At 40.8% G+C, this 69,821-nt stretch overlaps 1 protein-coding gene across 6 annotated transcripts; it reads left to right on the top strand.

The window, feature by feature from the left end:
* The first annotated feature begins 41,113 nt into the window (after positions 1–41,113).
* On the top strand, positions 41,114–69,194 carry MYB (MYB proto-oncogene, transcription factor). 6 transcript variants are annotated; one of them, XM_066545740.1, is made up of 16 exons: positions 41,129–41,151; positions 44,761–44,878; positions 46,494–46,565; positions 47,230–47,322; positions 47,718–47,938; positions 49,467–49,704; positions 50,498–50,578; positions 50,979–51,074; positions 52,440–52,697; positions 53,744–54,109; positions 55,615–55,757; positions 56,344–56,458; positions 56,549–56,674; positions 57,351–57,461; positions 58,097–58,204; positions 67,750–69,194. In XM_066545740.1, the coding sequence occupies exons 1-16, from the start codon at positions 41,129–41,131 to the stop codon at positions 67,864–67,866; spliced, it is 2,286 nt and encodes a 761-aa protein (XP_066401837.1). In that variant the 3' UTR covers positions 67,867–69,194. The 6 variants fall into 6 exon arrangements, with proteins under 6 accessions (XP_066401840.1, XP_066401837.1, XP_066401838.1 ...); XM_066545741.1 differs by having other exon boundaries at positions 50,979–51,083; positions 52,440–52,649; XM_066545742.1 differs by having other exon boundaries at positions 50,979–51,083; positions 53,954–54,109.
* The last annotated feature ends 627 nt before the right edge of the window (positions 69,195–69,821 follow it).

The following is a 69,821-nucleotide window of genomic DNA, read 5'->3' as shown; positions in this document are numbered from 1 at the left end:
TAATTCGATGAATAAGAAACGTGGCTTCATTCAGACTGATACTATATGTCAGTCTTTGACTAAAGTCTTTTGTTTCCTCTCCCCCCAAAAATTTCACTTTCAAAGGGTGATTCTTCAAGAAATTATCAAGTCCCTCTTTATCTCTCAAATGATTCTCATGTACTGCACACTGAAGAATCCCATAGAAGGTATTGCTAATTTGTCTTGCAATCACAGGATATAATGCACTTCAGATGCTTTTTTTATTGCTCTTTTTTGGCTTAATCATCATATTTGGTGTCTCCTAGAGTCAAATGCAGTCCTGCAGAACAAAGCAGTGACTCTAGCAGAAATCTTGCACAATAATATCCCTTTAGTTCCATTTTTTCTTATCTGATAACCAGAAACTACTTAATAAGATGCTCATTTACTATCTAGTTTGTTTCACATGTTTAAAGTATGAAATTCTATCATTTGCTACTAGAACAATGTCCTATCTTCCAGGAGCTAATCTTTAATGGCAGATGCCCTGTCTTAAATGTATAAATCTATGAGAAAACCGATCTGATAAAAATTTATGCCTGCAAAATGATGATTCACTTATATCAATGTACTTGTCACTCAGACCTTAAAAAAAAAAACATAATACCACAGAATTGGGTGGGTGCTTAAAATATGCAAGACCTCGATAATAGGAAAACATTAGCCACAAAGTGTAAAGGAGAAATACCAATTAAAAAATAAAATTACCAATCCAAAGTTTCCAAGTTTGTACTCTGTCTCTTATGATCAGCAGCATGTAAGCTTTTGGTCTTAGGGAGCTGCAGCAGCTACCTCATGGGTGACAGCATGATTTCAGTTTAACTGGAGATACCTTACTCATCTCCCCAGTTTTCCTATCTGTGCTTTATAAAAGCAAACATGGCTTAGACCTTATGAATCAATATTTTAATACTGGTGTCCAAAGATGAACTGATGTGGCTGTTCTAATTAAACATCATGCTACCTCCAAAAAACTCATCAGAAAAGAATATTGTCTTAGTTTCTAAGCTCTGAGGACAGGCTAACTATATAAATATTTGCTTAGTGTGCTTAAAATTATAATTGTTTGATATTATTTTGTTGCTGATTGCAGATGTGGTGGACTTCATCTTTGTATTGAACTCCATGTGTTTTATGTTTGTATCCACTGAATGAATTCCCTGAAAGACACAATAGCATTGCAGTGTAAGCCAAATTCAGTTATCATTAATTTTTTTTCCCCAAACCATGAAAGGACACAATGGTTCTTTCTGTCTCTCTGCTATGGATAAAATATTTTCCCACAATACTTCATCCTGGTACCTTGTAGCAATCATTCCTGCAGACAATACCTGTCTAACACCAGAGGCTAACACCTCTTACAATATCAACTACAACATCTTGGAATGGAGGAGATCCCTGCAGCAACAGAGTCTCTCTTTGCCGTGCACTCATGGAAAAAAAGTTGAAACTTAATTTCCCTTCTACGTTAGTAATTTTTGTGGAGGCTTTTGTGGGGGGAGAGGTTTGCAAACTTTATGAAAGCAAAGTTTATGAAAAAATAATATTCATATATTTAATAATCACAAATGCAGTGGCAAGATGCAAGAGAGGGACTCAAATTAGTGCTCCGTCAGATGAAAAATCATGTAAAAAAATTAATGTTACATGCTCTGTGTGTCTGCAGAGTTTCATATTAGTCATAGTGTGGGCCCAGTGATGGGTCATAGATACAGAGACAATTCTGGTTACAGCTGTGAAGATTAGTTAGGGGACAACAGATACAGTGCAAAAGAATCCACGTTTCATCTCTTCAAAGCTTGTGGAATAGCTCTTTTATTTGACATAAACTATTCCTGCAGTCTGAAGTATTTAATAGAAATCGTCAAACCCTATCTACAGTGATTCAACTGATGGTAGGATATTCAGGACTTACTGAACCTCTTCTATTCAGTGCTTAATAATTGACACTCTACAGAATTTAGAATTAAGTCACTGTCATGTACTTTGCAAGGTATAGAAGTGTATTAAGTGAAATGTAATCAAGAGTACATTTTAATCCTTTAGCAATAAATTTAGTAACAAAATGTCTACTTGCCACTAAGAACCCTTATTCTGGTGAAGCATTAGATGGATGCATCAGAAATTTGCTGGATTTCAAAAATTTGAAGTTATAATTTATAGCTATGAAGCAATGCCAGCCCCCTGTATTGATCACATAATTCTGTTAAAGGAAAGTTTAGAATGATTGGAAATGTTATTATCACAATGAGTAAGGGCAGCCTTTGCAATAGTAACAGAAAAATATTCCTACTTCAGTTCATCTGTGGTCCTGAGGAAATCCACATTTCATTCCCAATAAAAGTTACAGCAGAATGCTACTAATACTGTCTAACTACAAGAAACTGGTCATCTTTTTATAAAAATTCATTTGTTGGCCTGGTCCAAACCTTCAGGAAGTCAATAGAGATAATTGGATTTGCTTTCATGAATCAAAGTGACTCTAACCAGGCCAACAAAATATACAAATAAGGGAATTTTGATAGAACAAAAGCACAAAATTTTACATTGGGTTCCAGTGGAGTAAATTGTATTGGATACCCTATTACTGCTAGAGAAACCATGAGCTGAGCAACAAAAGATAATAATAATAGGTATAGCAAATTTCTTATCTATGTTCTCAGGCAGTGAGAAAATGTCAATGGATGTTATCTGTGGAGATACAAGATCATATTTTTTTAAAAAGTGAAATATAGCAAAGAGGAGGCAAATAACCAAGGGCCCCTTTGAGCCTGAGGAGGTGGGAGAGGAGCACTGGAACCAGCCAGTCCTGAGCCTTTATTTGACCAAAGGAGAAGGCATCAAATGAGTTCTGCTAAGGACCAAGAAACTCAGCTGGGTCCATGGACTCCTGATTGTAGGGGCCTTAGTCAGGGGAAATATCTTGTGTTTTGCTGCTTAGTAGGGTTTGCATTTCAGGTAATGAACTCTTCCTGAGAGAAGGGCATTAAAGAGACCTGGGCATGGTACTGGGTTTTTTTCCTAGGCAGGTGAGGAAACCTGCCAGTTTACAAAATTACAGGCACTTAGCAACTACTATGTGCTTGTATGAGCACTTCACCTTGCAGTAAAGACATGACCATTTCCAGTATTTTAAAGCAGACTTGACATATTATATTTGAGTGCACATCAAGAAAACATCACTTCTCAAAACAAAGAGGAAAAAAGCAGTGTTTTGCAATCAATTGATTTGAAAATTTTAAGAAAACTTCTTGTTTGTTGAAAAGTCACTATTCTTCAATGAAAAAAAAAGTTTGTCTCAGGCTGTAGGCTGTTTGGAAAAACAATTATCTCTATTTTTTCCTGTATTTTTACCCTACTGAGAACAACATGATTCTTCTCCAGAAATGACACACAAGAGCAATAGCAGTAAAACACTGGTATCTCAAAGATGAAAATAAACGCACACACATGTATTTATGACCAGTCAAAATACTGTCAAGGTATTGGAAGTCCGTTTGTAAGTCTTATAGCAGATATGCATTTGTACACATTACATGACTTCTGTAGGCTCCTGAAATAAATTAATGTTGTACAAATGAGCATCATTGCTTTACTCCACAGACACTTTTATTGTGATTACACATTAAGTTTACAGGATTTAAAACATTCACTTTATAACCTGTATGCAACTACCATATATTTCTAAAAAAATTCTGTTCAGGTATAGACCCAGAGGAACTGATTTTTCTCTCTTTTATGTCATGCTCTCATTCTGAAAAGAATCCTAAGCTATGTGTGAAATAGTAGAAAACTCTATTACTTACCAATGTAAATTAAAGAACCCATGGTTAGTCACACTGGTTCGAAGCTTCCAAGGCACAAAATGAGCAATTGAAATCTTGTTGAGATGTTTTTCTGTTGTTAATAGCAATGGAGAAATCAATCAATTGAGAATGGAGGGCAAAAATATAGCCATAATAAAGATATATACATGTCTGGTCGGCTGTCTGTCTCTGCCCGGACACAGGTAGGATGGTTCTGGGGCGGCCCACACTTCAAAGGATGAGTCTGGACTCTTCAGTTTCTTGGTCTTCAGATTGTTTATTGTTTCTTATCTACAAAATTTTCATTCTGCCCAACAGAGGTCTGACCTGCAAGGCAGCCAAGGGCACTCTGACCACCCACGGGGTGGTCGTGTCTTTTTATACTAAAAACTACATATATCATATTTACCTTTATTTCCCAATACCTTTCACCCATATTAGCAAGTGCACCTTTACCATAAACCAATCCCCAAGTGCCAACATCACCACAGAAGATGAATGACAAGAAGAAGAAAGAAGAAGGACGAGACACGCCCTGATCCCTCCATCTTGTCTCCATAACCCCCCTGTACCAAAAACCCTAAAATCTATATTTCACCCTGTAATTATATCTTTCTTGCACCCTTCACTCCCAAGTGACTCTCACATCCTCAAACAGGTGTCACCTCCTTAGAAGGATCAAAATCAAGCCACCAGACGCGCCTGGCAACATTCCAGGATTTCCGAGCCCCCCTAGGGTTCTCTCGGTAACTCTGGACATCCGGAGTGATGTGCTGAGTTCCCACATATACACAAAGAAAGGAAAATAATAATTGAGGAAAGTCAAAATGATTGCATATAATTCTTTCAGCATGGGCAAAATCTGTAAAACTAGGTCCACATTCAGTTTTACCCAAACAGATTGCTAATCTTTATGCTATCCTGTCTCTGGAAGCTAAATTTGTCTCTTATAGTACTTTGCACCAGCAACAAAAAGCAAAACACAGACAGACCTTCAATATAGTTTAAATGTGACCTCTGCATCAGCAGTATTGATGAGAAAGTTTTAGCTGGTGAAAAGGTGAATGTGTTGCTTTTATGTAAGAAGTTTTATTTCATAAGTATGCTCAAACAAACAATCTGTTCCCGTTATAAGCAATGTGACTATTTATAGTCTGAGCCTAATACAGACATAACACACTTGACTGTGAACAGTAAATACTTTGTGAGGGTTAGAAAGTGAAAAAAGAGCTGCTTGCAGGCACTACCACATGGTGTACAGCTGAGAACGACAGTGCAACATCTGCAGATTCCCACAGGATGTGTAATTCTTGTTATTTCAGGGTCTCATCCAATTTATTTGACAGTATTGTAAGATTCACATAAAGATGAATTGATTTTGGTCCTTAGCTTGTCATGTAAAATACTGGCTAAATACAAAGTTTATATTTGGATAAGTGAAATAAAATCTTCCTATTCCTGCACCCTGAATAAGCACTTTCACCTTGTTTAAGATCATTCCAAAAATAACAGGAAGCAGGCAGGTAATAGGTACTATCTGGCCTAGCATTATAATTGCAGCCCCAGGCAAGAAGGGAATAATGGATTCTTCTATACACATTTTCTCCACAACCAGATCTTCAAGGAAAAGGGACAATTGTAATAATAAAGAATCCAAATCTTTAAAAACCTTTTAAAAGCAAATTGATTAAATCATCACTTTAAAAATCAATCATTTCTACCAGTTCTATGCAGCACAGACATAGTTCCTTACTCTGTTTCTCTTCTTTACTTGAGGGATAAATGTCTAATGAAAAACAAAGTATGGAGAGACTTGTATAACCACAGGTCAGCAGATGAGTGAAGAAAAGTAAGCTTGTGCTTAAAAATGTAGATCTCAGTTGCCAGAGTGTTCAAATTGTAGATTATAATTACTTTTTATTAGGCTTTCTGATGGTAGGAGTTAGGGAAGGCATGAGCTGGGAAGGTATGAGCATCAAGGGAAGCTGTACTGCCATGCTTATTCTGGGGATTGTGTTGTCCATCCATCCATCCATCCATCCATCCATCCATCCATCCATCCATCCATCCATCCAACCATCCTCTGTGAGTATAACCAGCTACTGGTATATTCCCATATGTTGCAAAGCTCTTCTATTAATGGTGTTTGTCGATTTCCTGCTGTTTGTCAGTGACCTTGGCTTCACCCTTAACAACTGCAGTGAGCTCCTGTTCCATGGTACCTGTTTGTACTTCAGCAGCCTCTCATGAACTAAACTTAGCCCAGAAGTGCAAGAAGTGAAGCCCAAACTTAACCTTTCAAGTGGCAAAGTGGTTGGAGGTAGAACAACAATGTTGACATGACTCTGTGACTGGAGAGGCAGATGGGATCATGGGAAGAAGCAAGTGTGGCCTTCAGGGATCTGTTTGTCAGGGACACACACACAAAGGTGGGTGATCTGCGGGCAGCTGTGTAACACCATCACCTGAACGGTGCAATCATGGCTTAGGACAGTCCCTTCTGATAAAGGATTATAGCTAAGCCACCATCAGTAAATAAACTTTTTGTATTTTTTAAAGCTATATGCAATAATTGATTCATGGACATGAGAATTCACATGATGATATTTCTCAAAGAGTGCCCCCATTCATCAGTGTAAATTTTTTCTACTGAGCACAAAGTGATTGGTTATGCAATATTAGTGTGACAATTCCTGGGGGGATTTGTACACCATCAACAATAAGGGCTCTATGCTCATCAAATACATGGCCTGCAGATGATCAGTGTCTATGTCTGAGCTCTCAGCTCACACTATCTTGCTAAACTTGTCTGGGCTGAGGAAACTTGTTTTTGCTCTTTCCTGTGGGCCTCCCACTAAGAAACAAAAGTTAGTTCATTTCAGTATATCCATCTCTGCTCTCAAAATCCCACCTGGTTCTGAAAAATCAAAATGTCTCCCCTTTAAAAATCCCAAAATGAAACACTGATCTCTGCAAAGACAAGAAACTAATTTACAAGAAGGTGAATGAAACCTCTGGCCTGTCTGCAAAAGACAGCAAGTAATTACCAAAAAAAACATGTGATTTGTTTAATTAGAAATACTGCACTTCATTATGCTTCTTTAAACAGCCAGAGAAGACTGTAAGGCTTTTCCTGGTATCAGCAGTGAGAGCTGGAAGACAATACTTTATGTTCATTTATTACCCACACACAAGTTTCTGTTGATTTACAACTTAGTTCCAGCATTCAGTAATAATGGAACTAACTACCTTTAACCTTGAGACAGGTTTCATCTTCACACAAATTATTTACCTGGTTTCTGTGTGAGTTTGTTGTTCCTTTCTGACAAACATTCTTTTCTGTCTTGTCCAGGAGTACAGATCATTTTAAAGATTATAAATCAAGTGTCTAATGTTATCACATAACCTGGCTTGCTACATAAACTATCTGAAGTTCTTATTTGAATTGATTCATGGCTTTTAGATGTACTGTCTTATCCTGATCTCTTGAGTAAATGCTTGAAAGACAGAAAAAGAGGTCGAGGCCTGCAGCCAACAGCCCCTGACCACTCTGTTCTGACTCCCTTTCTACAGCAGGTCTTTTGGACTACATTTATAGCTAAACCAGACTGGAAACTGTGCATTGACCTGGAAAACACATTACATGGCTTAGATTGAGATCCAAAAATCCCCACCACCCCATCCCAACCAGATTTATTTTATCCAGAATTAATGGGAAAGGTTTTTTTAACATGCTGTCCACTTTGTGGTACTCATACATTTTCTGGGATAGTAGGACTAGTTGTCAAGGATCAAAGTGTGCTAAAACTGTAGAAGTACCAGAAACTGCAGAAGAATTCATCAGTGTGAGTTCTGACCTTGTTTGACTTGCATGTGTAAGAAAAACTCTGTGACCTTTATCTAAGCTTGCAGCCACTGTCTTAGGTTCTTCATCTACAGTTTACTTCTCTGCCATTTGTGCAACACCCCCTCTCCACATACTCCACTCCTCCCATCTATTTGTCTTGACTGCTGAGTATCTAATAAACATAGCACATATACCATAGCCTCAGGATCTCCAAGATGTGTATTCTCATGTTTTCAACCTGCATCCCGGTTCTCGCATATTTTGTTTCCTGTTTATTCTCCCAAGTAAATATGGGGTGTGGTAGCTGTCCTTAAAAGGAGGCTAGCAGCTAGCTGGGCTGTCCTTGCTGAGGAAAAGGACGGGTGTTGTCCATCCCAGGGAAAGTAACATCTGAGGAAACACTCACAACTGGTGCAATTGAGTGTGGGATCACTGTAATTGTAATGACAAAGCAGCATTTTGAGAATTGAAAATCCTGAGCATGGCTTATTTTGATAGGAGGAGAATTATTCAGGAGAATGAATTATTTTGATCTGAATTATTCTGGTCACAACTCTATACAGTTGTTTTCTGAAGCTGTCTTAGAATCAAACTTGTTTCTGAACTATGAGGTGGAGGGTGGCATATCAAAGCCTACTATGTAGGTTCCTGTTCAGTATGGATTCAAGTATAGTGGTAATTTTTATGGTATTGAATTTCTTCACAGGTTAAGGTAGGCAGAGGAGGCCATTTATTGTTCCCATTAATGTGAGGGGATAATAGAAAGTATTTTTAAATAGTCATCATGCATCTTTTGCTTGGGTTTGTTTTTTTAGTATTTCTCGTGGCTTGGGGGCCTTTCTGGCAGTACCTTTCTTTCAAAAGGTATCATATCCTCTAGGAGAAAGCAGTGATGTGAAAGACCCAGCCCTTCTAGCTGAAGTATTTGAACATTGAAGGACACCTACTAATACCATCCTAGTTTTGTCTGGCTGTTTGGGGAGGAAAGGGAGTTTTTGACTGTTGCTGCCCAATCATAAGTCTTCCCTACGGGTGGTGAGTTTCCTTCTCAGGCAGGTAGCAGGTGTCACTTCCTGCTTCACTCAATATGTCTGAAGGCAGGGAATGAAGTCTTAGGAAAGAAGATGTTCACTCCACTTGAATAAGGGGCAACTCCAAGTAAAAAGACCTTCTGTGGGTACAGCTGCTACTGGGATCACCAGGTAGGATGGGAATGTGAGTTTGGGGATGTTTTATTTAGGAAAGAGCTAAGGAGTAGGAGTCATGGTATGTGATGATATGGTTAGAGCCTCAAATTATCCAAGTGGAGGTAATTGACTTCAGTGCTTCAACTTCTTTATAAAAGCAGCTAATTTTCTTTTCAAATTTCTACACTGGACCTCTGACACTTACACAAAGTCAGACATGATTCATTTAACTTTTGAGACTACTTCAAATATAGATGCAGGTGGCATCATGATAAGTGTTGGATGTCACCCTCTGCAAAATGAGGCTTTTTCAAAACCACAGTCTGCCTTTGTGGTTGTTGTTTTAGAAGCAGCCCTTCAGCTGGTGTTATCACATGATGACACAAACTGTGGGAAATGAGACAGTCAACAGGTGCTAAGAGACCATGAATACTAGAAACAAGAAAAAAGTGAAAAAAAGACTAAAGTTAGGCCAAGGAAATACAAAAGTACCAGAAATTTTGAAAAAAAATTTAAGGTAAAACAACACAAGCTAAGAGAATTATAGGTCATTCTGGCTAGATCAGAGGAACTACTGTGTGAGAGTAATATATTTATAGCCCATATCATCATGTGACTGTAAGATTTCCCTGCTCTGTTACATCAGGCTTTCTCTAGGACCAAGAAGGGAAAAAATCTTTGATTTACTGCTCTTTATTTGGAAGGTTTTGTTTGCAACAGTAAAGCCATACAACACTTTGTTGTTTTAGTTGTTGCTTTTTCAGTTGAACCTAGTTTCAGGCCATGGATTCCAGGGTAACCATAGATCTGGGGCAAACGCTGTCCTGGAGCTTTTGAAAAGTTAAAGTAGATATTGTAAGTGAAATGTCATAAATTTTACTTTTCTTTTTTTAACTTGAATTCCTAAGGTGATAAGGAATTGTGTTCAGAGGTCTATCTCTTCCTTTGCATGTCTCCTGCCCCATACCTTCTGACTTCACTGGCCAGTTTCTAGACATTTTAAAATGTGGCAAGTATCTTAAGGATAAATATGATCCTAAGTGCTTCTTGGATGGTACTCTTAGTGGAATACCATCATACATTAATACTGCAGAAGAGCAAAAGGAAGAAGAACTCAGCAGTTCCAATAAATATTTGCCTTGTTGTCCAATGAGCCTACACATACTGGCTGACCATAGAGCACATTAATCCCGTCAGGTCAGCCATGAAAAAATTATTGTTGAGACAGGTCAAAATGGCTAAGGTACAAAAGATTCAAATCTGTAGGAAGCCATCAATTCCTTTGCTTATGGAACAACCTATTAATTACACATAAAAAACCTCCCTGCAATCAGAAATATTCAGCATGCAGTAAGCTATTCAATAAGCATATGCATGAATAAATACCCCAAATGCATCTTTAAATGTAATTAAGTATGTGTACAAAATAGCTAAGGAATATGTTGATATGTATATGCATCATTTCTAAACATTCAAATGTTTGCTTGCATAAACAAATACAATGCTCAATTACAGCACTTGTAATATAGGCACACAGAAAATTTGATTCTCATTTCAATTTGATTAGCATTATTAATTTTTTCTAGACTACTGACAAAAATCTCAAGTCCAATTAAAAAATAATAACTGTAACAGAAGTATTGTAATATATTAGTAAAATACCAAAATTGAGCATAATGAATTGTACGAATATATGTTTCAAAGCAAAGAGTGATAACAAAAGGTATCTTCTGAAACAAAGGCTGAGACAAACTTTTAGTCCAAGACATTGTTTTTGCATTGCTATCACCAGTGGGGCACATGGCCCATCGTGGCTTCTCTGCCAACTCTTTTTTTTTTGAGTCATCACAGCATCAAAAGCCTGTCAAGCACCAGAGCAGAGATAACACATCCATAGACCACACTGTTACAAGCCTCCACAGTTTTTTTCCTACCATACCAGAAGAGGAGTCTCAAAGATTCCACTCACTGCTTCCCCAAGTCCAGCCACTTCTCGAACAGCTACTCTGTGCAAGCTTTGGGGATCTGAACAAAGACAGAGCTGTAAACAAAACCAGCATTAGCAAGGGCCATGGGAGTCAGCCTGGTCACTGCTGTAGATTAGCCAGTGCTCCTGACTCCTTTGCCCAGCTGGAACTCTGGGGTGCCCCAGGAACCGTTTCCAAGACACGCTTACTCCACCTGTGGCAAATCCTTTCTCCAAAAATGCCAGGAGGGAGAGTTGTGAGGGTAACTGCTAGCAAAACTGCATTACAGCTTTAACTTTTTTAATTTTAGATTGAACCTTTATAAAGGATCAGGTCTCCTATGTAAAAGACTGTATTTTACTGGTAAAGAATATGCCTCCCCAAATCACCAAACCAGCAATAAATTCCTCTAAAAGAAGTCATTACCTGTGGTCAGAGTTTTCATATGTTAACAGGTATTTTTCTCAAAGAATACCTTCTTGAGTTTCTTTGTTTATATTCAGTTATTCAGAATATTTCTTTGTCTTTATTCTTCTCCATGAGTCCATACTATGAACACCATTAAAGTTAACCAGTAATGTATTTCTTTAAAAATATATACAAAAACTTTAAAAATTGTTTTTTTAAAGGTTTTAATTTCTAAGGAAGTATTCAGAGAAACTCTGGTCCTTTCATTACATATGATCACATCTTCCAAATGTGTCTGTAAGGAATAACATTAATATATCACATTTATTTGGTACAATTCTTCACTAATAGTAAAAATTATGAAAAATTCCAAAAACAGGCATGTTATCTGCAATACAGAAAAGAATACTAAAACTCAAGCCAAATGGAAAGTTATGTTTAAAATCAGCAGCAAAACTCTTCCCCAGAGACTGAGTAGAGTCAAAATAAAAAATTGTACTGAATAATTAACAGGTGTTATTGAAAATGGGGTGAAGTGGTTTTAGGTGTATATCCTGAAGGTAGCATGGTACCATGGTAAATAGTGCATTACAGGAACATGAAATCCTACCCACCTAGTTGCTGTTGAACCTCTAAGAACTGCCATTGCACAGGTGATTATTTAAGGGCAGGAGCTAAGAAGGAAGCCTGGAGCACAACTACATCCTTCTTCCTAAAAGTGTCTTAGCATCGCTCCAGACAACTCAAATCATCCTGATGATGTTATTGAGGGCACTGTCAAATGACAATATGGCTGCTACACTCTGAAGGAGTATCCAGGTGCAAAGCTCAGTGAAGTCAACCATGAGTGGGCTTCAGTGGGCACTGGATGTAGGGCCAGATTGCAGGAGGCAGAGAATCTGCTCTCAGCGCTTGGGCAGAAGCCCACACAACCCAACCCATAGCAATCAGCAAGAGAGTTTCTCTTTTGTACCTACACACTGTAGTCCAAAGGTGAGTTGAGCTGTCTTTGCCTATCCAAAGCTCACCATGGCTGAACCAGAAGAGGTACAGAACATAATGTTGCACAGTTAGCTAGTCTGGCAGACTGGCTCAGTACGGACTCATGGGGAGGAAAAAAGACAAAGACATAACCTTAATAACTGAATATAAACAAAGAAACATGAAAAGGTATTCTTTGAGAAAAATACCTGTTTGACATATGAAAGTTTTGACCACAGTATGAGTCACTGCAAGTGACTTCTGATGATTCACTGCCATTTTTAAAACTCTGATAACAATCATAACAACCTCTAGTTGTTTCAAAAACTTTTTTTCTCTTGTGAATAAATAGTTTGAGTAGCTTTTCATATCAAAACCCTGTGATTTAGTTTTCTTCTTCTTTTTAAGCCTCTAAACAGCCATACCAGTGGGCTCTAGTGGGTAAGATTGCTTACATTACTTGCTCCTCGTGTCTTGGAAGGCCATTTCTAGTGCAGAGAATTCATCTTGACTGCTCTGTCTCAAACTCTCTCCTTGATCCAAGTAAATTACTTGGAATTCAGGTGGTAATGGTCATCTCCCAGGAACTGGACCAAGGGAACAGAACCCATGCTAGTAGGCCACCAGAATGCCACCAGATTATGACTCTTGGTTACTTCCATGGCCTTTGAGTTGTGATTCCTGCCTTACTTGCACAGGAAGGTTGAGTCGGTCACTTACACCAGTATCACTGCTCAGATAAAAATAGCTTGAACTTTCTGTCAGGTATGAGAAGGTTCTTCCCAGTCAAGCATGAATCCCTTTCCAAATGAGGTAATACAAACTGAAAACAAAAAAAAAAGTTTTTCCATATCAGAAAGAGACAGTTGTGGGTCATTTGAGTTTAGCTAAATCAAAGTAATTTGATGCATTTAGCAGTGTCCATGTGGACACAGTTTAGCAGTGAAAGACTCTGGCCTACAATTACTAGTCCTCTTGACAGCTCCCACAGTCTTCTATCCTAAATGGTTTTTTCCCCAGCTGATCTGAATTTAGGTAAAAATGTATCCTAGCAGTATCAAGGTATTCAGACAAATTTTGCAGTCAACACTTTTGAAAATTGACAAAATACAGTTTTGTAATTGTTTTGAATAGTTTTAGAAAGCTATTCAAGTTTAATCTGCTTTGCAGAGAAATTATTTGAATAAAATAAATTATACCCTTCCTATAAGGGTACCGCAGGAAGAATTTTGTACTGCAGGAAGAATTTTTTTACTCTGTTCATTCTGTATCTTATTACACACAGGTAACATTAAAATTTTGGGTAGGCATCACCAACAGTCAGATAATTCTTCCAGTAATTCTGCTCTGAATTTTTTTTCTACTTCAAGGCATACATCCGTGATTGCAGCCACCTGAAAAAAAACCATCAACTTTGGGATTATTTGTTGCTTGTGTTATTGCTGACCCTGTGAACACTCCTTGTCCCTTTCAGTGTAATACTGAAGAGGCTAACTACTAAGTGAACAAATCTGAGCCTGTCTTGACCTAGTCTGTTTGACTCCATAACAAAATGCTTATTTATTTAGTTAACAACCCTCACCTGGAAATAGCAGCTAAGAGTAAATTTTTCCCAAGTTTCTTAGAAAAACATGGCAGATACAAAATCAGGTTTTAGGAGTCCAAGAGTAGACTGCAAAAATATTTGTTCTAGGTGAGACCTAAGACTGATCTAGCTCAGTATTCAATGCCTGCATTGGCCACTAGCAAATGAGGGGTCTCTCAATTTGAAACCTCCTGATTAATCCATCCTGTGTTGATTTGACTAATGTCTTTTAATTAATCTATATTTTGACGTTCTTGCTGTCCTGCAGCACTGGTTTTGCCACAGTACACTTGAACATCACATGGAAAAAATATTCTCCTTCTATTAGGCTGACCATTTTATGGAGTGGCTCAGGTCCTTATGTTGCAAGAAATAGAAGAAACAAGAAAGCTTTTACTAAAGGTAAAACCATTTTGTTGTATTGTATTAAATATATGGGCAGTGTTGTTTACTTATAGATCAGTCTAAATGTCCAAGTCCCTACTGAATTTTCCATTTAAGAAGATGCAGGTAGACCTGGCAGTTTATGCCATTTTGGTTACCGTAGGGAGATCAACGCTTTTCTGATTCCTATGGGGACATCTGTTCATTAGCACACAGGGTGGCCAATATTGCTTTAGGTAAAGATCAGCTAGTTCCTCTGTTCTACACACTTTGGAAGAATAGCTTTGCTTATAAAATGTAACAAATGTTTCCTGGACTCTAGCCAATATATTTTTGATCCTTTCTTGATCTTCTTTTCACTAATCCTTTTCTTTTTGTATTCTTACTTTTTGTTGACATGCCAAAATTCTGTCAGTCTTGTTTCCTCTTTCAAAAAACGTATTTTCGTTAAGTTGAATTAAGCATTCTACCCTGTTGCCAAGAGCAAATTAAGTTCCCCCACACTGAAATCAAATTTTGTAAAGTGTCCGGGCAATTAGCTCTAATATGTGGTTGCTGTAACTCTTAATTTTCCCCTTTTAAGGGTTTTCTTTTTTCTCTCTCTTTGTTTCTGAACAGAAGACATGAGATTCCTTCTTTTCCCTCTGGTTGTCGTCTTTTAGCTCCCCAGCATCCAGCAACCACACACTGATACTTAGCCAAACCTCACTTTTAATCTGTAACCCAAAGGTATTTAAGTAACAAATTGTTCATTCTTCAACCAGAAAGCCGAGCTGGTGAACCAGCCTGCTGGAACTGGAACAGGAACAAAACTTGAAGAACAGACTTCTGAAGAGCTCTCCCAAGCACCACATTTAGGCATATCATATGCACATCCAGAGGTTTCCCATGACAATTTAAAACTGGCACAGCTCACTCACATAACAACAGAAGTCTTTTACAACAGAACTTATGCTCTGTGCATTTGTTGTCGGGATTTTGATTCCAAGATGTTCAAGGACAAAATAAGAGTACATAATTATTCCAGGTAGATGGGAAAGGAAAGATCCAGTTTCAGTAGGATCATTGCAAAATTGTGACTGTTTTTATATGATGGAATGGCCCAGCTCTAGCCTAAGCTTCTTGCAAAGCTTGAGCATTCTCACATCTGCCTCGGCCTACCATAGGCTTTCTTCCCTACGCTGCCTTCTGCAAAGACTTTTTTCTTGTCCTATTCCTATTATCCTATTCCTCCGTTGTCTTGATGCATAGGCATCAGGAATGAGACCAAGCACTCTGTGGTGAGGAAGGATGTAATCAGAGCCAAGGAAGCAGTGGTTTCAGTTCCAATAAAAAGTCATATCAAAAACCCTAAATAATAAAAAAAATCCTGGATGGTTTCCCAATGTCAACTAGATTAGGATCAGCTAATTTGTTCATGAGAAATTTGACAGTTTGAACATTACTCAGTCAGCTACCATCCCTCTCTTTCCTTTACATTCTCATTTATTTTGGCAGACTTAAATAGTGCACATGATAAAGCTGTATTATAGTAACAGCCATCATGCTATTTTAAACATAACACTAGAAGTCAGAGAAAAGCTACTTGGATTCCCAAGGAGATATATATATATATAGATAGATAGATAGATAGATAGATATAGATATAGATATAGATATAGATATAGATATAGATATAGATATAGATGTGTATATACCTATATATATGTATACAGCTATATACCTATAGATCTGCAAATTGACCAGCCACACTCCAAACACTCTAATGAAGCAACAACTGATTTCAACACATGAAACCTGCAATTACATGAAATACTATTTTGTTTAAAAAATTACTTCTATTCTCAGAACCACAAGTGTTTTCCTGCATCCATATTTGCATTGCTGATTCCCAATCCCTGTCAATATAATAGTCCTTTAACCCAAAGACCTGGGTATATTCTGCTGTTGCTGTTCTCCCTTTCTTATTCCTACTCACCTCACCAACACTCCTTAGTCTACCTCTTCCCTGACTTAGCCTTCTGCCAGCCCTGTAAGTGATGCAGAAGGGAGGTGCAGCTGAGAGTTGAGTGTCTAGTCCTCACTGATGTTCACTGGGAACTAGTCACTAACTGTCCTGCAGTGTTTTGAAAATTCTGTTATGAATAATAACACCCTAAAAACTCAGTCTCTATTTCAAGTTAATGTGGCCAGAACAGCACCCAGAAATTCATAGCTAATCTTTGCCCTCAGTTGTATGATACCCATCTACTTCAGCCAGCTCTTTTATTTCTTCCAGGCCACTTAAAAAAATTTCCATGTGGCCAAGGCAAGAAGGTCAGCTTGTTTCTCCCGAGAACAAGCAGAGGATGTGGTGACAGTTGGGAGGTGGAACATCTCTTCCTTCATCTGGAGCACCACTGCCCCATGGAATGGGTGGGAAGGGGCTTGGAGCTAGGTCATGCACCTCCTCTCCCTTCACTGTAGGCATCCTTGAACACTTGGCATTCCAGCCCAGCACAGGCTCATGGCATGTGATCTCTCCACAGCCACCACTTGTGACCTGCTCCCAGTTTCACACAGTACAGGAACATGGACAGCCACCTTTCTCTGTGTCATCAATACCAGAACTGCAGTGCCTGTACTCACTGTGCCTCTCAGAAAAGGCTGGGATGTCTGAAGGCAAGTCTGATAGTTTGTGAACTCCCAACTCACCAATTTCATTTTTCTCTATTCCATGAGCTACCCCCTACTCTTCTCTCTTCATCATTTCATTTTCCATCTGGCAGACCTGATTCATGTTCTATTCTGTCCCTCATGCTTCAGCTTCTTAATCCTTCTTGATTCTTACCCCTGATAAGACTGACTTCTTTGTTATTAATGTTATCAAAAGGATTCATTAAAATTAATGCAAGACTTGTAATTCAGCCGAATTGTTGAAGTGAAAAGTCAAGCCAGTCAAAACAGCAAATGAAACATGCTCAAAGGCATATCACAGCAGCTTTTAAAAGAAAACACAGACTCTTTATAAAAGCCTAGGCTTCTAAACAGAAGAGAGAAAGATGCATGACTATACAAGGGACAATGTGTATTCACAGAAGATATTTGAGAAGTACATATGACACTTTTCAAAGATTATAGGTCAGTTACATGATCAGCACAATACATCTCATGATACAGCTACAGCACCTGTACGTCAAACATAAAATATAATCTTCTATAGGAAAAAAAAAATATTTTTGTATTGATTATTATGTTAAAAAGAGACTATTTATATAATCGTGACACTATTTTCCCAATAACATCAGTCATGTTCTTCCATATTTTCTTGATATTACAAATATATTTGAGTTAGTTCATAGTGTCATATAATATGCAACTGCTTGTTTTAAACTTTGAGTGAAAGGAAGAAATAATTTTCTTTTTGTACAACTGCTGCCTGTTCCCCAGTTGCTTTAATTCTCATTCTTTGGGAATTTTATTATGCAAGCTAAAAACTTAAACTTGTATTTCCTGGCCTTTACATTAGGATTTCTACTTCTACAACAAGCACTCTTGAAAGGCATATTATTTTATAAGCATTATTTCCAAGTTTGATCAAGTGGGGAAAAATCAGAAAAATCTCAGATGGAAAATATATTTAAATTATCATGAGGCATAAAATGCAAGGAAAAAAGTAGCTATTAATATATTAGAAGAAGGAGGAAAACAATGTATGAATCCGTTACATAATGTAGCAAACCAGCAAGCATGGCTTCACATACACACAAACATGAAAGATACATTGCAGTCAGACACATGGAAAAAATATATTTTAAGAAGGACAGAATAGCACCAGACAGAATACAGAAAAAGCAGGTTAAAGAACAAATTTAAATTAATGTTTTAGCCTGCAGAGGTAGATGAAATTTACCCTAGACAAAATGAGAAAAAGTTTGATGTTGCAAAACTAGCTGATTTTGGAACTGACCAAGATGCTTTTCCAAATATTAGTGATTGCATGTGGGAACAAAGACAAGGAAAGCTCTATTAAATGAGAAAAGGCAGAAGTCTTTGCAAAGGAAGAAGGAAAGATGTGAAGATGCCGAGCATCATAAACTAATCAGTCTATAAAAATACTGTAATGAATTACTGAACAATCCACGTCAACAGCCTTAAAGATAATAAAGTGATAAAAAAAAGCAACAAGGGTCTGTCAAGAACAGCTCACTTCACACCAAACTAATTCATTTCTTTGACAGGTAATAGACATAAGAAGCACAGAAGGAAGAAGCAGAAGGCTGTATTTCTACCACAGTAAATGTTTGTCATTGTCCACGTGGTGTTCTTGGAGAGAAGCAGAATCTTGATGTGGTCACCATCAGGTAGATAAGTTGGCTGAATTAGTTTCGAATCTGCTTATCAGTGACTTCCCACCAAACAAAAACAGTATCTCAAGTGGATGTGATTCTGCCTTGGGTTTAATGAATCCAGCTGTATTTCATGTTTCCATAGTGACTAGGACAGTACAGTAGAAATTGCCCAGTACAGCAGAGAGATGACACATTACATGGCCAGGGAAAAAAAGGAAATACTGATTTATTCTGAGCTGGGGACATTTCTGATGGTGCCTTCACCACTATGGGCCCCCTTCACCACTATGGGCCCCTAAAAGCATTCTAGTCACATCTATATTGCATTTTAGATTTATTCTGCTTCTAAACCCTCTTGCTAAGCCTGGGATCCATTCTGGTTCTCCTGTGAAATCAGAGGTGGAAGGATATTGCTTGTGCTGGGTAGTTTTGAAGAGGCATATGGTATTGTGAAGTTGATAAATGGACCTATGGATGTGACTCAAAGACCACTTCAGATAATACAAGTGGTAGTGGTTATCTAGATGGGTGATAAAAGCCTTTTGGAGAGATTCTGGAAGACTTTACTCACTTCCCTAGAAGAATGATTGAAGTATTTAAAGATCAGGTTGAGTGATAATCTCACAACTGCAATTGTTTTTACTTTAGTGGCAGTAGTCTTCTGGAAGTAGCTCCACACTTTCATCATTAATTTACAGTTGCACTGATACTCAGTGAGGGAAAACTGGCTGCAGCACTACGTGTGAAAAGTAAGTTTGTCTGATTTATAAGAGATCATGGATCTGGCTCTACCTATTCAAATATTAATATATCCATCCGTGTTGTGTGACTATTTTACCTGGGAGTATTATGGGAGAATTATAAGAATTAAATAAATAAATAAATATATATATATATATATATATATATAATTTCTGGTTTATAAGGCATCTTTTATTGTAAAAAAAATCAATCATTCAATAGAATTGGGTTTACTTTTGTTTTTACTGAACATTGGTATATATCATATACGCAGGATTTTATATCAAAGGCCAATAACCACTAAGGTCAAGTTTAGGGGCAGGACTTCTTTTAGTTACTGAGTATACTTATACTTTTTGTTAACTTCAAAGTGAAATCACCCTTACTTCTTCTCTTTATTTTTCAATCACAGACTGCCCATAAAAAAGACCAAGCTTATTCACAGGCACTAAGACACAAGAAGGCTTGATCAAACATAAAAATTATGCAAACATTGCAAACTAAAATTGCAAGCACGAGGTTTCAGAATCAAAGATTCAAAAGCCTGCTCAGACAAAACAGCACCTCTCCATCTTAGCTGAGTACAGGAGTTTCCCAAAAAAAGCAAAAATTCTGGCTTAAAGTCCAATGGCAGATGAGCTGAACCTTAAAAACTGGTCTCATTCGCTTTGACCAAAAGCTTGGGCAACTGAAGAAAATGAGTGAACCTAGGTTAACTTCCAAGTTGGCTGGCTGAGTGTTGTGAAGACTTTGCCTCTGTGAATATTGCTTCAGAAAATGTAACTTCTTTTCATAGCAACCTTTTTCATAGGTACAAGAACAGGATGAAAGGTAGGAAAAAGAAAGCAGGATTTACAGTTGATCTTCTTTTCACTTAACTCTCACATACAGTTGTGATTCATTTTGACCAATAAGGGAAAGTAAGATCATACCTTTCGTGAGTCATATTTTTTTTTACTGTGAATTTCTCAGTTTTCAATGTTTTGTTTATTGATTATCCTTTTAATTCCTTGTGACAGAGATAAGTTTAGCAGTAAAAAGGTCACCACTAGATATGCTTTCTCCTCATACCTTCCTTTGCATTTCTGAACTAAGTTGCAAATCATGTCTTCTTGTTGGCAATAACACTGGAGTGAGAGGTTCAGTTCTGTCTTAAGTGCCTAAAGTTAAGGAATATACATTGCTTTCATCTTTGGTTGAGAGATACATTTCATCAAGCAGGCCATATTGCATAGACAGGTATACAAGTAGTCTGAGGACTTACCTTTAGTCTTTACAGTATGAAGATCTTGATCAGCTTTTGGGGGGGAAAAAAACAAAAAAAAAACCCCAAACAAATCCCCCAAAAACCCCAACAAACAAACTTAACAAATTTTATACATACAAACATAAACTTTGCAATTTAGCCCTGATATAACTCATCTGGGCCTCCCAAATCACACCAGAATCTATTCAGCCATACAGAGGTAAGGCTGAAGGGACTCAAAAGTATTCACTGACTTTGCATGCCTCTGTTTACGGTTGTCTGGCTTTAAAGACTTACCAGCAGGTGTCTAATTTAGGCTACATTAAAAAAAAAGAAGAACTCAAAATGTGGGGGACTTTTTTGAAAAGATTTCCCCAAGTGGCTTGTACAAGGATTTGGAGTGAGCCAGTGCTCAATTCAGAAAGGACAACCAAGGGCCCAATCCAAAACTGACTGAAGGACACAGTGAGCTTGTATTACTCTCGTGCTGTCATGCTCCTGAGAGTGGCAATCACAGCATACACCAGATTAAGTGATGTATATGTTACAGGATTCTGAAGCACAGAGGTGATAGTTTTCATATTGAAACTATATATTGCTTTTGTATGCACTGGGTATGTGCTCCATATACAGACCTTGTCTTCTCTAAAATGAAGAAGGGAAAAACAAACTGAGCTGGTTTTGATCTGTTTCATTCCTGATCCAATACATCATGATACAATCCTGAAACCAAGGAAAAAACCCAATGTTTAATCTTTCTCATCTAGTCAAGGAGTGCCCAAGGAACACACTGTAGTTATTTTGACTAATATGTTGAAACTGTACCTAGTTTTTTTAATTTTCTCAAACTTTCTGAAAAATCATTGTCCCTTGGATACCAGCCATTGAGGTGTTCTAGATTTCTACACCAGTTTTCATCTCCTTCAAAGACTGATTGCACAAGATTTCAAAACTCAAAATATTTTAGCCTTTTTTTGTGCGTGTTTCTAGCTCATAAAATTGTTCACCCCTCCTCACTGGCTAATGGGACTTAAAAACTTCAGTTGTCTTGTCTTCCTTAAGATTTTGTCAAAGATTAATTAACATGGCTTGAAATGAATCCTTTTACTTAATGAAAGAAAGTCTGTATTTTAATTTTTTTTCAAGTTACCACCAGGAGAGTCAGGATATGAAAATAAAATATTTTAACAATATAGACAGAAAGACAGTTTTGGAGAAGTTAAACTAATCACCTGACAGTGGTGGAGTGCAAACAGAGGGGAGAAAGGAGGTCAAATGTACATCAGTTTCTCACACCTGCGAGAAAGTAGGTGTGGGGAAAAGTTCACTTAAGAAAAAATAAGGAAATGTAAAAGTCTGTAAGACACTGAAAACAGGTTGTTGAACTCCCATCCTTCCCAACCCATTTTGTTAAAATAATAGAGGACAAAATTTGTCTGCCTTTTAGTAAAGGAAATTGGGGCAAAATAAGAGGTTCTCTGACTCTTCTACAAAGATAGAGAAGAAAATTCCCAGGATTTTGGTTCTTATATGTATTTAACTAAGCTGAGGATTTGGCCTAATATTTTTTGTTCCAAGAGGGAATTTATTTATGTATTTTATGAAATTTTTTCTCAAGCAAGATAATACCCAACTTTGTGCAAGTGTGAAATCCTCCCTTCTGGGTGGGGATCTGTGCTGCAGAGCCCTGGGAGGTAAGGTACAAAAAGGATGCCATGGAGCATCTCTGCTCTTAATCCCACTCTTGCATCTACATGAACAAGCAGGGCAGCCCAACAGTCATGGATGTGCTGCATGGCACGTTGATGTTGATGGCCCAATGTCCTCCTGCTGGGTGTTACATGAGGTTTCAGTTTGCGAGCAGCTGTTGAAAGCTCCTGCCAGGCATCCCCATCTTGCTTCCACCACAGAGAGCACCCACCCTCTGCATTCCCTGGGCACAGGGCAAGTGGGGTGGGATGAGCAGGGCATTCATTCCCTTGGAAGGAGCGACTGTGAGGTGCAGTGAAAGCCCTGCATGTCCCCTAGCCCGGGGCACGCTCGGGTGGGATGGGAGCAGGGACACGCACCAGCCAGGCCCTGTCCCAGCAGGAGGAGCAGGTGGAGAAGCACCAAAGCTCTTTGGCCAGGCAAGCTCAGGCATGAGCCCGGCCCTGAACTGTTCAGTCGTGTTCTCACTGAGGCACTTCTCACACAGGCAGAGAGATGCAGAAGCTTAGGCCATGACAATCAGTGGTTTCAGGACTGTACCTTTTAAAGCATTATTCTGCTGCCTAAGCAACATTTTAGGGACTAGTATAGTAGTTCAAGTCATTTGCCTGAAGCCACGACAGCCATTTGTGGCAGAACAGGGAAATACACCTTCATCCCCAGAGGCTCTGGCTAACACCATAACCGCACCAACGTCCTTCCTCTTTTCTCCTTCCTCCTGGCTGGTCAGAATCAGCTTGAAATCACAATGATTTTGATCACAGAGAGATGGGGCTGTGAGAGACATTGCAGTTAGACAGCTCTCCCTGAAATGGAGACACTTTGATCACAAGAAGTCCATGTGGCACATAACCAGCTGGACTGAGCCCACAGTGGTCTGTCAGAGATGAAATGGGTGCAGCCATATAAAATAAGAGATAGCTGTGGGGATGCAAGAGGAAAAAAGTGGTGGTGAGGTGAAGAGAAATGCTGGGAAAGATATTTATCCAAAAGAAAATAAAAGTCTAAGCTGTCATCCTATTTTACTCAATGGCAAAATTTCCACTAACTTCGAGACAAAGGACTGGTGAGCCATGCAAGTGACTGCAGAAAGCGGCCACCAGTGTGCAACTCAGTGTCACTCCCTGGGCAGCTCTGAGATACCAACACTTTGTTTCAGTGTTGGTACAAATCAGCAGGACAAGTTAAATATTTGATTTTTTTTTTTCAAAATGAAATATTCTGTTATATTCTGAAATATACTTTGCTTTCAGTATGTGAGAAGACTTATTTTAGGCCTTAAGGTTTTGGCTAACACTGTTATAGAAAAAGCTGCAATAGTAAGTATAGAATGCCCTGCCAGTTTACAGAGTCACTGTATGCTCAAGGTTGGAAGAGACGTTCAAGATCATCTAGTTCAACCATCAACCCAGCACCACAATAATCACCCCAACACCATATCCCCAAGTGCCACATCCAGACACCTCTTGAACACTTGCAGAGATAGTGACTCCACCATCTCCCTGGGCAATTTATTCCAGTGTCTGACCACTCTTTCAGTGAAAAATTATTTTTATAATAATTAGTCTGAACATCAGTTTAGTATATCAATATACGGAATGTGAAGGTTGAAATGATTGACCATTTTTGTAATTTCTTGTGAAAGTATTACAAAAATCAGTACTTCACATTATTTTTTCCTTGTTTAATTGAACAAGCACTTCAAGATTTCCACTCTACTTTCTATTCATTACTTTTTACAGGCTGTACTTGTATGAACAGGAATTTTAATCTCAAAACATAAAGCTTGAATTTTCAAAACTCAGGCAAGTTACCATGCTCAAAATCTTGCTCCTTCTAATGAAGGAGACTTGCCAATTAATTTTAATGAAATTGCGCTGGTACCTACTACTTTTCACAAGTCTTGGATGAGGCCTTTTTTGAAAATTGTTTAATTATATCTCTCATCACACTAAAAATCTAAAGATATGGAAATTGATCAAAAGTCATAAATAAACTACTTTTCTCAAGGCTTGTTCTAACTTGTTGCTTAATTTGCTCTAGTCAAATATTTAATTGATAACACTTTATTGAGTGCAAAAAAGAGTGAAAACCAATAATGATTACAAATAAAATTAATGGAATATTTATCTCTATTTATAAGAATCTCTTCAACAATTCACATTTTCTAAATTACAGTGGCATTCTTTATGTTTCCACTGCACATACAGAAGTAGCAATGTATATGTGAATTGTTATCAAATATTATGAGGTATACATTTTCTTGTGGTACGTTTGCAAAATTAATACAAGATGTATTCATCTCGCATTCTGTCCTTTGTACTAATAAATCACACACAAAAAAAAAGAAAAAAGACAGTATCTTACTAAAAGAGATGTGGAATAAGATGTGGCCCCTTTTTTTCCCAGCTCTCTAGATTTATCAGGGTCCCAGAGTCTGTGCTGCTACGGGAAGGGAAAAATGTCTCAGCTCTAGTCCCAGGTGGGTAGGTGAGTGCACAGGGAAGAGAACTAGTGCTGGTTTTATGGCTCTACAGTCAGGGTGGGAATGAACATGGACAAGAATATCTGATTTCATATGCACTCCATGAAAACTGACAAGAGAATGGTGCTGATGATCAGCTTAGTGCCAGGTAAGAAGAAACTGCATTTCCAAATTTAGGGCAAAGTGTCAAAATATTGCAACATGTTTCATTAAAAAAAAACCACAAAAACAACCAAACTTCCAAAAGGTTTCTGGAAAGACATCAAAGCAACTGTATCAAAAGACTATACATTGAAATGGTTCTGCTGCATGATGTCAGAAGCAAAAAGTGTTATTTTTCTCTCTAATGTTTAACAAGATACAGACATCATAGTAGCACCAATGTAGAAGTTTTAAAAAACTTAAAATTAAATAAAATAAAAATTAAATAAAAAAAATTAAATTAAACAATAAAAATTAAATAAAATTAAATATCATGAGAAAAATAACACATGGAAGCAGATAATGGTCATAAGATTGAAACTATTTAAAAATTAAATAAAATCTTGTGAAACAGTTGTATTTTAACAGTGTCTTCTGATTTTTTAACATTTTAAAAGAATATGAAGATCTTAAGGAAATTATACATTTGGGTCATGCTTGTCCTTTCCTTTTATTTTTAGTCATTTTGGTTTTTGAACAATAAAATGTGCAACAGTGATATTAGTACCTATTCTGTTTGCACAATGGTGACAAGATATGATAGGATACGGTTTCAAAGGTCTTTTTCCCCATGAGTCATCTTTATTTTGAAATAATATAAAATAAATGCTCATCACACCAACAGCCAACACTTCCCTACTGAAATGCAACATCCTGTAAGAGGAAAGCAAATTTTGTTGGAAAATATGGGAGCAAGAAGAACAAACCACAGCAAACAGCTGAAGCTGGCCCCCGCTCTGCTCAATGTTTGCTTGCACAGGGCTGCCAGCATCCCTCCAGAACCCCACTGCCAGAGATGCTGTGCAAGCTGATACGATTTCATCCATATGCCATAACCTGCAGGGTCTTAATTCCTGTTGCCTCACTGTGGTTTGAAAAGCAGAAGAAAAGGACACCAGGTAGGAAGTTGCTTACAGACATTCTGCTACATTGTATGAGATTAAAGAGGGGATTTCCCATCAAGGTGAAGAAGAAAGCACACCTGTAAAGACTGAATATCAGCAATAATTTGGCATGATTTCCTTCCTGCTCCAAAACCTGCTGGAACGTTTTTCACTTTTTTCAAACTCCCTTTTGTGTTACAGATGAAAAACAATGTACAATTTTAAAGCTGCAAAGCTGTACTTTCCCACCTGTTCACGTCTTAACACGACTGGACTATTTTTGGTAGAAAAACTGAAGAAAAAACTGCTTTTATATTTTTCCACACCTTTACCTTCCAGTCTTGCTCTATGATTTATTTTCACTCTCCCTTTCTCTCTTATGTGTCATCATGTTGAGACTCTTTAAAAACTTCCACACCCTCTGTACTTCACCACCGGGACAGCCTGGACTTTTCTGGTGCTTGGATCCCTCACTTGGATGTCACTCTGCTGATAGAAGCCCAGAGTGCAGAAGAGAGATAAACCCCATTTCTTCTATGTGAAATAACGGTTGGACAAGAGTTGACCAAAATATGTCCTGAAAGGGCCTGATCTAATATTCCCTGCAATCAATGGAAGGCCTTTAACTGACTTCAGCAGGTCTCAGATAAGGACCCACATTAATATTGCCATTATCATTTCTAACGGAGGCTCTGAGCAGTGATGTTTTGTAAGAGTAGGAGACAACTATGGCACTGCATGTTTGTCTCTGCTGTTTCAAAAGAACGTTATTTTCATGCAAATTTCTGTTTGCTTTGTTTTCTTTGCTGTTTTTATATATCAGATGTGTCCTTGTTAGAGGTCCTTCCCATGTTTTGAAATCTCTCAAGCCTCAACAGAAAGATAAGAATATTAAAAATCAAGAAGGAAGTTTTTCTCACAAATAGCTTAGGCATTTGTGGTGATTAAGCTTTAAAGGAAAAAAATAGTTTGGAATAATCCAGATGAAAGGAGAAGTCCCACCACATTTAATCAGGTCTCACTTGTATGGGTGACAGTGGTACCATTACCCTTTATGTTGCGTTGTGTTCCAGAATGAAATGGACCCTAGTATCTGACAGAAGAATCCAGACTGAACTGTCTCAGGCCAGAGATGTGGAAGACCTTAAAAAAAGGCATAAATACTGCTTTCCTTTTAGAAAATTGCCCAAATACTATGTAATAAAAATTTGTAAATATCAGAAAAATTAATGCCTCTGTTGACTTCCACTGTGTGGAAAAAAATGGTGCAGAAAAAAGGTGTTTTAAAAGAGGGACATCTCTCAGAGTTCTTTTGCTTCAGTAACTTTCCATTTGATTTACATCACAATCATTTCGGTCACTGTCATGAACTTTAATAGATTAACTTTTGCAATGTCCTGTAAAGAATAGAGATGTTATGAACCCTTGTAAGAGTCCTTAAGCTGGACCTGCTTTAGATTATATGCTTTGGATCATGCAGCACATCAATTGCAGCATGTAGTCCTTTTCTCTGAAGCTCTGGCAAGTGAGCTCAGCAGCCCCAAGATTACATCTGAGCACCTGAGGAAGTTGTACCTGTGTGAATTTCTGCTGACCATTGCTCTTGCAGTCATTTCATCTGGGACTGACCTTCACATGTTATGTTCTGGACTTTGTCCTTTTCTCTTGTGGATGAACAGAAAAATCCTTTTGACTCATATGCAAGGAACCTGTTCAAGAGCCAGATTCAGGGTTGCACCTTAACAAGTCTGAATTCTGTCTAAATTGATGAATATACTTATATTTGTACACATCTTTTTCTATCAATATCAAGCAACCTGTTCCTTAGACTACTTTACACTTTTACTTCCTCTCACTGATTTCTTACCCTCACCTTCCATCTTTGCCAGTCTAAGAGAGCTTGCCAAAAACTGTTGTTTGTATGCCCAAACCTCAAAACAGGAATGAAGCAGCTAATCAATAAACCCTGAGGTCAGCCATGTATTATCTCTAAAAATTACCTAGTGACTTCTCCAAGAGCTTCAGATTGTAGGTTTTACTAACTCAGTGCATCAATAAGTGTATGTAGCTAGGAAATTTAAATGAAAGTAAATAGCATTATTTGTGTATCACAAGTGAGGTTTGTCTGTATGAAAAACAACATTTTCAGTTAAACTGATGAAGTACAAATAGTTGAAATGTGTCATTCATATAAATTTTATCCCAAATGGATAATTAGAGATAAATTAATATGAGTCAGGCTGAACAAAAAGAATAGGCTTTTTGCCACATTTCACCCTGTTTTCACTTGCTTTCCAGTGTGATTTCAAGATGAACAACCTTAACTTTGCTAAAGATGAAAATCTGAGTCTGGCCTTAGTACTCTGAAGTACTAAAATGCTGATGAAGTTACAGAATAGTCAAAATAGAAGGAGTTCTCACAGGCAGCTACCAAATTTTTTACTGAGAGTTAGATATAGGGGAAAGATCCATCAGTTTGCAATAGCGTAGGAAGAGAATGTTGGTTTGCCAATCATAGCTTTCCTAATCAAGGAGGGGGAAAAAATAAAAGAAAATATGAAGGCCTTGAAAGTACCAAGAAACTTAGCTATAGCTTGATTTGGTATCTAAATAAAGCTTTATGAGATGGTAATACAGACAAAAGGATAGTGCAAAGTGCTTGCTAAGATGTATCTGTGAAAGTAATTAAATTTTAGACTAACCTAGTAATTGTTGTTTCTGAAAAAGATTGGTGGATGGCTTTCTAGTCACATGCCACTGGCACTCAAGGAACATCACTGAGATGATCCTAAGAAATAGGAAGCTGGCCATTTATTTGAGACAGATGCTACAAAAGTGTCTGCAGCTACTTGAAAGGACACAGAAAGTGTAGCAAGCACATGTGATCAAAACAATAGGGAGTACTTAAAGAATTATCTTGATCACAGACGTGCTAGAAATGCAAAATGTAGGAAATGACAGAGGAAGGGTAATTTTTAAGATGTGTGCTGACAAAAGGCACCCAGGAGGAGCCATTCTTCTCAGGCTCTATTACTTGTGTCTCTAAGTGTGATGAACCCTGGAAAGCAAGTTTCCTACTTCATGGCAAGCACAGGAGCTTTCAAACAGGCTTGGTATTTCTACTGTCAGAGCCAGTATACAATTTTCTTCATTGCCAATCCAAGGTAAAATAAGCCAGAGTTGCCCTCAGAAGCTCAGCAGGAAAACTGGAAGGGAAAGGGCATTTTACAGAGGAGACAGCACACTGGGGCTGTTGGTTGAGACCAGGACAGACAGAGGTTTGCAGTCTGTTAAACTGTAATGTCATAGCAATGCAGCTGATACAAAAGTAAAGGGAACATCTGAAGAATGTGGATCTCTTGAAAGTGTCAAGGATGAAAAACTGGAGAGTGATGCAGCAGTGGTGCAGTGATCACATCTCATTTCTCAACATGGAGAAGATAACTGCAAGTGGAGAGCATTTTCCTCCTGCAAAGGGAAGTAGCTGGTGGGCTTTGTGCTGTTGTGTGATGTGAGACCAGTGGAAGTCACTTATTCTACAAATGAATCTCTTGTGAGTTTCACTGCTGACTACAGTAACCCTGAGGTCATTCTGCACAGTCAGCTCATCTGTATCAGAAAGGAAAGGAATACAGAATGATGGGGCCTTTCCAACACCCATTAAAAAAATTGTGTAGTATAGCAAATTGACTGAAAATGTTTCTTGTAACACAAAGAATGGTATTGGTCTTTTCCATGCAAAAATAAAATAATCCTCTTTCTTTCTTTCTTTCTTTTTCTTTCTTTCTTTCTTTCTTTCTTTCTTTCTTTCTTTCTTTCTTTCTTTCTTTCTTTCTTTCTTTCTTTCTTTCTTTCTTTCTTTCTTTCTTTCTTTCTTTCTTTCTTTCTTTCTTTCTTTCTTTCTTTCTTTCTTTCTTTCTTTTTCTTTCTTTCTTTCTTTCTTTCTCTTTCTTTTCCTTCCTTCCTTCCTTCCTTCCTTCCTTCCTTCCTTCCTTCCTTCCTTCCTTCCTTCCTTCCTTCCTTCCTTCCTTCCTTCCTTCCTTCCTTCCTTCCTTCCTTCCTTCCTTCCTCCCTCCCTCCCTCCCTCCCTCCCTCCCTCCCTCCCTTCCCTTCCCTTCCCTTCCCTTCCCTTCCCTTCCCTTCCCTTCCCTTCCCTTCCCTTCCCTTCCCTTCCCTTCCCTTCCCTTCCCTTCCCTTCCCTTCCCTTCCCTTCCCTTCCCTTCCCTTCCCTTCCCTTCCCTTCCCTTCCCTTCCCTTCCCTTCCCTTCCCTTCCCTTCCCTTCCCTTCCCTTCCTTCATGAAATCATGTGAAGCTTTTGTGACTTGTTCCTTACACAAAAACTTCTATTAATACAGCATTGGGGTAAATTAGTCCAAAGCTATTCTTGTAGAAATATTTGATAACTATGGATATCCCAATCTGTCACCTAGTTACAAAAACAAAAATGTTAACATATTTATGGTGTTGGAGAAAGCACAGACACAAGAGGGTCAGGGAATTCTACAGGCCATTGAACTTTCAGAAAGTCAAAACCAACAGAATTACATTTGCCTGACTAGTACCTTAGAGAATAAACAGTCATGCCTGACTTTTCAAACAGTAGTGAATTGCTAGCTACAACCAAAAACCCCATATTTTAGTAGGTTTAGGGTAATCCCTAAAACCTGGAGAGGAAGCTGAAAATAGAAGACAGGATGGCCCTGAGGCCTTTAGAAACTGCTGAAAACCTCACTATTTCTACAGTGGCCTACAGCATGTAAAAAAAGCATGAGAATCTCTGAATTCTGACACTTTAGTAAGGCAGTAAAAAAAAATAGATGATTTTCTGATAATGCCAGCTTTGTCTGAGGGAGACTAGCAGGGTGGATATCAATCTTTGTGCGCTAGAGGGAGAGAAATAGCCAGCTGGGCTAGAATATTAGCCAAAACACTTATGAACTGTGTGATTGTCAAGTACAACTAAAATGTCACTAGCAAGGTTAAGAGTATGTTTTCTCACTGGGGAATTCCAGAGGAACTATTACTGGAAAAGAAAAAAAAAAAAAGGCCAGGGTTTATAGGGCAAGGTTTCAAAGCTTTTTTGGCAAGATATAATTTCTAGTGCATTATCACCAGCCCTCAATGTCCTGAAGCAAAGGCAGAGACTGGAAGAAATGTGCAGACAAGATGATCCTTCCTTGGCACAGTTATGTACAGATCAGCTCCTGTTATGTCAGCTAAATAAAACAGACTTCACAGAGAAGCACTTGCCATCCCAGTGACTGACACTGGAAGAAACTCTATATATTGCCCTACCTCCTTACAGAAGATAGAGGCTGTACAGACCATGTTGACAATGCCCAGCTGTTTCTGAAACATTTAGATGAGAATTTATGTGAGGAGCAAAACCAGTATGTTTCAGCAAAATCATGTGAGTTATTTTCTACAAAAAATGCTGAAGTCTGTCATTATCAGGAGTACCTGAAACTGTGTATTTAAGAGAAACAGCAACATTGCCTGTATTTCTTGCAAAGAGGTATCTGAGGTTTAAAAAATCACATGATTTCACACCAAAGCAACTTTTGATAGAGTAAAAATAGGTTTAATACATATTTGCTTCAGTGAAATGTGTTTAATTTGAACAGCATGAACTGGTATGGGATTTATGCCTCTGTTCAAAGTAGTCTGAAGAAGCAGCTCCTGTGATAAGCTCATGACATTCATTTGACTAAGTCTGAAAACTAGAGATGGACCATTTAGGCATTGTCATTGAATACTTAACCATTTCTATTGGAAATATTAAAAATGTTTCTCAGTTCTGTTCAAACTCCTCTAGACTTAGATTTCCTCTATCCCAGAGTAAATGCCTTCAACTTCATTCTCAACCTCTAGAAGGCACTGGCTCCTGGGAGGAGAGAATTTGTGCCTGTGTGTTAGCTTACCACACTGAGATTTAGGGCATCTGAGGTTAAATTTAATGGCCCTTCCAGTGTAATCAGATAGCTCCTACGTGTCTGTCAAAATGTCATTTGTCACAGCTCCATGGTGGCACTTAGCTGGTGTGTTGCCATTGTTGAGTTCTAGTGCCTCACCCCAAGAGCTGAGTCCTGCTCTCCAGTTATATTTGAGCAGAGAGAGGGGCCATAAGCAGATATCGGCCTCTTCATCAAATTAAAACAACATCTGACAAGTGACAGATCAGTAAGGACAGATGCTTTATTTATTCATATGAACCCCTCAGCAATTTAGCTGGTTGCCTAAATGTCTTGTTAAAGAAAAGTGAGTTGTCTTCACTTGTCTTATATTTCTACCCACAAAGCACTGAGGATCTATCTAAATTTATCATTCCCAGAGCTACTAAAGGTGCCTTTACCTACTTTATTTTTCCTTTTCTTTTGCGCAGCAATTGCACCCAGTGGAAGGCTGCCTCTCTGTTAGTGACCAGTTTAAACAGTCAGATACTCAAGAAGATGAAATGGTTCTGTAATTTTGCTTATGTGAAGTAGGTCGATTTTTTAAAAAAATCACTCGCCAGAGGAACTGCAATCCCTTATATTTCTAATTGAGAAAAGGGAACATCCCTGAAAACTGCAACTTACCTAAAACCAAAATAAAAAAAATAATGACAGTTTAATATGAAAAGAGAGACTGAAAAGGCACTGAGAAATAATATGTAATTGCAAGTGAACAAAAATTTAACTGACCATAATAAAATTATTATACTCATGCTTTATTCTTAATGAACGAAGCAGTAAATATTTTATTGTAAAACTAAGACTAATAGGTCACTAAATAAAGGAAAGTTTTTTCGCAAAATTGATGTTGTATGATAAGCCCCTCAGTCAGTTTTCATAGGAAGGAAAGAAATAAATATTCAACTTTGACCTAGAAGTACAGACCAGAAAAGCTGTATTTGGCTGCATGTGATTCTAATCAAGCAAAAATATCCCCATCAAAATGAAGTCCAGACACTTGCCCCCACAGCAAGTTCACCTTTGATTAAAAATTGAGCACTGTCAATGCTCAGTTTTTGTACATCTCCAAAAATAGCTGAGGAATCAGATGCAGAACCAAAATACAGACCTGGTGGTACAACAGGCAGATGATGGGCCAGCTCCCCTTTCAAGGCTCTTTGTGTTTTACAGTGCTGACAACACTGGAGCTTGTTTTCATTGGTGTACTATCCAGATATGACTCAGAAGACATATGGAGAATGTGTACTACCAAGATTCAATTTTTAAAGTCACTTTTCTGTTCAAAACCACACTGGAAAAAAAAAAAAAAGAAAAAAAAAGAAAAAACCCCCAAACTAAAACAAAAAAAAAATTCCCACAACAAAGATGTGCTAAACTGACAAAAACTGTCACTAATAGCTGCCTAAATCAATAGGTGATCATCTCTTGCCCTCTAACTACAGTGGAGATGGGAAAGAGGAAAGGTGATTGATGTATAACTATGAAAAATGTTCATTTGAGGAAAAGTTTTGGATTAGCAAACCAGAACACTGAATACTATCTAGATTACAAAATAAAAAACTTGGTTTATGGCAGATGAACATGAACCAATTATATTAGTCACTATTCAAAAGGAGGAAAAAAAGAAATGATTTCAGTTTGCTATTGAAATTATTACATCACAATCTGCCTGCAAAATAAGAAGAGCCAATAAACAGGAGAATAGGCACTTGTGAAGTCCAGTTTGGAGCTATATGCATGGCATGGCCATTTGCTGGGGAATCTGTAATCCATACTAGAAAGCAACAGTAGATGGCCTACTTTTCACAAAAAGTGAGAGCTAGGGAAAACCACATTGTGCCATAGGGAGGGGAAACACAGGCAGAGCCTTCATTATTAATTGGCATACACAGAAAGAGCAAGCAGAAACAAGACAAGTAAAAGAAAGAAGGGAATTCTCCCCGGAAACATATGGGAAGCACAAAACAGAAGTAATAAAACATTAAAGAATAGAGATACAAACACCATCATGTCCAGAAAGTGCAGTCATTAGTAATGACTGCAATGAAAGCACTGGAAGGGTGAATGTGAAAGTTAATGGCTTCTTTTACATGTGTGAGAGAGTGCACAGAAAAAGAACGGGGTATCTAAATGTATGAAAGAGTCTTCCAAGTATCATTTTCTATATAACTCACCAGGCTTCACTAAAGGGAGAAGTAAAGGAAAGCACAGAAAATTCCACTTTGACACCTGTCTTTCAAAGCTGATTTCATTTTCACAATTTATCTTTGTAGTTACTGCACAGCAGAGGACCCAAAGCCAAGCACTGCCAGCATGTCACTCTGGCCACAGACCTGGTGCTCTACTCACTTTCTTTATGGCTCCACTAAACCATCTCCATTTTATAATTAGCCACCAAGGATCATTTTCCAGCTAATTTTGCCAGGTAAAACCTATAAAGGCTCAAATCCCTAATGAAAATTAAGCACCCAGTACTGCTGAGGTGCTCTCTCTTCAAGAAGCTGAGCACAAGCTTTTTCAATATTTTTGACTATCCTTTTCCTATCTGGTTAAGCTCTCAAACCACAAGTTGGCTGATGTTGTCAATTGATATTTACATCGGGAAATATTTTTGCAGGTCACAGAAGTTATTTCCAGTGCTGAAAAAACAATGCATGCAAACATGCAATTTGAAGAATTATTGCTAAAAATATTTGGTGAACACATTTTCAAAGTTCATACCCAAACTTTGTTGGACATAAATATTTAGTAATAACATAGTGATTGCTTCTGAGTTATCTAAGTGATAGTAATCACCTATTCAACCACTTGGCCTTGCTTCTAAGATCCAGCAAACTTCTTTAAAAGCTAACAGTGTGATGTAGGAGTAACTTCATGGAATTAAATGACAGCACAAAGAATGGCCTTCCTTGTGGGCACAAAGAAGAGAGGAAGGAGCACTGCTGTATTTGTATACACAGCTTTAGTGCAAACCTAATTTGACTACCTCTTAAACAGCAGTAAGTAAGAAGGGTTGCAAGACACAGAAATGGAGGTGATTAATTCTGTCTTGGCCTGAAAAAATTACTTTTCTTGCCAATATTTTGGCACCTCCTACTGACTAATACAGAAAGGAGTGACATAGGGCCTGAGGATGTAAAATAGATATGGTGAAAATGAAAAGCTCTAGTAGTTACCCTACAGTAGTCTACCAAAGCAATAGAGTAAGTGTGTAGGAGAGTGGAAAAAGAAGAGATTGATTCCACTTCACAATATTCAGTCAGTTAAATGATGGGAGAAAGTATGAAAGGATCACGGTTATAAGCATATAAAATACAAAATATTTTAATAAGATAATAAAAGACTACACAGGAAATAGGGTTTTGTGTGAGAAGCATAAGTGTCCATGACAAATCTAAAAAATGCGATTAATAATGGGTTAACATCTAAAAGAAAATAGGCAAAAAATTACTGCAACCAGTGAGTTAGAACCACAGAAGGAGATAAATCTCCTTTACATATTTTCCAGTAATAGGAGACATTAATGAATTTTAGAGACAATGGACTTGCCAGGAGTCTGCTCATGCTTTTACTTAAACTGGTGTAAATCACCTTGTATTTCCTTCCAATTTATCAAGTCAATAGAACAAGAGGGAGGAAAGACTGCTGTAATGGGGAACCAGGCCTTTCCAGCTGCATGACAGTGAAAAAGGGCTCAGTGTAAGTTGCTAGTGTCCGTAGGACCTTGCTGTGTTGCGAATTGCACAAATAAGTGGCTAAACTCATTTCCATATGTTTGCTCTCAACTGCGCTGCTACAGTCTATAGATTAAGCTCTGCTTTCAGGCACAGCAGTGTATCTATAGATCCTTGAGAAACATCACCAGAGTTGCTTTGCATTTACAAGAGCAAAACTGGGAGAGAAGGAACAGAATTCTCAGCTGAACTGGTGCAGAGGTGCAGCTCCCTCAGAGGACACTTTTAAAAGCAACCACGGAACAAAAGCCTCTCTGCTTGCCAGCCAGGCATACATTATAGTAACCACACCCTTGTAGGTAAACATCTACATGGAGCAAATCACTTCTATTGTGAATAGGGCTTACTTTATCATTTGGAAATGCATATTGCTGTTCTTTGACATATTAGTATGCCTTAAAGAATCATTTAAGGAAATAAGCTTATTTGCATATGTTTTCACTTATTTGTCCTCTCGTCTGTTATTAATCAAATTTGTCTAATATTTTTATCACATCATATTTTATATAAATAAATAAAAAAACAAACTTCATGATGGCCTTTCAAGTAGTAGTTGCTAGCAATAAAATAAAGTCAAGGTATCACTTAGTCTCATGTGTGATGAAAGTAGTTGGAAAGGCTGTATTGCTCCAGGTATTCTGGTAACATACAATGTCAATGCCCTACCAAACAGCAAATTTTCTATTACTTTGAATATCAGTGCTCCACTGCAGGTTAAAAGGATGAAGCTGCAATATATGCAATGAATGCTTCTTATTGTTAGCACTGTGTTTTAAAAAGAAATTAGATTGTTCTGTGTGATGATGAGGAATTACATGGAAAGGCATTACAGGGAAAGGCTAGTTTTCAGAGGAGGCTCTGCTCTTGGAACACCACTGAGCCCACCATCCTTGGGCAGCCAACTGGACATGGGGTTCTGCTGATGTCCAAAGATGTGGTGTCACTTGCCCCAAGCCTCCTTTTGCACCTACTGTACCGTGCTGTTTCAAAACAAATGAAAAAAGAGCTTTTGTACAACATATGTTCAGTTCCTATAGTAAGCTATTTTTGCAGTTGGAAGGCCTCAGGCATTACTATCCTTTCAAGCCATATACAAACAAAAAGCGTTTACCACAAAAAAGAGACTCTGCTGATGAGCGTAAGGTTTACCTTTGCTCCCTCACTCAAGATCCTAATTTCATCAAGTTCTATAAAATGTCAATTGATTCAATTTCACCTTATCATTGAATTCTTATTGCTGCCTGACCTAAGGTCAACTATACTTTCAAAATAAATAAAGATATAATGCAATCAACTGGTAAGTCTGAACCCTTGCTATCTCATTTCTGTTGTACACCAGAACACACTGGGTTTTCAGTGTAGATGCTCTGCTATAATCAGGCTAACAGTGGTCTAGAGGGCTCTAAACGTGCATGTGCAGAAACCAGAGGTACAGACTTAAAGATCTAGGCTACACCACGTACACTGCTGGAGTAGGAGCCAGTCAAACACTTCCTCTTTCTATAAACACAGGGATGCATATCCTAGGAGACACCTTGTTTCCAGCTGCTAAAAGTTTCCAGTCAGCTTCCTGCCCTTTCTCTTGCTTTCCAGCCTGGCTGTAAGAAAATGTGTGATGGCGCGAAGGGAGCTGCATCTCCTGCTGGCCGACATCTCTTGCCTTTTCTTTTTACCTTACCCAGGACCAGGCTATGGCCATTTTCAGCAGGGAGGTGGCTGCCACTCACACCTAAGTGTTTGCTGTTCTTGGAGTCCCAGAACACATGCAAATCTGGGTGCTAACATATTCAGCTACCTTTGAGGCAGGTATGCCTCAGGAAGACACCTGCCTGGCCCTCACACACTGAACAGGTTACTGGAACAAAAATGTTAATGCACATTGTTGGACATAATTCGATACATGATAAAAGAGGCATTAAACCCCAGTCTCCTTCCCCATAACTTTTAATCAACCTTCTTATCTCCTTTTATGAGGAACTTGTGAGGAAGTCTACATCAAAGGAAAACATGCATTTTTATTTTGCTTCAGATGCCTTAACAATATTTATTAAAAACATTTCTGGCCAAAATACCAAAAATCACCTTATGTTCAATTATAAAAACACCACAACTGCATTTGAAACTTTACTGTAACTACAGTCTAAAAGTGAAACTAAAAAAGTGAAAGTTCCTTGTTGTTTTATGATACACAGGCTGAAAGAAATGCAGAAAGTAAACAAAAAAGCACACAAAAACATACATTTATAAAAATGCTTCTTGAATTCTAAAATATATTTGTACCAGAGAGAAATGTGGCAATTTATAAGACATTTTTTTGATAGGACAATTTATAAGGCAATTTTTTGATAGGACAAAAACATGTGTGATCATACAAGTTGTTAGACACTGTTTTCACAGTATTCCTTGCAGATTCTGTGACAAACACTGAAAAAATAGGAACACATAGGTAGAGACTGCTGCTGAGGGTTTCCAAAGTCTAAAAAAAAGTATGCAACTATCTCCTGTACATTTGGAAAATCCTGGTGCTCAGGCTCACTGCTCTTCTCACAGGTGAACTTCCTTCACGATTCCTTTTCCATTTGGTTATGCCTGGTTAACTGACACTGGCAATGCTCAGCCCAAGCCATGCCAGCGGAATAGCCGATCACAACAGGAAAACAGTAAGGAAGAAGTCAACATAGATTTGATTGACATCAACAGATTTGATGTTTAACCAGGATTCTTGAAACTTTCTTCACATGCTTTTAAACTTCATCTTGAGGTTTATGTTTGTAGTGGAGGTGCAGGAAATCAAGTAATTCAACTTGTATTTACCATTTACATAATTACTTTTATTAAATTACCTATATAATTCGTGTAAGGAAAAAAACCCCTCCAGAACATGCAGTTACACTGTTTACAATTACTCTGTCAGTTGATGCAATTACTATAAATAGGCTCAGAGACAATTAATAAAGTTGGAAGGGTAATGTATGAAGAAGTCTGCTACTTCACATTTAAGGCATATGATATCTAAGTTGAGATGCGGAAGGGTGATTTTTCTTTTGGACTATGGCCCAAAGAATATATTATAAAGAGCCCTCACACATCAGTCTCCCAAGCTACAGATGCTCAGGAAATAAAGCAAAATAGTAGAGTTGTGGCTTGTTTCTAGCTAAATTTTAAATATTAAGAATGAAGCAACTTCGGTGGAGTGCATGCACACACCTTACTGATTTTAGTGGGGTTTATATATGCAGAGTGAGTTGTGGAAGATTGACCTTTAAACCTGGAGCAGAGGTGTCATTTTCCTCTCTGTTTTGAACACAGTAAGATGTGTTTTATTTACAATTTTATGTAATCTTATAAACCAAATGTAGTAGATTCTTTTTTCAATCTGGGATGAAAAAATGTGTTTCTTCACAGTCACTGGAAAAGAAATGTAGCCTTGCAAAAAAAACTGTCAGAAGAAAATTGTGCATATTAACAACTCTCTAGAGAGCAATAATAGACATTCTTTGCATTTATTCAGCAAATTTACATCCAAATCGGGAAGATGTTGGATTTATCTCAGTTAACACTGAAATATTTGCAAAAATCAATAAGGGAAAGTGTTTCCTGCTGAAGAAGGAAGAGATAACCTTGTACAGTTTTATTTGTACCTCTCTGGGATACAGTAGGCAAAATGACCACACTGCTTCAGTGAAACATGCATTTTCAATCACAGAGAAGTAGCACATATCCTTAACAGTAGATCCAGTAAATTCTGTCATATCCTTACAGCTGCACTGATGACAGGCCCAGCTCTGGGCCTTCTGGGGTATGTAAGCAACACCCACTGTTGGAGCGGTACTCAGAAAACTTTTAATAACTTTCGGTAAAGGGTTCAGGAACATTTTACACACACAAAATTTACACTCCTGTGGCTTATTATCAGTTTTGATTTTGCAACAGTAATATCCCAAACACCTGGCAACACTGTGGACACTAAGACATCTTTCTTTTCTTTTCTCTGGCCTCCTGATTTCCTTCATTGCCCAAATACATATTTACTGGGGGAAAAAAACCCCTAACTACAAAACAACTTAAAAATCCAATGGCTATGAGTAGCCTTGTTCCGAGCTGATGCCTAAATGTATTTTATACAAAGGTGTAGAACAGAGCTGAATTAGTCTTCAATTTTCCAGATCAGTGTTAACCCCCCATGCACACTTCCTCGCAGAGGAATGCTTTGCAGACATGGCACTGTACAAAGCCCCTTCACTCGGCACTAACGCTGGTCCCGGTGCAGCAGACCCATTGTACAGGTGGGCAGAGGCCGGTAGGCGCGGCACCTCCTGCCGGAGTCTTGGGCAGGGCAAAACAGGAACGACGCGCACCCTCTGGCTAATTTAGCCCGAGGCGTGATCCCAAGAAGGGATGCGTGCGCTCGGGGAGACAGCCCCGGTGCGTGTCCATCCCCGCACCGCTCCATGCCCGAGCCGGTGACCCGCGTTACGCGCAGCCCCCGGGAGCGGAGCGCCGCGGCGGGGCGGTGCGGGGCTGCCCGCGGGCTATGCCCGGTGCCCGGCCCCGGCCCGGCCCGCCCCGCCGCCCACTGCGGCCCTCCGGCAGCGGCGCCGCGGGCTCGGGAGCGGCCCCGGGCCCCGCCCCAGCCCGGCCCGCCCCGTCGGCAGCTCATTGATGAGCCGCGGGCCTTTGAGGAAAGGGCGAGTGCGCCGAAACCGCTGCAAAGCCATGATTTTTTCAAGCAGCAGCGCAGCCTGGGAACTTTGCATGTTTCGCCATTTTTCACATCCTGACTCATTTCTGTATCAAAAAACGTGTTCTGTGGAGCTCATCGGACACCCGCCGCCCCTCCCGCCGCCGCAGCGGCAGGCAGCATCCACGCCGGGCAGCAGCAAGGGGAACTATAGCAGAAATCCCCCGCGGCCAGGCAACCGCAGCCAAGCTCCGGGCAGCCCCGGGGCCCTCCGAGTTCCCTTTCTATTGCCAGCGGGGCTTGTTCGCCCCCGAGGGCTGCAGCCCGCACGCCACGCAGGGAGCGGAGCAGGTGCACCCGCCAAGGCCCACCCTCCCCCCGTCGGCGGGAGGCACCTGCATGGGCCGGGGGGTGGTCGCGGGGTCTCGCCCGAGAGTTCTCGCCCCACGGCGAGACTCGCCTTCCCCACCCGCCGTGCCCGGGGGAGAGGGGCCGCCCCCCGTCCCGACAGCTCCATCAGCGACAGCCGCAGGGCACGGGCACGGGCGCGGGCACGGGGGGGCTGCGGACGCGCCGTCGAGGGCCCGCGGGGCGGGAGCGGCGGCGGCGCTGGCGCGGGCGGCTCCCGCCGCTGCCGCGCGGGATGGGCGGGGCGCGAGGGCCCCGTGGGGCGCGCGGCCCCGGTCCGCCCGCCCCGCGCCCCGCCGCCGCGGCACGGGCCCGCCAGGCGCCTGCGCACTGCAGGGGCGCCAGATTTGGCGGGAGGGGGAGTGTCCAAGGGCCCTTTGTTTGATGGCATCTCTGTTTACAGAGTTTACTCTTTAATCTCAACCTGTTTCCTCCTCCTCCTCCCGCGGCTCCTCGGCACTCCCGTGCGCGGCGGCGGAGCGCCCAGGCGCAGCCCGGCAGCAGGGCGCGGCGGCGGGCGCGGGCTCGGTCTCCCCCGTCCTCCTCCCCCAGCGGCCGGTGCGAGGATGTCCCGGAGACCCCGGCACAGGTAACCCGCTGTCTGCGGGCGGGGGACGGCCAGCTGCGCTCCGCGCCTGTCAGACGGGGCGCGGGACGGGAGAAGGGGAAAGCGGCAGCAGGCAGCCGGCTCGCCCGGCGGACGGACGGGCAGCCCCCCGTCCTCCGCGCACCTGGTGTACTCCGCCCCCGGTGCCGGGGCGCTCCCCTCCTCCGGAGGCGCCGGGGGAGCTGCAGCCCAGCGGGACGCGCCGCGGAGCCGCCGGGGCGCTCGGGCCCCGCTCTGCACGCCGGCGGGGGGCCGGTGCTCGCCGCCCGCAGGAGCCGGCGCCGAGCCCGAGGGAGCTGCGCGCCCCGCAGCCGCAAGGCGGGACAATGTCTGGCGGGCTCGGCGGCGGCAGGTAGCGCGTCCCGTCCCATTCATTCATTCATTCTCGGCCGGGTGAGGCGACAGGTGGGCGGCGGGTGCGGGGACTCGGTTCGCTCCCTCGACTTTTTATTTCCTTTATTCGTGCGGCCCTTTCGCCCTTGGAAGCGCGACTCTGGCCTGAGTGGCTTAGCTTTTTCCCGGCACACGCCGCTCGGCACACGCCGGAGCGCGGCAGCGCGGGCAGGGGGCTGCGGCTCCGACGGAGCGCTCGGCCGGAGCTGTCACCCGCGCCCGCCCTCCTGCCGCGCACCCGGGCCACGGCGATCCCTGCCACGCCGCGCCAGGGGCCGGGGGCCGCGGTGCCCCGGAGGCGGCGGTGCCCCGGAGGCGGCGGACCGGACCGGACGGGGCGGTAGCGCCGCGTGGCCGCGTCCGTGGCCCCGCTGCCGCGCGGGCGCACAGAGCGGGGTTGTTGTCTAATTAGCCGGGGACGGCGGGTCGGACACGTGGAGGCTTTTTTCTCTTTGCAGCCCGGCATCCTCCCCTCCTCCCCTCCCCTTTGGCTGGCTGTGACAGGGGAGAAGGTCGCAGCGCTGCCTGTCGCTTCCCGGGAGCCAGCCCCGTCCGGTGGGGACAGGGGGCTTGGTGGGCTCTTTCTAAGGGAGAGGGGCTTGCGGTGCGGGAGGAGGCGGTGAGAGCCGCTGGGCGAGCGCCGGGCTGTACTTTTGAGTGTCAGAGCGGGGCTGTCGCTAGAGCTGGCGGTGAATCACCCGGCCCGTGTCTCCCGAAAGAGAGGGACAGCTACCGCTGCCTCGCGGGCGCCTCCCGCAGGGACACGGCCGCCGCTCGGGGCTGGGAGGCCGGGGCCGCTCGGTGCGGTGTCCGCCTCATCCAGCGGGCGCGGCGCCGGCGGGAGCGGGCGCGGGCTCTGCCCCGCGGGGCTGGTGCCCAAATTCCTTCAATCACGGTAACAGCAGCGAGTCATTTCCTCTACACCTCCTTCTTTTTTTTCTTTTTTTCTCTTTTTTTTTTTTTTACCACTCCTTTTTTTTTTTTTTTTTCGCTTTTTCCCCCGTGTATCGTTGCACAAGCCGGTTGCCTCGGCGAACAGCGCAGCGCTGATGGGCGGCCGGGGGACTCCCGCTGTCCCGGCCGGGCGGAGCGCCGTGCCGTGCTGTGCCGTGCCGAGCCGCCTGGGGGGACGCTTCAGGGCTGCGGCCGGAGGTGCAAAATAAAGTTTTAGAGCACTGCTGAGGGCCGGGTTGACTGAAGAAACTACCGAGCGTCCCGGAATCCCCGGGCACTTTTCTCCTGCTGGAGAACGCAGGTAGTACAGTGAAGTTTGCTCGGTTCTGCGGTGCCAGCGGGGCCCCAGTCATTTAAATAACCCTGTTACAGAACTGGCCCCGCAGTGAAGTCCTTAAACGTGTTGGCCGCTGGTGCTGTGCTGCTGCTGCTGCAGAGTGGCGTTTTCCTGCGGCGCAGGAAGCGCCGCCGATGGATGTGTACCTGCTGGTTGCCGTCTACGGAAAATTCATTTTCAAAATGAGACTTGGAAACTGTGCCACAAAACTTCCTTTGGCATATGGGCAGCGGCGCAGCTGTCTCTGTGTGTCACTGAGAAAAGTGAATCTGCTTTGAGCGGTGGCTGGGGACGGAGCCGCGCTTGTGGCAGCTGGAGCGTGGGAGCTTTTGCTCAAGCACGGGAGGCTCCAGCTGCCAACGAGGGGTGCGTGCGGAGTGGGAGCTTCCATCGGGCCTTACTCCCAGTGCTTATGGGGTCTGGGGAAGAGGGACTGGGGAATAGGGACTGAGGAATAGGGTCTGGGGCTGCCGGACTGCGGCGCGGGGGGTGCGAGTTGCGGGTGGCAGCGATGGGCTGGGTGGGTGAGTCAGGGGCACCCATCAGAGGCTGCAGGGTGGCCACACACACCACAGCAGGCTGTGGAAAACTTTTTACATGTAGCATGTAAGCATGTTCTTTCATGACACAGACCAGAAAACAGGGTGGAAGATGTAGAGTGTGATTAGCCCAGTACTTTTAAAGAATGTGTGTTCAGCAGCTTGCCTTTCGGAGGTGTTCGCATCTTGACAAACAGTCGCCATGCTTCACTGCAAATTAATTGAAAGTAATCTCCTGAAAATTGGTTAACAGCATAAACAGCACCTGTTAATTTTATTACAAAATAACTTTATTTTAATGTCTTAGTCATGCCATACCATTAGTTATATCACAGTTTTTAATCTTAATGACACTGACCCCTTTCTAACACTTGTGGCTAGCAGCTCTTAGCTGAAGTATCAGAACTGCTGCACATATCTTAAAAGTTAGACGTAAAATACTGTCCACCAGAAAGGCATGTCTTGTTGCGAAACACTTTCATTTAGATTTAGTTAGCTAGGTAGAGAAGGTGCTGTTTGTGAAAAGAGTCATGGAGTCCTTTTTACCCATAGATAGCCTCTGGGGAAATCCCTTAGTCATGAATTAGGTGAGCAGAGTATTTCAAAAACAGTATGAGGGATTTAGAAATAGACTAGAGGTAATAAACTTATAGAAATGGAGACTACAGAAGGGCTCAGTCATTCATTTGTTGGTTGCAGGATTAAACAAACTTGTCCTCAGTCCTTATCTGTCCAAACCCGTAAATGGAGGGCATATTTTATATTAGAACTTATTGCATGTTAATGCTGCCACTTACTGTCTTTATTTATTGTAAAAACTTGTGCCTTCTCATATAGGGCCCATAAACACTTTCTCAAACAAGGTTATTGTTTAGCTTATTGTTTTGCTACACAGTTGGTTTTATTTTGGAGCAGTATAACAATCTGCTGTATTAAACATACAAAAACACGAATATTTTTCAGAATATGTATGGCATGAGTTAAAGATCTTAAACATTTACTCGTGTACTGGACACAGCCTCTAGTTGTCTTTATTGTCCCAAACATTGTATTTTAATTTGAAACCTTCATTGGTTGAAAGTTTGCCAAATGTGTAATTCACCACTGATCTAACATTAGGAGCAGGTCTAAACATGCACAGTATTACGAAGGTTGCCAGCCCTTTGCCTGTATCTGTGGATACCAAAAACAGCAGAACCAGTTCAGAATACTAGAACAACAGAATGCAGAACAAAATCTTGTTGTGCAAGTTTTAAAACTTATCTGTGTAACCATTGTAAGGATTGTAGTGGGGGGTTTTTTGTGTTTTGTAATTAAGTAGCTCGAGTCCTCATGCTCCACTCTGTCTCGCTGTGTTTCCTTTTGCAGTATATATAGTAGTGATGATGATGAAGAAGATGTTGAGGTGTATGATCACGACTATGATGGTCTGCTTCCCAAGACTGGAAAACGCCACTTAGGAAAAACCAGGTGGACCCGCGAAGAGGTAAATCCAAGTTCATTCCTCTCCTGCATGTAAAAAGATAAGAGAGAGCATGGATCACATTCTTCTCCAAGTTGCTTCATGTTCTTCACCATATTGCTAATCTGCAAACTTACCTTAGTGAGAGTCCCATGTCTGAGGACAACTTTTTTGACCCACTAGCTACATTCTGTGTTTTATTTAACTTTGAGCATAGTTCTTACCTTTTAAATAAAATATATAAATGCAACTTTTTAATTTCACTTTAACACCAGGCTCTGTGTTAAAGTATGTGATGTGTGAATCTCTGTGTAATCTCTTTGGGGAAGCAGATTCCAAATCACCTGTAGCAGTGCTTCATTGTTGCTACTTTCCTCTTTCTGTTTGGAAACTGTTGCTATGCAAGAACCCATGTGTGTTCAGTGTCCCACAGCAGCAAACCACTGTGGCAAAAACTGCTGCAGTCTTTCTGTACCACTGGAATTTTGCACTTTAATTGCACTGTTACGATTCCAGGGGGAAGTAAAGTAAAAGCTGGAGGAGAGAAATCCAGCAGTACTAAAACTGAGCATTCAGGATGTATTTTGCTTTTCAAGGTCAGAATTAGTTGTGATACCCTTGTGCTGACTTTCTGGGGAAATTGTGGTATCAAACTCCTCTGCCAGATGGATCTCCTTTGGCCATTTAACTGGTTTGAGTTTGTTGTGGAATACATTAATACAGCTCTTGAGTTATGTTTTGACTTTCTCTTCTCTAACAATGTGTATTGATGTAAAAACAGTGGCAGGTCACCCCTTGCAAGCTTTTTATTTATTTATTTTAAATCATAGTCTGCTCTTACAAAGGTGGGCATGGTTGTGATGTGGCCAGGGAGGAAAGGATGGCCATTGTCCTGTTGCATGAACTGGGGGCATACTGGGAGGTGCTAACTGGGGAAGGAGAGGGCTACTCTTCTCCTCTTATCTCCTGGGGCATTTCTGGTTTGTTTTACTCTATCTTGATCTTTCCCAGTACATAAGATTGGTTTCTTTTGTTATTAGGGTCTATATTTTTGGCCTTATCATTAAAAAGATTGGGCCAAATTTTTTGCTATTTACAGGTATGCAAAACTCCCTCGCAGAGAACAGGGGCAAAAAGGAGCTGTTAGTTTTATTGTGCATTTATTGTAGGTGGATAGGCCATGAGCAAGTTACTGGAACTCCCATTACTTGCAAGACATATAAAGCTTAAGGCTGTGATTTTCAGAGGTGCCCAGGTAGCTGAGTGCCTGAGTGTTACTGAATTTCAAGGTTATTCTGATGCTTGGCATCTAAGCACCTATTTCCTCCTGTAAATCTAGTCCAAGAATAACAGTTACAATGCTTTGATGAGTAAAATGGGAATGTATATTGTGAGTCAAAGAATTGCATAGAAGTCAGTATTTCTCCTGCAACACAGTAAAGAACCTACGAAACTCCAAAGGAGTAGAAAAATCTTATACTCTAGGAATTAAAAGCATGCAAAATCTACAGACCACCCTCCCTTACACTCAGAAAGCAGAATAAGATGCATAAGAAGCTACAAGAATGAATTTTAAAAAATACTTCATTTGAATAAGAGATTGCAATATTAATTATCTCTGGGGGGGTTTATGGTTCAGGATGAGAAGCTGAAGAAGCTTGTGGAGCAGAATGGCACAGAAGACTGGAAAGTCATTGCAAATTTCCTTCCTGTAAGTGGATATTGGTTTCTGTTTCCAGGCTTAGTAGCAACTCTTTATCAAGAGGTTTCCTTAATGAAGGGGAAGGGGAGTGGTTGCTTTATAGTTACATTTTCAGGGGAGATATAAAACTTCCACAAATGGAGACCTTAGAAATGCAGTTAGATTACTGTGGAAACCTCTGCATTTATTTTTCCTTTCACTTCTCAGAAAGGGTTGGAAAAAAACAGGCAAAAATGGGGGATGGTGAGGACTTTCAGTGTAGATGGTCAATGTGACAATGAAACAAAATGTCTCAGCACAGCTAAAAAAATAACTTTGGTGAATTACAAGTATGATTTTGAAGAAAATTTCTTTGTGTTTGGCTGTTGCTGAAATACCGCATGTTGTGCGGTGGGGAAGACATGCCAGCTGTTGTGCAGATGGGGAAGATAAAATTTGTGTAGTTTTGGTGATGGAGTCCTCAATGCAGAAGTGATGGAAACCTTATCTATTCTGTGAGCAAATTGATAGCTGACCACCTTCTTCTCAGCCTTACTGTATCACTCTGTGATGTTTAGTAGTCTTAGTTGGTAGTGAAATACTTCAAAACAAGTGTATGTAAATAAGAGCATTCTCACTCTTCATTCACCTTTTCTAAAGAATTATCCACTTTGTGTATTTCACATTTCACTAGAATCGGACAGATGTTCAGTGCCAGCACCGATGGCAGAAGGTACTAAACCCAGAACTTATCAAAGGTCCTTGGACTAAAGAGGAGGATCAAAGGGTAGGTAATCAGTTTTTCTTTCTGTCTGATTAATGCCTTACGAGCAGATTTCAAGTGTTGGGCCAAAACTCCTGGAAACTTTGGTGGTCTCAACATTATTATGGCCAGAGGCAGATTGTATTTGCGTAGTGCTTTCTAAATTTGCTATGAAAATAAATTACTGTTGCTTTACAGCACTGTAATGTGGAGTTGCAGTCTAGAAATGCCTTAACTATTAGCAGATTTTTCCTTTTGGGTAAAAATATGAATGGGAAGAGGGAAACCTTAATTGCTATTAGTTTTACTTTGGCAGTTTTGAGAAATGTTGTCGAAAATATTGCTTCACCACAGAAAAAAATGTCATTGATTCATCATGCATCATTAAATACAGGCAGTTTTTGTGTTCTTCTTTGAAGGTAATAGAGCTCGTGCAGAAATACGGTCCAAAGCGCTGGTCTGTCATTGCTAAGCATTTGAAGGGAAGGATTGGAAAACAGTGCAGGGAGAGGTGGCACAACCATTTGAATCCAGAAGTGAAGAAAACCTCCTGGACAGAAGAGGAAGATAGAATTATTTACCAGGCACACAAGAGGCTGGGAAACAGATGGGCAGAGATTGCAAAGTTGCTGCCTGGACGGTAATGACATATGCTTTTAGCTCTTAAAAAAGGAAAAAGCTGCAGGTCTGAGCAGTCTGTTTTGGTTGCCTCAGGCTGCACTGTATAAATCAAAAAAAATTTGGAATCAAAACCTGGGAAGCCAGTGACACACCAATGTGCTTTTTTCTCAGTGGGGAACTTCACTGTTTGGTCAGTACATGCAGCAGTGTGCTATTTTTTCAAGCTTTTAATGTTTGCCACGGGTAAAAAAGCCAGTAAGTGGAGCAAGACCATAAGAGTTTCCTAAATATCTGTTAAGTCTTATTTGTGCCTGTGATGACTGTCAAAATTTAAATCAATTTAACAGGGAAGGATCAGGGCCTGCAAATGGAACATAATTTACATTCAGCTAAGGGTATGCCTTCAACATGAAATCCAGTCTGTTTATTCAAAATGATTTAAGAAAGGCTTCTTCAACTTTTGTAATTGCTCTTGAATCATCCAGATGATTTTGACCTGATAAACAACCATGTGTAAATTAGGAGAAACTTTTTCCTCAAACTCTGGTCCTGGAAATACCTGTCTCACTGAAAGCTTTTGTGTAGCTTGTATCTGAACTCAAAGATTCAGTGTCTTACTTGCTTGATTAAAAGTGACTCAAAATGTGGGCAAGCAAATCATGTAAGCAAAGGAGAGGTTTCTCTTCCTTCTTTTCTTCCTGCTATTTGATAAAACATCTTCAAGACCTAAATATAAGGCCTAAGATCATGATAGCCCTTTCAGCAATCATTCCCTGGGCTGCTTTCACCTTCTAGAAGATAACAAGAAAGAAATTAGCCCTTGGAAATATTTTTGTGGCTTTCACACATCACAGATACTACTTTGAATGATAGCATGCTGTGGTGATGTTTTTCAAATAGCAGAGCTGTTTTAAAATGTACTCTTAAAAAACTCACAAAGTTGGTAAGTTTGCTTTTCCTGACACATATATGTGAGGATTTCAATCTCAGTTTTTCTGCATGTAAGAAAAATCCCAACAGTTTTGTTTACTGAGTTTGTATGTACAGCATGTTGTTGTTGCTGTCTAGGTGACCAGCTGGAAAATTGCTTGGAAGTTAGCCTGTTCACAGCTGTTCTCCACAGTCTTTCTTTCCAGCAATGACACAATAAGACTCCACTGAAATATTAAGAGATAAGAAGATAATGTTGGCATTCCTTTAGGATAGCCTCAAAGGGAAGTTAGCCTTTGTTGTCTCCTCACTTCATGGGAATGAGGTGAAGATGAAACAAGTAATTTCTTACAATTTGAGGATGTAAGTCATGAGAGATTGCTTAAAAAAAATATGTAAACAACCGTAGCCTGTTTTTCTTTTTCCCTAATCTTTCTACTGAGCATCTTTCCTGAGAAGTTGGGAGTAGCATCTGTAGTGGTGGGGGTAGGAGGAAGGTCAGAGAAGAGCTCAGGGTTTAAACAGAAATGCTGACAGCAGTTCCCTGCCCATTGATCTGTCTGAATTGGAAATGCTCATATTTGAAACTCCTCGAGCGCCCTGTATTTCTGTTGCAGAACTGATAATGCTATCAAGAACCACTGGAACTCCACCATGCGCCGGAAGGTCGAGCAGGAGGGCTACCTGCAGGAGTCCTCCAAAGCCTGCCACTCCTCAGCAGCTGCTGGCTTTCAGAAGAACAACCACCTGATGGCCTTTGCTCACAACCCGTCGCCACCCGCCCAGCTGCCGGTGGCCAGCCAGCCCCCGCTGGGCAGCGACTACCCCTACTACCACATCCCCGAGCCTCAGAACGTGAGTGCCTGGAGGTGCCAGTGGGGAGGGGGGGCTTGTTCTGCCTCCTGGGACAGATGGGTGCCGCTTAGCCGTGCCTGGTTTCAGCTTGAAGGATTTTCTTTGTCTTGGTGGACTTGGATGTGTTTGGTGTCAGATGAGGAGTTCTTTGACTTTTATTTTGTTCAGTGGTGAAAATAAGTACATTTCAAACTGGTGGCATTCAGGTGGTGGAACTGGGTACAGCAGGTTTAATGCCTTGGGAGCAGTTAACATATTTCTTAGAGTTGGGAATATTAAATTTCTTGAGTATCAGTTGAATCTGGTTAATTCTGTGTTCCATGTCAAAATCTCCCACGTTCTCTTTAGTAGTATTCTGTTTGTGGGTTGCCTGTCAGAACCAAGTGAACAAGTATTGTTTTTAATCAGATTTCTTTTCTATTAATGATTAATAATGAAACAGGCTCCTGCTTCAGACAGTTGCATTGTAGAGTTTTAGATGATAATAAATTGCATCTTTTGCTTTTTCATTTCAATTTAGGAAATCCTTACAAATGTGTCTATAAATTATTCATCTTTTCTCATTCAGGAAGGGTAAATATTTCATATATGAATTTTCTTTCTTCCTCTCTAATGCTTGCAGTCATATTCCTAAAAACGTGATTACTTTTCTTGTAAACATTTTTATTTTTTTGTTATTTCATCTCAACAGACTACAAATATTAAGTACCTGACACCAAAGTATGTTTAACACAAATTGGTAATGCAAGCAGATAATATGATGGAAATAATTAATTTTTGCTTTTTGACCTAGGTTCCTGGTCAGATCCCGTATCCAGTAGCACTGCATGTAAATATTGTCAATGTACCTCAGCCAGCTGCTGCAGCTATCCAGGTAGATAACTTGAACCTTATTTCAAGAGTCAATTTCTTAAATGTTTGATAAACTAAAATGCAGACATCATGCATTAAGGAAACATTTTAATGTATTAAGTGTGGTGAAAAGAGAAAATGGGGAAGGTCGGGGAGTTCTAACATGGCTAATAATTGCTCCTTCTGAAGTGGATTTTAAATGCAGTAGTTGACATCTGGTATGATGGCCTTCACTTTCTCCATTTCAAATGTCTATACTGAAATTCAGCAGAGACTTTGGTGGTGGAAAACACAATTGACATTTGTTTCATCTTGGAATCTAATTTGGCTGTTATAACCACAGGTCGGCAAACCATGAGCATTTTAGTTGCTACATCCTATCAGACCTTTATCTTTTCTTTTCCCTTAACTCTTAATTTCAGAGACACTATAATGATGAAGACCCTGAGAAAGAAAAGCGAATAAAGGAATTAGAGTTGCTACTAATGTCGACTGAGAATGAACTGAAAGGGCAGCAGGCATTACCAGTAAGATTGTCACTGTGTGCTTGGATGGAGGGATAGCAGCCTTACCCCAGTGCTTGTCTTTTTAACTTTTTACTCCCCCTCTGCCTTCAGTACTAATCAAGGCTCTATATTTCCTTTTTAAAAGGATGAAACATAGCACATATGTAATCTGTATCTGCTTCGTAAATTCTTTTGTTGAACAAAAATTAAAAATTTTGCAGGTGTCTTACTCTGCAAAGTGGGAGCAGGATTGGGCTCCGTAACATGATGTAATATTGGAAACATGATGATTGCACAAAAATTGAAAATCCTACAGACCTTTAAAAATTGAAAATCCTGCAGACCTTTAATCAATAACAGTATCTGTGTTTCTGAAAGTGTGCAATGGTTCATGTGATGAAAATGTAGTGCCTGTGCATTAGATTTTTCTTCTCTGTTGTATTCTTTCCTTCAGCTGTGTTTTATATACTTCGTAAGCTTCAGACTTGGTGCATGTTTGAGAATTTGTTTTACTCCTCTGAATAATGTTAGATTCTTCATAACTGCATGTGTGGAGCAAGTGCTGGCTATTACTGAATTCTCATACTTGGTTGTATATGCCATTGGATGTTAATGCGTGAAAGGCCTTGTGTAACTACTTAACACCGTCGCCAAAGCCAAGAATCCCAAAATCATTTTTGAAGATAGGTGATAGCCAGCAGATTCTTTTTCTTTTTTTGGGTAATATTTAAATGATTAGTAAAGGAACTGCATGCATGATACGTTAGTTTGGCCACTTTTTAACTTTAGTTGATGTTTTGCAATTTCTTCTGTTGCATGATCACACTGGAAAGAAACTTCTGTTAATTTGTTCTTCTGCTTTCCTAACCACGTTGATTTGACAGCCTCTTCATTGCATTGGTGTAAGCTGTAGCATTAGACAGGGATAGCAGAAGAAAAGGAGATAAGCAGACAAAAGCAACTCTAACTCTAAAAACTTTTAGCCTTCTAAGTGCTGAGCGCTCAGTAGGGAAATCCTGCCATTTCTTGCTTCTTACAGAAAAGGACTTGCAGACACTTTTTGAGCACTTGGAGTAACAAAGTATGAATTGATTATATGCTAGTAATGACATATGCCTATAATCCTGGAAGTAAATTATGAGGTAACTTTGGGATAACAAATACAATGCCAGTATTACTTAAAACAAGATCTTGCACTGATGAAAGGAAACATCTTGACAATTGTTTCATAGGCATAAGCTTTTAGATGATGATGCAACTACTTTTATCTTTCCTCCAGTGGCATCTGACACCTTGTGCAATTTCATTGCTAAGTTCCTTCTGCCTTTCCCCCCTCCCTTTTCTTCTTTTTTTTTTTTTGCCTTCTTCTTCCTTTAGACACAGAACCACACATCAAACTACCCCGGCTGGCACAGCACCACAATTGCTGACAGTACCAGGACCAGTGGTGACAGTGCACCTGTTTCCTGTTTGGGGGAGCATCACCACTGTACTCCATCTCCACCGGTGGATCACGGTTGCTTACCTGAGGAAAGTGCATCCCCTGCCCGGTGCATGATTGTTCACCAGAGCAACATCCTGGACAATGTTAAGAATCTCTTAGAATTTGCTGAAACACTCCAGTTAATAGACTCCGTAAGTAGACTCGCCGCCTCAGGTGGATTTGTGCATGGTCAAGGAGTAAGGGGTGAGGAGCTGGGATTGTCCTAAATGTGGTTGTTGATTTTTTTCCCAAGTAACTTCAAGTTGGTCCAGGATCTGAAGCTTATCTTCTGACATGACAAAATGCAGCTGCTTGTAAATGAAGCCCTCAAACATGGATGCATATGCTTTTTTTGGGTGTCTCCCTTTCCTGCTGCAACTTGGAATGGGAGTGTGAGTTATGGCAAGGTGCACAGTAGGAGCTTGAAACAATCTCTCAATTTTAAGTCTCCTTAAAATACAGTCAGAGATACCATGAAAAATTTTAAACAATGTGATGATATTTACTGATATTTGAAGTGACACATGCCATAGGTTTGGGTGTGGCCGCTCATGTATCTGCATCATCTTCTAGAATTTTTAGTTACAACCTCAATAGCTGCTTTTCAAAGTTTAAGGAACTTGTCCTGGCATATGTGAAGGACGGTAAACACACATTTAAATGTCAAGTATCTGACTGACATTGACATGGACCTGTTGTCATTGCAGTCTCTGGGATGCTACATGTAAAGTAGCACATTGAATTACATTTGTTGGTGGCAACCACTTTCAGAAGCAGAGGTGTCTGCTTCATTCGGTATCATTTCCCTTTCAGCACATCCAGAGCAGCATTGCATGTTAGGAGGAGGCCAGTCTTGGTCTACAGCACACATTTTTTTTGTAACAAAAGTCACCATCATCATAGCAAGCAGAAAACACTCTGCAAGCAAATAGTAAGGACATAATTGGACTCTTTTGTTAGGAACTCTGTTGCCAGCAACACTACTAGGATGTCAGACAGTTTGATAAGATCAAGGTATATATTGAAAACACAAATTATTGTGTTCACAGTGTTGCTGCTCCCATGAACAGGGTCAGGTTGAATTGAGCTGGGAAAGACTTTGTTGTTGTTGTTGATTACAAACATATCCTAGCACTGTATTTTCATGAGGTGGCACTATACACTGTCTTATAGCTCCGTGCCTCCCACGTTGTTTCAGGATCCTTCATCATGGGGTGATCTCAGCACTTTTGAATTCTTTGAAGACACAGACACTCCGGCTAGCAGAGCTCCCTCAGGCAAAGCCGCACAGCTTCAGCAGAGAGGGGCCAGTGCTTGCAGACTGCAAGGACAGCCCACCACAAATTTGAGCAAAGTCATGTCGAGTCAGGGCTCTCCTGGCTCACCAAAGACCTTATCTGCCTCACAGGGCAGTGCGGCTCCGTGGCTCCTTCTTCGCAAAAGGAGAGGGCACTGCGGGCCCTCAGCCGGTGGCCACGGTAGCGCCTTGGTCCGAGCTGACGCCAGCAGCTCAACTCCTCCTAAGCGCTCCCCTGTCAAAAGCCTGCCCTTCTCTCCCTCGCAGGTAGATCAAGACTTCTGCACAGATGTTACTAATTCTCAAAAGTCACCCCAGTCTTAACAATTTAGAAACTAATCCTTTGGAACAAATGACTAATTACCGTTGTGCTTGTTGATTTCACTCCGTGTTTGAATCTTCTCACTGCTCCCAGTCTTCACTGCTGAGTTTAGTTAATCAGCAAGCTAACTGTTGATTTTTGACTTTTAAATTCAGCTGTGGGGCTTGGTTTTTTGTGTTTTGATTTTTTGCCTTTTTGGATCTTTTTTGTAGGGGAATGTGACCCCTTGCTTTACTCTTGCTGCTAACTCCAGCTACTAGAGTTTAACGTTTCTGATCATCTGTGATACTTTCCATCTCTGTCCACTTACAGTATGATTCATTGACCTAGAAAACCCCAAACTACATTTAAATAGCATTCAGGTTGTGAGACAAACTGACAACAACCAGAAAATTCAAATCACACTTGCCATCCTCTGCCCAGGCCGGGAGAGTTGGAGTGGAATAGGAATGAGGAGGAAAATGGCCCATTAAAATGGGCTGGTTCAAATTCCTGAAGATGGTTGCTTTGTTTCACAGCTGTAGCACTATTTAAAAGTGTTTTGGATTTTTTGTTTGTCTGTGTTGGTTTGCTTTAGTCTTTGATGTCAAAGAAACACTATTTCATGAAGGAAAAGATTTCATGTAATGATTTCTTGCTGTATTTCCCATTACTTATTAGCTATTTTAATCATATGTCATTTTTCCAATGAAAGCCAGATTTTCTTACATGCCGCATTTTTATAAAGTGACAGAATCTAGAAGGGAATACATTGAATTGTTGTCAGAGTAAAGGATACCACTATGCTCACAGATTTGTAGACTAGAAATAGAAACAATATTTTAGGTTACTAGGTAGAACACATGCAAGAGCAATTTTCTCCAAACAAATAGTTCTGCCTCTTTTTCAATCAGCTGTTTCCATTCCAAAGTATTCCACGCACCCATCACAGGTGGCAGCTTTCATTTTATACTCTGAAAATGAAGTACTTTCTTTTGAGAGAGATGGTAGGAAATTTATTTTCCTGTCATCAACATTTTCACTGCCCTAAAAGCCCCTAGATGCCCCATATAAATATTTGTGGAATTTAACCCTGTTTCCTGTGGGTTTGTTTTTAAAACATCCCTTGCTCATTTTCACCCAGTTTCTTAGGCACACTGGTCTTAATTAAAATTTTTTTGGAGAAAATACAAATCAGGCTCTGAAAGTGGTGGAAAGTTTTTCTCATTGGAACAGTGTCATTTCCTTTAGAATTTCCCTCTCAAGCTTCCTGAGCCAAACGACTGAGTATTTTTTCACAATGTTGTCAGGTAACCCATATACCCCTAATCACATCATAGGGTCAGGAGAGTGACTTGTGTCAATCACAAGAAAATAATTTATTTTTCTTTTGTTGAATAACGTCAGCTTAACAGGTCAGCCATGTAATCTGGATGTTCCTGTTAATTTTTTCTTTCTTCAACACGTGCAGTTCTTAAACACCTCATCCACTCACGAAAACTTGAACCTGGAGAACCCTGCACTTACCTCCACGCCGGTGTGTGGCCATAAGATGACAGTTACCTCCCCGTTCCACAGGGACCAGGCTTTCAAAGCTCAGAAGGAAAACCATGTGTAAGTCTCTTGTCTTGTCGATCTCACGAGGGTCCACGCCTTCACATTTGCATGCAAGCAAAGTGCTGGGTCATCTTTGTATGCTTTAGGCTGTAAGAGGGTGGGTTTAGGTTAGATACAGGGAAAGAATTCTTCACTGAGAGGGTGGTGAGGCACTGGAGCAGGCTGGCCAGAAAAGTGAATGGCCTATCCATGGATGAAACCCTGGGCAACTTGATCTCATGGAAAGTGTGCCTGCCTGTGGCAGGGTGTTTGGAACTAGATGATCTTTAAGGACCATTCTAGCCTAAACCATTCTATGATTCTATGCTTCTTGCACAGTTGTTTGCTCACACATTCAGATTTTTCTTAGTTGGGAGTAAAAATTCCACTTTATGACTATTGAGGTAGGTTATTAAGCCATGCATATACGTTCACCAGTTTTTAAAATAAAGAGGTGTTCTGCTGTAAAAGCAAAATGGATTACAGGATGATAGGGAAATGTTTTCTGAAGTCTTACAACAATACTGCCTGTATGCATGCATTTCTGTAAAGAGCTAGTATTTCCAAGCATCTTCCTTTAAAGTTCCTCTCCTTCTTTTTAAAGTTTCAGGACTCCAGCAATCAAGAGGTCGATATTAGAAAGCTCTCCAAGAACACCCACTCCATTCAAAAACGCACTTGCAGCTCAGGAAATCAAATACGGTCCTTTGAAGATGCTGGTAAGAAGGAAACAATGATAAAAGTTGCTTTGATATTAGTGCAGAGGGATGTTTTGGGACTTGGATATAACGTTTCTTTCTTTCTTTCAGCCTCAAACTCCAACTCATCTTGTAGAAGATCTGCAGGATGTTATCAAGCAGGAGTCGGAGGAATCTGCAATAGTGGCTGGGCTACATGAAAGTGGACCCCCTTTGCTGAAGAAAATCAAACAAGAGGTAAATCTCAAACTTACCTGAGGCAATTTAATTCAGAACTCTTTGCTGAGAAACTTATAGCAATGCCTTTTCTATTAAATAGCTGTGTCTGTTTTTCTTTCATGTGAGCCCCAAGATCTTAGTGTCGGTTCCATATAGTACACTAGGCATGTCTAATTCATCTCCCATTGATTTCCATAGAAGTCTTTCTGCTGTTTTCAGCAGGGGTTTGCTTGGGCCGTTCTAATGCAGTTTTCGTTTGAAACTTAAAAAGAAAAGAAAAATTAGACATGAATTTGGATTGAATCTTTCAAATATTGGTGAAAAGTATAGAAGAACCCCATGGGGACCAAGCTCCATGGAGTGACTTAGAAACCTGAACATTTGAGGACATTGCATTATATTACTTTGTCACTAAAGTTCTAAAAATACATTTATTCTCAATCCTTTCTAGGGGATTAAACTCCTGAATACTGACAGAGCACTGAGTGCAAGTATTCAAAGTTTTATTAGATGGGGATTTTTTGGAGAGCCTTGAACTTTTTTCTTCTGCAAAGAGCAAGGCTGCTGTAAAAGATGTTACTGTAAACATGCGTTATGCACCTCTGTGAAGAATATTTGTTCAATTTGTTAAGCAACTGACAGAAATCTCCTGGTCAGTTATGTGGTGGTTGAATCATGCCTTTTCTGCTTTCAGGTGGAGTCTCCAACAGATAAAGCTGGAAATTTTTTTTGCTCAAATCACTGGGAAGGAGAAAACCTGAACACTCAGCTCTTTACACCTGGGTCTGCTATGGAAGATGTGCCAGTAAGTGTAAGTTTTCACACCATCAAAGGAATTCTTTGGTTTACATCTTTGTTCGATTCTTAAATGCACGAGAAAAAGAATATTTTTTCTGATTTTCTTCACAAGTAGGCTTTATTCCTTATTTCGGTGTCATTTTCCTGTACTAAGCATAAAAAGCAAAATGCTACTCTTAATTATCACTCTGATGCCAATAGAAGGTTTCAGAAGTTGCAGTCATTTTGCAGCCCACAGACTTTGAAGAGCGTGCACTTGGAGGATGCCTGCACCTGTGTGCAGAAATTACTAACTAGATCATGGAATTAAAAACTGAAAGAGAGAGAGACACTCTCTCTTGATTTTTCCAAAGGAGACCTTGCATGAGCATAATTCCCTTTGCATTGCCAGGGCTTATGGACTATTCAGTGTTGCTGTTACTCTTGAAATTGGGATTTTCACTGGATGGAAGGCCTCTGCACAGGGCAATGCTCCTGCAAAGCCAAGTCCCAGGGACACCAGGCTGAGGTCTGCTCCTCATCTGTGGCTGTACCCAGTGTAGCAATTTCTGAACTCAGCCTGAGTTTACTTACAATACATTCCAATTCACATTGCTCTCATGAGTTGCTGAAAACCTTTTTCTTTTTTCTTTTTCTATTCAGAATCTTCTTACCAGTTCCATTTTAAAGATGCCTGTGTCTGAAGATGATGACAGTTTTCACAAAACAGTTGCAGTACCTAGAAACAGGCCACTAGCTAGTCCTCTACAGGTAATTATTCTTTGATAAAAGTATCCTCTGTATATGGAAATACATATATGCATCCATATATATATATAAATATATGTATAGCTTTCTCACAGACCAATTTTAAGTTTCGGGTATGGAAGAATGAAATGTTCAGATGAATGTGGCTGAGGATCTCACTTTGCCTGTGGAGCATGAGGGCACAGTGGCTGCAGCAGAGCCAGGACGCCAAACAGGGCCCAGCCCTGTGCGTGGGGTGTTGTAACTCAGCTGGGTGCAGTGTGGAATTGGTAGGACTGAGAATTAACGTGGACCAAAGGGATTTTTTTCCATAGCCTTTTTGTAGGTGGCACTGCTGTTTTGGAGATTTGAGTGGTGTGGTGGTGGTGGCCAGAATTTGTGACTGGCCTTGGGTGAGAGACTCTAGCACTGCCTGGCTGGCACGGGTGTGGCCAGAGTTGCCCATTCAGCCCAGCAGCAGGATGGCCTTTCCCCAGTGAGAGCTAAATGTGTAATTGTTGTAATGTAAGTCACATGTGAGGCTGGGGTTTATGGGTCTGTGCTTTTGCCAAGTGTTAACAAACACAGACATTTGCTGTACTTTAAAACAGAGCTGTTGCACAGGGGCTGATCCAAAGCCCACCAAAGTCATTAGCAGCCAGTTTGGCAGCTCTTGTGTACCTTAGGTGAAACCCACAGCAAGTCATTCAGAAAACAAAACATAATTTCTGTATTTCCAAGGTAGATGACTAAGTGATTTTTTAGCCCATCTCCACATGGAAGAAATAAAGGAAAGCATCTTATTCCCCAGGGTGAGTCACTGTCAGGAAGGAAATTGTAACTCCATAGTTCCTGACTTTCAGACAGATAGTCCACGTGGCTAATCCTTTCTTTACTCCCTCTTTCCAGAATTTACATTAGGGCTTATTTACAGTATGAAGGAATGAGTAAAGGCTGGTTTTGACTAGGCATTTCTAGCCAGGCATTAAAAAAGGAGATAGTAAAATTTTACACGTCCCCATTTGGCACAGTTTGCCATGGAGTAGGCTTGTATTTTGTGCTGCAGAATCATTTGATGAAAAACAGCTTTGGAGAGCAGGGACTAGGACTCCCCTTGGCACGGGGGTGTCTGTAGGGGCCAAAGACTCACTCTCAGTATTGTTTATCTGCTCTTCCCTCATGAGCTGTGTTTCTTGGCTGCACTGTGGTAGACAGCCAAGAGAAGGGTTTGCAGATCCACTGCCCCTGATCTAGGGCAGTATATAGGGGCTGAATTCAGATCTGCCTCGTGGCAAAGGAGCCTGGGTCTCCAGCTTTGCTGGAGCTCCCTGGTGGGTGCGTGGGAGGAGGCTGCTGGTCCCCAAGAGCTCAGCCCTGCTGTGTCCCAACAGCCAAACTCTGGGCTCCTTCACAGATTTAGGACAAGATTTTCAGGTAGCTAGGGCTGTGTGTTGTCCTGTTAGTGGTAGTTGCCTGCACTCTGGCTGTAATAAAAAAGGAAGGATCTGAGAGGTCTGTAAAATAGGATCTTTTGATCTTTGGTGTACCGGTGTTATGTTTCCTGCTATCTAAAAATATTTTCTTTACAAGCTGCTATAAACGAAAGGGCTTGTTTAACCTTCTGTCCTCACTCATGCTGATTTTGTTCAGGAAGTTTACATGAGTCAATTTGTGGATCATTCTGGATTCAATTCTTCAGTCCTTGCTCAGGAAAACCATGTTAAAAGTCAGGTATGCTCATTGTTTGGATAAAGACGACCTTTTCTTAAGTAGGAACTGAGTTAAAAAGGACTTCCCAACTCCTCTCAGTGTTTAAAGTGTGTTGAACTGAAAGAAAAAGTAGTTGTAAAAAGCCCCAAAATGAATAGTTAGTAGGCAGCTTCTTGGTGTACTAGTATGAAGGTAAAATTGTTCTCTCTGCTGGTGGAACATTGAGCTTTTCAGCTGAAATGTAATCTTAAATGAAGAATGAGGCTTGGGGTTTCTGTGATGGTGCCACAGACAGCTTTTTCAGAATGAAATACAGACTTTTTAACAATGCAGTATTGTCTGCCAATGGCTGCACTCTCTGGTTTGGACTTGGTGTGGTGGTTAAAAGGAATGGCAAAGCTGCTTGGCTTCGTGTCAGAGGGGAGCAGTGTGGCCCTGTGCAGCTCGGAAAGGATGTGTAGTCTGGCTCTGTTTCACACCAGAAACTGCTGCTGCTCTGTCCCTGATGCTTCCCCTCCTCCACCCCAGTGTAAATGGACTCATGTGCCTTGGGCATAGCATGTCTAAAGGGTGCAAAGCCATGGAAAACGTTTGTCTTTGTGCTTGTTGTTGTTTTTACTGTTTGCTTGCTGTACATGACCAGATTTTAGCACGTTATTGTCCTATGCTTTCTGCCCTTCCTGGTTTAGAGTTTGGTGTCTCACCCTCCTACATGAGCACATGCATGGACACAAACAAGTAACTGGACAAAATCCACTGATCCCATGAAAGTAGACATCAAGCATGAGGGAACTCATGTGGGTGAAATTTAATTGTGTCTGCATATGTTGACATTGCTGCAGTTAATATTTTGGGCCTGATCCAACTGTTCTTACTTAGGCAAATTCTCATTGACTTCAGTCCAAGAAAGAATTACAGCAATCTCTGTGCCTTGGGATCTGTGCATGGAAAGGGAAGAGAGAAACAAAGACAGCACTAAACTTAGAGGTTTTTTAAATATGCTTGGTTCCTAAAATTCCATTTTCTTTTAAATTCAAACTTTCAAAAGAGGGAGGCAATATATTTACCAGCCCACAGTTTTCCATTGCTTTAATAATTTGCACTACATTTACACAAAGCTATTTGGCTGGGGATAAACTGATCAAAATCCTTGATTACTTATTGCTTTACTGTTAAACTCCAAAGGCAAGAGTAGCAAATGTTCAAACACATCTCTAATGATATTTTTTACTGCATTTAGGGTACATGACTGATCATATGCCATTTAGTAAATAGCAGCTGATGACCATATCAGATAGCACAATATGATTCACCATCACTTAGCAGGAACAGCATGTTGCATCATTTGGCATGTGAGGTCAGGTAGCTCCAAACTCACTGGAATTTGGTGCTGTCAGTGTTGTATAGAGGAAAGGGAGGAGAAGCCTCCATAGATCCAAGAAGAGTTTGGGCTTTATCCTCATTCAATCCCCTGTTATGTCTCCCCAAGACATTGGATGTAAAGGCAGTTTTGTGTAAGATCTTCCTGGTAAGGTGTGGAGGTTCAGCCAGCTCTTCTGTCCTATGTGACAAATCTCATGGTTGTGCATTGAGTATTATCAGACTGGCAGGAACAGGAATGTCTCACCAAACCCATATGTGGCCTTGGGGTGGACTTACTCTCCATTGCATGGATCCCAAATATTTCTGCTATGTATTCATGGGGTTAGTTAAAACCTGTATTTTTGCACCCTGTATTTTTGTCACTTAGTTGCATGTCAGGGACATTTTGGTCTCACTAGCAACTTTTCCAAGGGTTAAGATTTTGGGATAACATACTCCAATACCAAGACAAAAAGATGATCTGTACTGAGCATGTGCTCTAATTTTGCCTTGTAAGAGGTTACATAAAAACCTCTCTGTTTCTGGCCCCTTCCTATGTAAAAGTTAAATTTTATTTCACATTATGTTCTGTAGCAGTAGCAGTACATAATTCAAACTATCCTAACATAGACATTTTAACAGATGGAAAAGTAGGCTAAATCACAGACCTTCCACCTAACCCTGCAGGCTATCAAAAGACACCATGAAATGGAGCCTTTTAAGAAAATAGCACTGCTTTGATATCTTCTTCCCCCAGTAACAAAGGAAACAACACAAGGTAGAAGCCCTGCAAGCTAAAGAGAATGTTCTTCAACCCCTAGCTCCTGTCACTTTCCATTTTTTTAACCACAGACTGACACATTTCAGCTCAAATTTCCTGACTTTCAGCGGTTTATGTAGCCATTTTCTTCAAAGTGTAAGTTTAAAGGATTTTAAAACAGTTACTTGGTTAACCTTTTTTCAAGTGTTGGAGCTGTCATGAAGCTTAATTTTCTCAGTTTAAAAAGGTGAAGTGTTGTTTTATTTGCAGCTGGTTGTGAGACAAAATGGCCAGGAAGGCAGCATGGTCTCCTGCAACAGCAGGCTTTCTGTTTTTCCTCCATGGCTTTTTGGGGGAAGAAGGTCCTGAAATCTCATATTTTTCTTTGTTTAATCAAGGGAGAGGGGAAAGCATGCTGTGTTTGAGATTTGCACAGCAGGGAAAGGTAGCCCCACAGGTTTCTCTCACTTGTGCTGCTCCTTCTGTCCCCAGTGAGTGATGGGCGCAGGAAGGAAATATGCTTGCCACGGCTGAGGGAGCCAGAGAAGGTTCAAAGTTACAGGCCAGTCATTGCATGTTTTCCTCCCAGGTCAGCAGAATTTGGGTTGCAAACAGATTGGAAGTTACAGCTGCCCTGAGCTGGTGATGGTCTCTCAGGAAGAAAAGTGACAACTTAACCATTAGTCACATTTGCAGCAATGTATTCTGATCTGTGGGGGAAAAAAAAAGATAACTGGAGAGGAGAAGAATATGAGTTGCAGATGCTTAGCCCACTTCCATCTCTTGTCCATTCATCTTGCTTGGAAAGCTCATATATCTTCAGCAGGAGTTTTACCTGAGCCAGACCTTCAAGATTAAATGCCATCAAATAGCACTTTCTAGCTCTGGTATCATACTTATAACAAAAGCTGAAAAGCTGGCCCATCTTATTCTTTCACATTTAGCAAGCTTCATTTCTGAGCAGCTCAGAAAGCCCCAGAGTTTAGGAGAAGTCTGCCCTGTGCCCCAGAGGAAAGCCAGCAGGGGTAGGAATAGTGGTCTGTCTTGTCAAATGAGATAAAAAAGTAATTTATGGTCACTTTAGTTTTTAAGTAGTCTTTACTGTCCTGCCAGTTCTGCATCCTTACAGAATAGAAAGCCATGTTATTCATATGCTATTGTATTCTGCTAGGAGATGGTTTTGTTTAGTGCATTGTTTTACTGTTTCAGGAGTGCTGCATTTCTGTTGCACGCCTTCTTTTCAGTGGCACATTCTGCAGACAATCTAAACCATCTAAGGGAAAACTGGCAAGAAATCCAGCTTTTTGCAGCAGGGAAACACGATAAGAGACCTTCTAGTAGTCTGAGCATTTAAAATATTTTAAAAACACTAGCTTTTTAAAAATTATCTTTGAATAAGCAAAGCTTGGCTAAATTAGTGGTGGTATTTGTAACACCACTACCTTTTCTGGAGTTGCTGAAGCTACCTGCCAGCAGAGCAGAGATGTAAAATCTGTCTTCTAACACAGTTCTTTGCCCAAGCATTTCTACTAGACTTTCATCAGTTTGGGAGCTCGGCACTGCAGGACTGCAGCAGTGTTTGGTTTTGGCATTGGCTTCTAACACAAAAGGTGTTGTAACACAGGAACTTTCTTAAGCTATAGAGACAGCACATGAAAAGGCAGTCTGGGCTACAAGAGCAGAAGGACTAGTTCTGTTAGAAAAGCACCTTTCCATATTGTTTTCTTCCCTTACTCTGGTCTGTTTTCTCTAGATGGTCCAAGCTTTTATTTAAAGTGCTTTAACTGGATATCCCAGTTACAGCTTTGACAGTTTGTTTACAGTTCAGATTTGCCTGAGGGCAGTTGAAGGCATATTACAGGATAAATAAGGTAGTTTTGCTGCCAGGAGAAGGATGTACTGGTAGGATTATTGAGGTTAAAAAAAAAAAAAAGAGAGAGAAAAAGAAAAGGGACAGGGAGAATGACATAGCTGGAATTCTACCATGGATCTGTAATTTAATCCTATGGGAACTTGTAGTACTACACTTTCTTCTCCCCCTCCACTTCGTGATTTAACTTAAAGAGAGAGACTGTTGTGTTTGGAAGACAAAAATTCAGTGGAAGTACTGACTGAAAAGGTTTAAACTCTTTTAATTGACAGCAAAATTAAGATTGGTCTCCTACCCTGTGAGGCAATGAAAAAATTGTGTATGTGGGAAGAATTTACTCTGGAAATCACTTTCATTCCCTACTGGCTAGGAATTTAGGTGCTAAAACAAACACCTCACTCTTAGATGACTGAATTTAGGCTGGATGAATCCACTGGATTAATGAAAACATGTCCATCAATTTTGGTGAGGTATGGGTCAGGCCTTCTGGCTTCTGGTTACAAAGATCTTGTTTCCATCCGTTGGTTTGCAGAGTTAGACCTGTAAATGTGGTCAGGAGGATGCAATGAGCATTCTGCAACAGGAGTGTTCTGGCTGGGGGGGGTTCTGTGCTGTTTTCCTGCATGCCTGTAGCCTTCTGCCTTGGGTCTCTTTCCTTCTGACACATTTGTGGGGCACTGCCACTGTCCTGCAACAGAGCCCTGTCAGTACTTGCAACGCTGGTGTGGAAGGGGGCCTTGTGGGATCCCTTTTTACCCTTTTTACCCTTTTCACAAGGAAATCCCAGAGCTGTGTGTGACCAGACCCTGCAAGGCACTCTGCCTGGGTTGTAGGACCCAGCACTCCCTGCCAGGGAGGGAAGGAAAACTGCTCCCATCAGGATGACTTTCACACGTGCCTCTGGCACTGCACTGCAGGGCTGGCAAGGCACAGGCATTGTGCTTTGTTTTGTGTTGGCTGCTGAGAGTCAGGGCTTCAGACAGAAAATGTTTTTTAAAAGTACCCACTTAAATGTTATCTGAGTTCCCCAAGGGTAGAATGGAAAACTGTGTTAGTAAATATGCTGCATCAGAAAACACACTTCTTTGGGTCCAGTGCTTCTTTCTGCACTGGAGCAGAGCTCTCACCATCATCAATAAGATGCAAAGTTAGCCTCCTTTTATAAGTTTGTCACAACAGGGAGGGGGGGAAAAGGTGTAAATAGTGCTATTTTCTGGGGAAAAGAATACATGGATGAAAACTTTTCTGTCCCTAGAGCAAAGCTGAAGTTGTTTCAAGCAGGCTGGAGTTGAGGGGTGGAGCTGGTCCTCCTGTGCTGGCTGTGTCTGCTGCCCAGTGCTCCCCGGGGCAGCCAAGCCCAGTGGGAGGGCAGAAGGTTACTGCCTGCCTGAGCAGCTTCTGCCACACTGACATCAGGTTAAAGATGAAGACCAGGCTTTCCATGGAATGAGTGACATGTAGCAGCCTGCTGAGATGTTGGTGATATCAGGATACTGATTTTTTTTTTCTACTAAGCACATGGCTGTTAATACAAAGAGCTCAGTGTAGATACTAACAATTAAGCCTAATTTATGAAATAGGGACACTCCTTACCTGAAGTTACTTATAGTTTCCAGAAATTGACATACTGTGACAAATGGACTTTTCCTTACATATTTTCAGTTATTTAAGGGATTGCTGATCTCTTATTTCCAGGTACATTGAAGCTTGGGGGATCACAGGGAAATACTGGTTAGACACATATTTCTATCCTTGGAAATTATGGATATATGGGAGCTATCAGCTGCTTTTGAGGTATACAGAACAAATCCACCTTCTAAGTAATACCAATGGCTTTATACAAGGCATTAATTTGGTTTCTCATGCAAATGCCTCTGAAACAGCAGGGGAAAATATGCACAGGTGCCTGAGTCCCACTGAGGATCAATAGGGAGTTGTAGTTTCCCAGCTTGTGTAGGTGCCTTTGAAAAAGTGACGCTGGAAGCTGTTTAACCAAAACATAAAAGGAGCTGTGGTGTGTTGCATGGGGGTCTGTGGCACACAGAAAGTGTGTCACACCTGCTTTCTGGCATGTGCCCTTGCCTGAGCCACAGCACAAGGTACACAGCTCTAGAGAAGAGGTGTATGGCATGTCTGTTCACTTCACAGATGCAGCTTTCCCACAAAAACTGCAGAAACTTAAGGATTTGAGGCCTGACCTGGTTCTTCTTCAGAAAGGGAACTCCTACTGAAGTTCAGCAGTTTTGCTTGCAAAATGGCAGCCAGGAGAAGAGGCAGCATTTGGAGCTTCCCTACAAAGAGAAGAGAAAGCCATGTCCAGGGAAGCCCAGCAGAAGTTTGCAGAGGACCAAGACACTTGCTTAGTTATTCACTGGGTTTGTCCCTTTTAGACTGCAAGCCCGCCAAGGCAGGAACCTCGGTCCCTGTGTTTGTTCTGGTGCCCTGATTAGGGCATGTTGCGTGAAATTATCTGTATTTCATAGTTGCCCAGCCTTTTATTATCCATATGTCTCAGATAACACTGTTTACAGTCAGAAGAGCATTCTGTAAACATTTAGGCCAGAGAATAATTTAAGGATCCTCTTGCAAAGTTAGCAACTAGAAGTTGGCAGAAAGAGCCATGGGCACGCCAGGACAGTTCTGCTCTTAGCAGATGGTTTGTAGTCCACTAATTATGATTCATCCACTGTCCTAGAGGTTGGGAGGGCTTTGGACATCTCTTTGAGCAATGTAGTTATTGTGCTGCAAATATGATCCTTTTCAAATGAAATGGAGAACTGAGAAAGCTTTCTCCTGACTTGTCTTTACTGGTGGATCCTGAGCATACACCTTCTCAGTATTCAGCAGTGCTGGGATCCTCTTGTGGAAAGATAAGCACAACTGTGTGCATTTTTGGAATGCAGACTATTTGTACAGCTAACCATGTGATAATAGAGGTTTTATTCAGATCTTAGAGAAAGTTTCAGTGTGGAAAGGCAGACACACTGGCTAAGTGAGAGAGTTCAATAGAAAAAAATAAAAGTGTGTATCCTGGTAAATTCCAGGAGCTTTGAAATTTCATTGCTGTTTATAGCTCAAGGCAATGAGAAATGTCTCACATGTGTAGTGAGTAAATAAATAACAGCACACACAGCCCTCTGCAGATAGGTTTATCTCATTTTAGCATTATACTAAATGGTGTCTGCAACCTCCATAAATACCACAAGAAGTGAAATGGCTTACATGATAATTAAAAAGCTGTTTCTGCTGAGAGTCGAGCCCTGCTCCCTCCTCCTTTGGCAGGGGAGCTGAGCTGTTGGGCGGGTGCTGATCGCTGCCCACAGGTGAGAGCAGCTTGGAGCGCGGGAATCCTCGGCAGCGCTGCGCAGGCTCTGGAGCTTGTCAGCTCCCTTTAGGGAGCTCTGGGACAGAGCAGCTGCATTTTTACATTGGAGGTTCACCAGGAATTCGTGCGTGGTCATAACATTGAATATTTTAACTGTGTGCAGTAGCCTGTCTGTGCTCTGTTGACTGTAAAGTTGGCCTGCCAAGTACGTTCTCGTTTAGATCTTCCTAAAGGATAAAGGCAAGGCTGTAGCTGTGGCATTATAGAAAAGACACTGTCTGAGAGAGAAGTAGGAAAGTTTGGATGTCCTGCAGTGTCCCCTCTGCAGATCATCTGCTATCTGCCCCTGTGGTCACTAACTGAGAAGTCAGGGTGACATTTTTTTGCCTGTTGTGTTGAGATTTCAGTTTCTCAGGGGACAGGACAACATCCCACTGCCTGTCCATGGAACAGTTAATTGTGAGCGTGCCCAGCTTTGGCTGGGACTATGGATAAATCACACAGCATTCAAACTAAATCTCTCCCTCTCTCTCCTGATTTAGCATCTGAACAACACCTGGGAGCCGGTGTCCTGCGGGAAGATCGAGGATCAGATGGCTCTGCCAGATCAGGCGCGCAAATACATGGCCACCTTCCCCACCCGGACTCTAGTGATGTGAAAGGGTCGGCGCACAGAGAAGCATTATGGTTCTGAGAACACTTCACCTCCACTGGGAAATTCCTGTTCCTCTGCATGAGAACTTTTCATGAATGGGAGAAGAGCCTATCTTTGTTGTGGTACAACAGTTGGGAGCAGCACAAAGTGCATTTAGTCACTCAGCATATATATTCTTGTTGGATTTCACCCAACTTAAGAGTTTGTGTTTTTTTAATGATACTTGCCTAAATTATTAGGTATTGAGTTTGAATCGGTAATTAATGATCTTAAGTGCAGTCTTATAATAAAGATAATTTTTCTTGTACTTTTTGAGATCAAACAGACTTAATACACCAGTATTGTTATTTCAGTGATGTGCTAGTCAGGGGTGGGGTTTAGTTTGTTTCTTTTTTATTTTTTATTTTTATTTTGTAATAATAAAAGAGCAGGTACTCACACAGATATATTTTAAATCACTGAACAAAATGAATTGGTGTAAAATACCGAAGTGAAAAGCATTACTACAAACGCTTGTCTGTGCAAAAGGGGAAAGCTGATCAAGATCGTGAATGCTCAAACATCCATGCCTCTTGAAATACTCCTTTCTGTTTTGGTTCTAGGCCATTATACATTGTGTGTTTCTGTTGGGGGGGGGTGGGTAATTAGCTTGCTTTAAAGAATATTACTGTATGAAACATAGATTTATGAGAAAAATTATATTTTTATTCAGTAATTTAATTTTGTAAATGCCAAATGAATACTGTGTTTTGCTGCTACAGACCTTAGCGTGTAGACATGCTGCTAGTGTAAAAGGAGCAGTAGAGCTTTATATGGAAAAAAACAAATGTGGATGTTAGCTAATTGACTATGCACTAGCATTTCAGACCTTTTTGTTTTAATTTTTTTTTACATCATTTATATTTTTTCCCCTTTTTTTTATAAGCAATATTTTTGAACACTGTTCTTGGGAGATTTTTATTTGTGTGGATGTGTTGTTTTGTTTCTCATTGGTTTGTAACAGCATGCATTGCACCTTCATATGTTTGGGAGAACACTGTCTTGTTCATGTTGTCTCTTTTGTTCCATGTCTAGCTAGTTGTTCCCTAACTTGGGTCTTGTGTACTGAATCAGGTTCTTAGAAGTACATGGTTCTTTGTACTGCCATATCAGATCTTTATTGATATGGCAAAACACTGATTTTATTTTATTTTTTTATTTTTTTGTGGTTTTATAACAGCCTCTGACTTTGCTGCCTTAATAGCATTTGGTGCAACTTTATCTGCACTTAATTTTTTATACAACAATGTACTGCCTTGTAGATAAATAAAGTGTGTTCTTTTTTTACTTAAACCTGCGTGGCCTCCTAATCTTGTTTGTCTTCAGTTTTTTGGCGGTGGTGTTAATGGCAACAATCAAGCCAAGAAGGTTTTTCCCAGCACACTTAGATAAGCAAGGAATAGAGTTTTGCACACCATAGCCTCAAAATCCTCGGTTCTCATTGATTGTTAAGGAAGTGGAAGGAACACAGCACAAAACAGTGAGTACTGAGCATGTTGTGGTCTCAGGGCACATCTCTATTGACACCGAAGTCCAGGTCAGCTTCAGTCAGTGGGAGACTCACTGCACCTTTTGTGCAAAACTGCCCTTATCCCACAATGCTGGCTAATTTGTTTTTTCATCTAAGGACAATCAGGTCAGAAACCAATTGAATAAGAGAAAAATATTCTGGAGTTCTTGTAACTGTAGAACAGGCTTTTTTCCATGCTTGTCTTAAGAAAACAGAGTTGAGAGTATACTTTGAAACCCTGGTGCATTGTGCTTCACAGCAAATAATTGGACAGACCTGCAAGAGCCTCACACAGCTGACATCCTGAGGGTCTTTCAGCCCTAGGAAGGCTAGAGATAAAAGCAATTCCTGACAAAACAAACAAACAAATAAAAGGCATCCTGTAGAAAAAAAAATCCCATTTTATTGAG

Source organism: Molothrus aeneus, chromosome 3 (assembly GCF_037042795.1).
Source record: "Molothrus aeneus isolate 106 chromosome 3, BPBGC_Maene_1.0, whole genome shotgun sequence".
Classification (NCBI taxonomy): Eukaryota; Metazoa; Chordata; class Aves; order Passeriformes; family Icteridae; genus Molothrus; species Molothrus aeneus.
The sequence above is the reverse complement of the archived record's forward strand: the minus strand, read 5'-3'. Positions and strand labels throughout refer to the sequence as shown.

Excerpts from the sequence above, each read along its gene's own strand:
- MYB (XM_066545738.1), top strand. The coding sequence starts at position 41,496 with ATGTCTGGCGGGCTCGGCGGCGGCAG. Across the intron at positions 49,705-50,497 it reads ACATCCCCGAGCCTCAGAAC|GTTCCTGGTCAGATCCCGTA; the intron begins GTGAGTGCCTGG and ends TTTTTGACCTAG. Across the intron at positions 55,758-56,343 it reads GCTCAGAAGGAAAACCATGT|TTTCAGGACTCCAGCAATCA; the intron begins GTAAGTCTCTTG and ends TTCTTTTTAAAG.